Raw genomic sequence first — 70148 nt, 5'->3', positions numbered from 1 at the left:
AATGGCAGCATACTTATCAGTAATTGGTCTATAAACCGAGACTAGATTTGCAATAAAGGAGAAAAACAAGAAGTACCCGGGCTTGGATGGAGTAGAAGCTGTTACACTGTCTTGCTTCGTCTGCCGTAAGAAAAGAACACAACAAATTAGGATAGTTATAAATAGCTAGTCAGTGATGAATGGAATAAGAATGCACACACTGTTTTGTCAATGGTAAACTTACTGCAACTGCATTAGTTGATAACTTTACCGCCCTGTTAATACCGATGTTCAATCCAGACGACAAACTTCCATAGCATTGAATGACAAATGAAGCTCTTTTCCTCTCTGGAATATATTGATAAAAATAGGAAACATCAAAACCCAATCTAAATACTTACACTTAAGTAGATAAAACTGGTTGAATACAAAAACCACAACAGCATATACATAAACTAGGGTTAACATAAAGATTAGGATTTTCGAAAATGAATATCAAAATCATCCCACACAGCCACAAATAACTGAATTAACAAGAGCTTGTTACAATAACGCAAAGCAATTACTCAAGGAAAGGGGGAATCCAGCGAATTTCTAAATACAATAAGAGGAAATAATAAATTAACACTAGCACTGCAAACAAAACCTGTAATACCAGAACCTGGGAGCGATCTGCGAGAATTATTGTATTTGACCGATGAGAGAGGCGTTGTAGCTCCAACTCCATGTAGAATCGCGGCCGCCATTCAGATACGGATTTGAGAATTAGAGATTTTAGATCATCCGAAGCTCCTCAATTGTACAACTGCTGCAACTTACTGATCAAAATAATAAAAGCTAAGAAATTGCTCCCAAAAAAGCATGAATTTCACGTTTCGTGGAGGAGCTGGTGAAGACGCGGCGGCGATTTGCGGTGACTTGAGTTACGGAAAGAGGAAAGTAGCTGAAGAGGTAAGAACAGTAGGAGAGCTGATTGCTGCAACACAAGTTTTCAGTTCAATCATGCTGCTGAATCCTCTGAATCCGATTAACTGCTCTAGAATCCTGATGGCCAATAAATACTAGACACGCGGCACAATCAAGGGTAACATGGTAAATAATAGAGGCATCCATTACTCATGTGGATCAAGGGTAATATCGTCAATATAACATCCGTTTTCAATGCCTTATTTCTTATACTAATGGATTGACAAATATACTCTCATGGGCCTGGCCCAATGTTGATAACCAATTTAGCCATATGGCCAATATGAATGGGCTCATATTAATATCATCACACCATGAATTGGGCATGTTTTGCCTACTGTTATTTTGTAACACCCCTTACTCGATTAATAACTTAATAAGTGAAGTCTGGCGAGTGAGGTAGCAGCAGATTAGGTGTTATAACATTTTTGGGTGTCGAATGTGGTGTTCTTGTAGAGGAGGCTAGGGTCGCACGAAGCGGGTAGATCACGGATGTTGTGACCGCCGATGAGGTTGGTGGAAGGTTTGGAGGCAGAGATTTTCACATCCCTTCTTCATTAGATTGTTGGATGGCTTTATTGGCTGCTATCGAACAATGCGGTGGGGAGGACCTGTTTACTGTGGTGGTGGTTGCTTCGACAGAGTCGTGGTAGAGTTTATTAGAATTTAGATTAGATTAACACTTTTATTTATAAGAATAATTAATGTTATTTGTAACAATAATACTACATTCATCCCATAATAATAGAAGCTTTTGAAACAGTATGAGTTTTAATGGAGTATGTTAGTGGAGAACGATCTCATCTCATTAAAGAAAGAATTTATTAAAAATAAAATTGAACTATTTCATTGTACGGACCTAAATAAAAATAGTCACTAAATAATTTTCATCCTGCTATAATTTCATAAAAAAAATATAGCATGAAATAACTGAAAACAGACTTCGTATGAAAATGGATCAAATTTTCATATTCAGTACTATGATTTTTCTCACACTTTATACTCATTAATTTTTAATACAATTATTTTCCTATTTTCACTTTCTCTCCCACTTCCCTAGAAAATATTGTGTAATCGTATCAAATCGCATTTCTACCATGTCGATTCGTCAAATTACTCATTCGGTATAATAACACTAACATAAACACAGCTGCCAATGAACATAAACGTGACAAATAGATAATTAAGCATGATGAACTGGAGTTTCCACTAATTGATTGATCAGGTTTTCTACTTTTTAAGGAAGATGGATTTATTAAGGTCAACCATAATGTGTGTCTCGTGGCACCAATAAGGTTTAATTTTATTTGTGTTTGGGGCATGGTGGAGGAAACACGAAATGTCCATAGCTAACATTTGATGTCGAATTAGGTTAATTTATGGTTTTCGAGATGATGTATACATTAAATACAAACATTTAATTTCAAGATGGCATAACTCCATATGCGATATGTAACAAGCGGATCCAATAGAACTCGTAAAGTCAGACACAATGAAAAAGGTTGTCAAAAGGCGTTAGAGGTGCAGCAGTCGTCGCTAGCAATGGAAGGTACGTGAATGAAGAACGAAAGTGAACCTCTAGTATCGAAAGGTTGAGGCAGAGCTACCGCGTCATAGAATTATCGTCAACTCCTAAAACCGAAGTTAATGAAATTTTTCGGCCCCCGATCGGCGACGGGGTCGGTTGATCCCGATCACATTAACCTGGATCCGCCAATGAGATGGAATTGATTCATCAAGTATTAGATCAACCGGATCATTACTCAATCGGTTGAATTATTGTGTAATAGAAGAGTCATGTTCCAAATCATTTACTAGGTTGAGATCTATTAGATGGTTGAAGAGCAAATTCAAAAATTGTACATTAGTAATATTTCCATATAATTAATCTCAAAAAAAGGACACATCAACTCATCAAGTAATTATGTTATGCAATTTGATCATATTTTAATTTCAGTAGTGTCATTTCGAATCTTCGAGTTATTTCTAATTGAATGCACGATACTTATTTAAAACTTATATCGTAAATATCTATTATATTTAATTATATACGCGTATTGATATTTTACCACGTTGGTCTAATTATGTTGTGCAGTAGGGCACAATGATCACTTATTCACTATAGATGTCGTTGCGATGTGACATGAAGAATATGTACAATCAAAAATAATCTCAACTTAATCAAATAATTAAGTTTTTAAATAAGAATCTTATTTTTCTATGTTTAGTCTACATTTTAATAGAAGTCTCTTACTAATTCTTGAGGAGTAGTATAATATGATTGCCAGGATTTATGAATGTTTTTAGTTTTTGCATTCATTGAAAAGAAAAAGGAGAATGGACTAACTATTTATCACTTTCTTTGAAATCAAACTTTGCCCATAATTTGTAGCAGAAAACATCGTCACCTTTGAAAGCATATAATTTAGACTGACCATAACCGCACCCTTGTCTTCTGCTAGGCACAAACTCCCCTCAATTCAAGCTCTTGCCCACAGAGAACTTCCTACCACCTTGGAAGATACCAAGACTAACTATCCTTCTACATGTTCGTGTTACGGTCATGAATGCTCGCCACGTGTATTGGAATAGTATTTTTTTTTGGTTTTATAATCAGAGTATCTGCCAACTATCCCAATGACTAATCTCTTCTCTGACTTGTAAGCATCTCAGAAGGTAAGACAATTGACTAAAGATTTATAGCTATTATATATCCAAAATCAAAGTTTAATCAACTTACATTTGATTAAGAATAGATTAGTCTCTACCACTCAACCACACTTATTGGGTTTGTATTAGGATAGTATATTGATACGGCCATACCACACATGCACGATCATCGATGTATACACTGTACTAATTAATATGCGTACAGAAGATGACACGAGAGTGTAACGGTTAGGGCTCCACGTATCATGTGATGAGGTTTACTCGACAGTTTTACGGCGCCCTTTCGATTAGGGTTGCGGAATTTCGCCTGTCGGCTGCCCTTTCAAACTCTGTTTAGTCAGATTTAAGCGCCCGATGATGTAGGAGGACCGCGAGATTCCCGAATTTCTCTTTCCTTTTCTCAATTTCGGTTAATTTATTATGATCCTATTATGCATACTAGACCATATGCGTAGAATCAAATGTATTTTACAATGGAATAAAGGGAAAGCTATTTTGAGGAGGTTGTCTTCTTGAGAGGGTTGTTGTGCTTCATCATGTGCCTAAATCAGTGACACGTATTGTAAATTATAATGGGAACCAAAATTTTGTATTAGGCTAGGTTTCTACATAGGACTAGGTGCATTGCTCTACTCATGTTTTTGTATTGGGCTATAGGAATCTACATAGGACTAGGTGCATTGCCCTGCCCATGTTTCTCTATGTAAGTCAATCAAAAACAAATCACCTTTGTTTAATGTAGGTTAAGTTTCATATGGTATTTTAATGAAAAAATATCTCTTTGAATTCTAAATTATTTCCTTATTACGAAAAAAATCCTGAATTGCTAAAAACATCTTACTTTAACTAATATTTTTTATGGTTAATTTAGGATATTTTTTTCATTAAATCAAAATAGTTTGAGATTATAAAATGATAGTTTTCATACTTTTAAGTGATAGATTTGATATTTTGTATTGAAGTCATACCAGAGAGTATACGCGCGCTCTAATGTTTTATTTTGTGCAAATTCAAATATTACAGGTGTATTAATATATAAAACTCATAAAAATGGAACGAATAATTTCACAAAAAAAAGTACTCCTTTAATTATAGAAATAAAAAAAGACTTGCACGGCCTTTGTCGGCTCTAACTTGCACGCCAATAAGTTTTAAGACCAATTCCTTCAAAAAAAACTAATGAAAAAAGCTCAAAAATCTCAATTCAACTAGTTTTTATGTTATATTCCTACTAGTATTAATTTTCAAAATAGAATCTATTTGGATTTCATTACGTTAAATTACAGTCAACTTTTAGTACCTTGAAAACTAAAACTTAATAGTTTCTCAGCTTATTTAGTTTAAGTTCGAACTTGACTTGATTAGAGATACCAAAACTGGCCTTGTATAATTTGGTAGTATTACAAATTTTCTGAATCTACGGAAGTTTAAGTCGGAACAAGTTGGCTCGAACTCCGCATTGGCACATGGCTAGCTCAAGCCTAGGAGAACTTGTCCATGAGAGGGGAACGACAGCTGGAAACGGCTGCTAATACCGTGTAGGTTGGGGACAAAAAGGAGGAGTCCACTCAAGAAGAGGCTTGCATCTAATTAGCTAGTTTGTGAGACAATAGCTTATCATGTCCATGATCAGTATTTAGACAATTAGACCGAAATAATTATCATCGGACATCAGACACATTGAGACTGAGATATAGCCTAAACCTGACTTGGCCCAGTTAACAACTCTATTTAGACCGAAATAATTATCATCGGACATCAGACACACTGAAACTGAGATATAGCCTAAACCTGACTTGGCCAAGTTAACAACTCTATTTAGACCGAAATAATTATCATCGGACATCAGACACACTGAAACTGAGATATAGCCTAAACCTGACTTGGCCCAGTTAACAACTCTATTAAGACCGAAATAATTATCATCAGACATCAGATACACTGAAACTGAGATATAGCCCAGACTCAAAGTTAAGCTAATTTTAACTAGGTTGAAACTAATTAAATTCAAGTAAAAACTGCCCCTTATGTATCGCGTGGATTTCAGCTGATCAAACCCTGCTTTCTTCTGCATGCAACTTTTTTTCATTTCTACACGTGTAATCATATTCAATAACACAGACTGGATCTTAATACATCTGGATAAAACGTAGCAAGTATATTTGATAAGATATTCCCCTATACATTAATACATGGTGACTCAGTCTTGAATTTTTGTGCAGAAATTTAAAACTTTATTGAAGTACTATTAAGTTGAGTGGCAATTAATCTAATTTTGCTATTTTTGGTTTCTCGAAGTCTCATTTCATTTTTTCTATAAATGAAATATATCTCACATTTCAATATAAAATTAGTACGGAGTATAATGGAACACATTCCACTCATTTTTCACGACTCGCATTTCTTCATGTTTCTAAGAAGTCATGCTAAAAAAAGTAAGACTTCTATTCATAGAGGGTGGGAGTACGAAATAGTCTCCTAAGGATCAATTTGAAAACAAGTCAAGAAATTTAATTACAAATCCTGAAGAAAAAAAAAAGTATTCCCTCCGTCCGCATGTAGGAGTCTCGATTTACCATTTTAGTCATTTCGCCATTAGGAGATCCGGTTCAATTTTACTATAAATGGTAAATGGTAGGTAGACATCACTTTCCACTAACTCATTTCACTCGCATTCTATTATAAAACTAATATATAAAAATGGGTCCCACATCCCACTATCTTTTCTCACCCACTTTTATTTATATTTCTCAAAACCCGTGACGAATTCAAATGAGACTCCTAATGATGGACGGAGGGAGTAAATGATAATTGTTTGGATTGGTTTAGACTATGTTTTGTACATATTTGTTTTGGCAACCTAACATTAAAAGAAACAGAGTGCTCTGTGTGTGAGAATAAAAGAGTTCAATGATAGTAACCAGGAGCATTGAAGGCCACTTGTGCCCAATGTGCTACTCCACTAAATATCTGCTTTGCCTAGAGAGAGAGAGACAGTTGGCCAAGTATAATAACAATGCAATTCAATGAAATTACAAGATTGATCTACATGTGATTCTTGAGACACAGATTAGGTAGATAAAGAGATGATATGAGGACAAGATTTGAGCAGGCAAAGAAAAAGATATGGTTTCTTTTTGCTCCACATGGAGAGTAGAAATGCAGCAAAACACAACCAGCACATTATTCAATGCACACAAACGACGCGAATTAAATATGTCGTAGAGCAATGCAAAACAAAATTATGCTGGGTTCCCACAGTCCACACACCAACAGGCAACAACAAACACCTGACGTGCTGAGAGCATGTATTGACTCAGACAATGCCCATGTTCACATGTGCGTAGATACGTCTACACTCGTTGAGCAATGTCACAATGTAAACAAGAAGGAAGCATGAGCACAAGTTAAGCTACTTCATGGACCATTGTAAGATATGATAAAAAAAACTGTGTGTGATGCCTACACTCATTGAGCAATGCCACGGGCCATGTCACATCGTAAACGAGAAGGAAACATGAACGGGAAAGCCTACTAGTTAAGATACTTCATGGATCATAGCTGTGCCATGATATGAAAACTATGATATGATCTATTGTTCAAATATGTGAGGTACGACGAGCAAATATGTTCAAATCCACAAGTTAGCGATTTCTGCATAATCTGGATATAAATGTGCTAGAGAGCTGTATTCTAGGTGATCGGGGAATAAATTGAGTAATGAAACATAAAACAGTTGAATGTTTAAGCTTAGAAGAGGGGAAGTGAAGGGAAATACTTAGCAATGAAGAGGTGGGCACAAAGCCCTCTTATGGTTGGGCTTCTTCTAAGTTCTAATCCATCCTGAGCTTTTGGCATTAAGGAAATGCTTCCGAAATTGGTTGTTTTCCGTGTATACGTGTGCCTGCAGATAGCTGTGATAAAACAATAATGACAGAGCAGGAAGCTAGGCATGACTGCACTCTGAAATCTGTTATTAGAAGAATCATGCTGGTTGCTCTTTCACTGTAAACTGCACCATTGAGCATATGCAACTTAATAGTGGTGAGACTTATCTGGCACGTATGTCAAGGGCAAAGGGAATTCGTATGCAACAAAATCTTTAAAGTTGCAACACTTCCAACATCAATTTACCAGCTAGAAAGAGAAAAAACAACTACAAGGTCAGTCTGACTTACTGAAACAGATCACACCTTAAACAAAAGCAACTCGAACAAACCTACAATTTTATCACAAAATTTGGCAATAGTACAAATCAAGAATGGATGTTAGGTTCTACCGGCAGAACTGCTCAACAGCAGCAACAATCTGTGCAGGTTGAACAACAGTCCAGTCCTCCAGAGTCCCGGCATATGGAGTTGGCACATCCTGAGATGACAAACACACAATTGGAGCATCCAAATAATCATGGAAGTGTTCATTTATTGAAGCTGTCAAGCTGGCACCAATTCCACCCGTTCTCATGCACTCTTCAACAATGACCACGCGATGAGTCTTCTTCACTGAATTCCCAATGGTGTGAAGATCAAATGGCTTCAATGATCTGATATCAATGACTTCAGGATCATATCCTTTGTTCACCAGAGTCTTAGCAGCCTGCATAACATGATACCTCATTCTAGAATATGTTAGAATGGTGACGTGCTCGCCCGTTCTGACCATCTCAGATTCCTCGAGACTCAATACATACTCTTCATCTGGGATTCTCTCTTTTAGATTGTAGAGTAAGACGTGCTCAAAGAGAATAACAGGATTATCACTTCTAATAGCTGCTTTCATCAAACCCTTGGCATTATAAGGCGTCGAGCAAGCCACCATCTGGATCCCAGGAATTGACTGGAAATATGACTCCAGTCGCTGTGAGTGCTCTGCTCCAAGCTGTCGACCAACACCGCCAGGGCCACGGATGACTATTGGTATTTTAAACTGACCCCCAGATGTGTAGTGAAGCATGCCACAGTTGTTAGAGATCTGATTGAAGGCTAGAAGGAGAAAACCCATGTTCATTCCCTCAACAATGGGGCGCAATCCAGTCATGGCAGCTCCAATGCCCATGCCAGTGAATGAGTTTTCAGCAATGGGTGTGTCGAGGACTCTGAGATCACCATACTTATCTGCTGCCCTTTGTAACCTTGTATGATCCTCCATAGTGGCCAACATCTTCACCCATGACACAAACCCAGGGATCTCGTTCCATCTCTTCTTCCAGCCCTTCACGGAGAGCCTCAAAAAGCAAAAGTTCATGCCTGGGAACGGTCATGGCAAGTAATGAATGGTCAAATATTCTCATCTCAATTAATTAAGAGGTGTCAATAAGTTAGTACAATCGGATTCAAGTGACACAAATCCAAGTGTAACTCCACCCTAATTCAAAACGGATAACTGATTAGTTTAGACACTCACAATGAGAATCTCCACGGGGGATTATTAATAGTTGGGAATTTGAGTTTTGTGTAATTCACGTAGTCAACATGCATAATCCTGAGACTTTCCTATGAATTAGGTTAACTGCATGAAGACTCCTAATCTGAAATCATAGTTATTAATAAATTGACATAGATGTATAGAAATCGGGACCATCTAAGTTACAAGAACTATTTGAGGAGTTGATTCTAGAATCAACTAATCATACCAGACTATAGGAATATTAGTAATAAATTTCTTCTTAGGAAGAAAAGGTAAAGTACATATGAGGCCTGTTAAGCGAAGAAAAGTTCATAAATTTTCTATGGGGTTAAACGAACTGATGTTTTAATTCATTGATCAATTTTCATATCAGTATAACAAGCAACAGAATAAGTTTGGAATAAGACTTTGTCAAAATTTCATTAGTTCATTCTTTTCCACTAATGAAGAAAAACGAACATCTTTGAGATCTTCATCCAAATAAAAAATGGCAGCATACTTATCAGTAATTGGTCTATAAACCGAGACTAGATTTGCAATAAAGGAGAAAAACAAGAAGTACCCGGGCTTGGATGGAGTAGAAGCTGTTACACTGTCTTGCTTCGTCTGCCGTAAGAAAAGAACACAACAAATTAGGATAGTTATAAATAGCTAGTCAGAGATGAATATACACGCTGGAATAAGAATGCACACACTGTTTTGTCAATGGTAAACTTACTGCAACTGCATTAGTTGATAACTTTGCCGCCCTGTTAATACCGATGTTCAATCCAGACGACAAACTTCCATAGCATTGAATGACAAATGAAGCTCTTTTCCTCTCTGGAATATATTGATAAAAATAGGAAACATCAAAACCCAATCTAAATACTTACACTTAATTAGATAAAACTGGTTGAATACAAAAACCACAACAGCATATACATAAACTAGGGCTAACATAAAGATTAGGATTTTCGAAATGAATATCAAAATCATCCCACGCAGCCACAAATAACTGAATTAACAAGAGCTTGTTACAATAACGGAAAGCAATTACTCAAGGGAAGGGGGAATCAAGCAAATTTCTAAGTACAATAAGAGGAAATAATAAATTAACACTAGCACTGCAAACAAAACCTGTAATACCAGAACCTGGGAGCGATCTGCGAGAATTATTGTAATTGACCGATGAGAGAGGCGTTGTAGCTCCAACTCCATGCAGAATCGCGGCCGCCATTCAGATACAGATTCGAGAATTAGAGATTTTAGATGATCCGAAGCTCCTCAATTGTACAACTGCTGCAACTTACAGATCAAAATAATAAAAACTAAGAAATTGCTCCCAAAAAAGCATGAATTTCACGTTTCGTGGAGGAGCTGGTGAAGACGCGGCGGCGATTTGCGGTGACTTGAGTTACGGAAAGAGGAAAGTAGCTAAAGAGGTAAGAACAGTATGAGAGCTGATTGCTACACCACAAGTTTTCAGTTCAATCATGCTGCTGAATCCTCTGAATCCGATTAACTGCTCTAGAATCCTGATGGCCAATAAATACTAGACACGCGGCACAATCAAGGGTAACATGGTAAATAATAGAGGCATCCATTACTCATATGGATCAAGGGTAATATCGTCAATATAACATCGGTTTTCGCTGCGTTATTTCTTATACTAATGATTGACAAATATACTCTCATGGGCCTGGCCCAATGTTGATAACCAATTTAGCCATATGGCCAATATGAATGGGCTCATATTAATATCATCACACCATGAATTGGGCATGTTTTGCCTACTGTTATTTTGTAACACCCCTTACTCGATTAATAACTTAATAAGTGAAGTCTTGCGAGTGAGGTAGCGGCAGATTAGGTGTTATAACATTTTTGGGTGTCGAATGTGGTGTTCTTGTAGAGGAGGCTAGGGTCGCACGAAGCGGGTAGATCACGGATGTTGTGACTGCCGATGAGGTTGGTGGAAGGTTTGGAGGCAGAGATTTTCACATCCCTTCTTCATTAGATTGTTGGATGGCTTTATTGGCTGCTATCGAACAATGCGGTGGGGAGGACCTGTTTACAGTGGTGGTGGTTGCTTCGACAGAGTCGTGGTGGAGTTTATTAGAATTTAGATTAGATTAACACTTTTATTTATAAGAATAATTAATGTTATTTGTAACAATAATACTACATTCATCCCATAATAATAGAAGCTTTTGAAACAGTATGAGTTTTAATGGAGTATGTTAGTGGAGAACGATCTCATCTCATTAAAGAAAGAATTTATTAAAAATAAAATTGAACTATTTCATTGTACGGACCTAAATAAAAATAGTCACTAAATAATTTTCATCCTGCTATAATTTCATAAAAAAAAAATTAGCATGAAATAACTGAAAACAGACTTCGTATGAAAATGGATCAAATTTTCATATTCAGTACTATGATTTTTCTCACACTTTTTACTCATTAATTTTTAATACAATCATTTTCTTATTTTCACTTTCTCTCCCACTTCCCTAGAAAATATTGTGTAATCGTATCAAATCGCATTTCTACCATGTCGATTCGTCAAATTACTCATTTGGTATAATAACACTAACATAAACACAACTGCCAATGAACATAAACGTGACAAATAAAATTAAATTGTAGGCTTGTAGGCACCTTTCGTGACAAACAACTAAAAAATGTCAAATATTCAACAAAATTATCGTCTCAAAAACAACTTGCAATTGTTTCTACTTTTTTTAGAGCAAAAAACAAATATTTTCACGCAACCGTTGCCATGTTAGCTCATTTTCGTAGAATGTTTAACACTACTTTCAACTAACCAAGACTAATTTAAATTCTAATTTTTAGATTAGGATATAATCCTTTGGCCCCACATTCTTCCCCCTTTTCACATTCGAGTTAATAAATTATAAAGTGAGGGAATTACTTTAAGACGATTATATTTAAATGTATTTTATCCTCGATAATGATTTACTTTGTCCTTGATCAATAACTTGTGTGAATATATTATTGAGGGATAACTGATCTCGCAGACCATATTTAATTTTAGATTGTTATATTTAGATACGTTGCATTAGGGATGTAATCAAATGCAAACTTTACATATTGTACAAACTACAAACTATGATTTGAATTATTAAAAAATGTCAATAGATAACAAAATAATAGCAACAAAAAATGTCAACGCAATGCCAATAGTTGATGTTGTGTTGATATTTTTTGTTGCTGTTAGTTTGTCGTCGGTTGACATTTTCAAACAGTATAGATCATAATGTGAAGTTTTGTATATAATGTTTAGAGTTTACATTTTAACACTACCCCATAATATTAATGCATAATATTTTAATATGCCATAAAATAATATATCGATAGTCTACTTTAGTGGTTAAACAAGGAGATGACAAACCAACTAGTAAGTTTAATTTATTTGAATGAACTAAGTCGACAATTTGGACTTGCATATAGGTGGATCTTGGGGTTGAAATATAAATGAATTAAGTAGTATCAAACTAATACAAGTATACAACTTTGGGACTCTTAGTCATTTTCTATTATTTTATGCCACTTACAATGGTGATCTAATTTTATAGTGGTGGGTGTAGATTGTAATAATGAAATCTTCACGAAATAAGTTCTTTATTTCGAATTTGAATTTTATATTTATTCAGCAACCAAACTATTCGTTGTTGGGCTTCACGTGTATGTTAAATTCTACATAAATTATTGTATTATAATGATCAAACAATTTAACGTGCAAAAATTAATTTTCAGCGCACCTTCCCCAAATAGACTTATAAATGCAGCATGCTTTTCTCATGATTTATATTTGATTCTTTCAAAGATAATATCTTTCGTATACAAAACCTTTTTTTTCAATTTCTCACACCTTATCAAAATTCTCAATAAAAATGCATTTCAATTTTTATATTGCTAAATTATATTACAGCTGGAATAAAATAATTTGGTATTAATTCTTTTTGAATAAAAGTAATTGATATTCGTACCTATTCCTACAACTTTGTCTATTATATCTTACAAAAATATTATAGTAGGAGAAAAAAAAATTGATAATTTAATACAACTGAAATTGTGGTAATTTGATTTATTAATAAATTATAAATTGTGTAATTATTTTTTATATATATCTGAAGTAGGAAGTGGGGATTCAAACACCAAAAGATCTGCATAAGTACAACATCGGTCCTTAATATTATGAAGCCTTTGTTTTATATCCTAATCATCGTTATCAATTGAGCCCTTTTTATATTGTACTAGTATAATATATACTCTATTCGTCCCTTAAAAATAGAAACTTTTCAAATGGCACGGGATTTAAGACAAAATTGATAAAATAAGAGAGATGCGTGTAGAAAGAAAAGAGCATTAGTGAAAAATGGATCCCACCTCATTAGAGAGAATTTTTTTTTTCCTAAAATAGAAAGTTTCGTTTTTAGGGGACGGACCAAAAAGAAATGAATTTCTACGACGAAGAAAGTATTACTATATTTTATTACGAGGAAATCGGTGAAAGAGATTAAGACACAAAGACTGAGAAAGATTTGAACTTGATATTTTAGTTGTTTTTCCCTCTTTTCGCTTCAGCTCTTTCTTATTGTCTGTGATTTGTGCTGAATTTTTATCCGTGTTGACATGTAATGTTCGTGAGTTGTCATATTGTACTGTTATTAATTAGGTCTTCTCTTCTCTTCTGTGTTGATTCGTCTTGTATTAATGAACCTCCTTGCTCGTCTTATATGGTTTAAACCTCTTTTTTTACATTAAAAAAGTCATATTTTATCTTAAATTGTCAAATTCTGTATTTATGAACAAATTAATTTGGTATACCAATATCTTATTTTTGATGTGGTGATACTTCACCTTTTCTACTTGAAGTAGACTTCGTTGACTATTAAATAACTTGCTGGAAATTTCTAAATGCACGTAGAAGAATTTATCAAAGTTTGCCTCTAACTAGATTGGTAGACAAAGAGTTCTGAATCATTAAAACGTTTTTGCTTCTTTGTGAAATATAGTCATGTTTGACTGAGTAAAGTATTACTTTTCCAATAGCAATAATGACAGAGAAAATATCTATAATTTTGTGGCCCCGCTTCATAAATATTGACATATTGTATAGCAAAATTATAGTCCATTATATTGGTTGATAAAAAAAATAACACGAGGATTTATCTTATAATAGCAACTCTAGTTACGAAAAGGATGGACCACTTTGAACTGGTTCATATTTCGTTTTCTATCAATTTGTGACATATTGTTTGGCAAATTTTCTTTTCCTTGAAATTGTGTTATGTATAAGTAGTGAGAAAGTTCACGCATAGTGCCAAGTGGAATATTATTGATCATATATATACACAGCAACAAATCCAGAAAATAAATTTTGTGGAGTAGGAAATTCGCCGGCTAATAAATGTCAACACCTAAAATACGTTATAAAATGACACAACAAGAAGAAAAAGGTTGAGGCAGGGGTGAAGCTGCCTAGAAATTAATGTCTAGAAATTAATTTCAAGAAATATAGTTGAATGCATGTTAATGATGTTGTATTCCTTTTCCATTATTTATATACTCCGTTTTTATTAGGGAAATGTCGTATACAAATATACAATGTTGGCCTTCGGCATTAGAAATAAAGCAATAGTACAATTTTAAAAAGGTTCATTATGGAAAAATTAAATACTAAAATTCAAAAATATAAGTTTATTTTGATTGAAATTATTTATTTGGGGAAAAAACTCATTTTTCATATATTTAAATTAGTAAAAATAAAGATTAGGAAAAAATATAAAATATATCAAAAGTTTGTATATTTGCAGACTAATAACATGTCATATTGATTTATCAAATTCACCACATAGTGATATTGTGATAATATATGCTAAGTGTACTCCACTTTAATTTGACCGGAATTGTTTGTCGAGGGTTAGAAAAAATGAATTCATGTATATAGATTTAAAAATAAAAGTTTGGAAAATATCAAAAAATATATTGAAAGTTCGTATATTTACAAAGTTTGGAAAATATCAAAAAATATATTGAAAGTTCGTATATTTACAAGCGAACAACACTATTTGCATTCATTATTTCCTATCTTAATAATACTTAGCAAATAAAGACTTAAAGTCTTACATCTTACATTTCTATATTCAAGTAACGATTGCCAACAGGGGCAGAGGGAGGGTAGGGGCAGGGGGGCCCATGGTCCCCCCACTAATTCTTAAAAAACTTAGGGGTATTTTAGTAATTTCACAATAATTATAATTTATAATAAATATAATATTAGAGATAGGTTTCAGCAAAATATATATGAATCGTGCCTCTTAATTTAGCGTATTCATTCTGTCGTTCCAATCCAAGTCTAAATTTAGCGTATTCATTCTGCCGTTCCAAGTCTGAAATCTGGTAAACTAGAACTAGGTATATTCAAAACTCAAATATAATTCAATTAATTTTTCTACATAGGTTGTTTTTTTGTTTGGCTGCAATAATAATTCAAAGGGGGAGAAAGAAGATAGCTTATGTAATTCAATGGCTACGGACTACGGTGGTTCTGTAGTTGGAATTTTCTAACTCCATTTCTTTATTTGATGTGTGTGTTAATAGTTTTGCATACAGAAAATATCAAATATTTTGAACTTAATCAGTGTTGACTATTTTTGTAGGTATATGGATCGTTATTTCAATAAACTTTCTTCCGTTGATTCTTCATCAGTTGAACGTTCACTTCTTCAACCTCAAGAATTATCGAATGAAGATAAAAGTAAGGTTGATTTAGATAATCTTCCAAGTGATCCAGGAGAACGACCTGATATAATGAGTTATCCACCAAATTTAATAGAACAAGTTTGCAGAGCTTACTTACTTAAAGGTCCGTGTCAACCACGTAATCATGATTTTCGTCCTACAGTAGATGAAAATCGAAAACGTAAATTTGTCTCACATTGGTTTGATGAATTTAAGGATTGGTTGGAATATAGTGTTACAAAGGAAGCAGCTTTTTGTTTATATTGCTATCTTTTTTCAAGACTCTACGGAAATGGACAAGATGCTTTGTATCAGGGGGATTTACGGTCTGGCGCAAGAAAGAAAGATTAAGAGATCATGTTGGAAACCATAAAAGTGCTCATAACAGGTGCAAATTAGCATGTGAGGATTTGATGAATCAAGCCCAACACATTGAGGACTTTATTTTCGATGTGCGCATAGATGAAAAGTTTTCACAAATATCAGAAATCAGTGGTCTTGCTCAAAAGATGGTTTCTACAAGGAAACATGAAGTTTTTCCAATGGTTTATTCATTAGTTAAGTTGTCATTGATCTTACCAGTTGCCACTGCATCAGTAGAAAGAGACTTTTCAGCAATGAAGATCATCAAGACTTCTCTACGTAATAACATGGGAGACCAACTATTGAATGATTGTTTAGTTCCTTACATCGAAAATGATGTGTTTGTTAAAGTTACCAATGAAACTATTATGCAGCGGTTTCAGAAGATGAAGAATAGAAGACAAATGTTATGATGTGATTGCATTTGACTTTTACATTTTGAACCTTATAATTTAATTTATGTAATTTTTTTGAAGTTTAATTTTGGACCCCCCATTATGAAATCTCTGGCTCCGCCACTGATTGCCAAGGACCAAATTTGTAACGAAGTGTTCATTAACATAGAACCAAAAACTACGGCTAAACATATGAAATAATATTCTATTTTCTCACCAACTCAATAACATGAATTTATCCGCATTTTAGATGCGCAATTAATTACATGTAAACATTGTTTATTTAAACATACACATGTTTGTCGTTGTTAACTCTCGTTAATTAGGGATGAACATGATTCAATTTAAATCCTAAATTAGTATTAAATTTAATCGGACTAAATCTATTATATACTATGTAGTTTTGGTTTCAGTTTGAAATATATTATTTGATTTTTTTTTATAAATTAAAAGCTTAAACCAAAGAATGGTGAGTAAGAGTCCAACAAACCCAGTACATGAAAAACACAATCTAGCCAAACTCAGCGAAAAAACCTAGTGTTCACCCAAAACCAACAACCAAAAAAGAAGGCACACATCCCTCATCCAAAGCACACATCACAAGATACAAAACCACAAAGCAAATAAGACAAAAAATAAATTTACTAAACAATAAACCGAAGGCAAGAAAAGATAACATCTTCAAAGGTCATTTGGCTGCACCCTTGGTCTTACATCTGTTATTTGTCCTTCTTTTAATCGTGATCAACTCCTCAAACATTTTAGCCTTTTTTAATAAATCACACCAAAATACCAAGCCCGTAATATAATAAATTTATTTAATATATATTAAATATTTAGTTTTTTATATTTTTTCCACCAATTATAATGTTAACAGCCCAAATATATACACTACCACCATTAATAATTACGGCACTATGATAACATTACCCATGTAACTAAGTGACTAAAATCCAATTTATCCAGAGGTTAAAGAGTTAATTTTGTCTCATTTTTTGGAACATTTACCAAAAATTGTCTCATCATTTAAGTTATTATCATGTGTTTTTTTTGGAATAAAATATGCTAAAAAAATTATGGTGGTGGTATATCGACACGCCAGTCAAAATATACTATAGTTGAGTAATTTATATGTAATTTTGGATAGTCAACACGTTATTTAGTAGTCACTGTATAATTTTAGTTGCCACCTTTATATTATCATTGCCAGAATTATTTTAGGACATTTCATTCCCAAAAATAAAACAATAAATATTAAGAGTGATACTAAATTGTCATATTATAGTCCGCCATAAAAGGTTATATTAGTAAATTGTAGTATTAATTATATATTAAAATATAAATTATAGTTAGCGGATAACTTAAAATGACTTCATTAACCATCCACCGTACTTCGGTTATAGTAGAATCCCCATCTTTTTAGAGTTGAAATTTTAAATTAAAGTTATTGCATTAATTACACGTTTTAGAGTTTCAATGTCAGAAATCAATACAAAATCTTTTAGATTCACTTATTAACATTAAAAATTAACAAAACAAATTACATTACAGTAGCTATTAGAGTAATTCATTTCCTAAAAATATAATAATCATTTAATACAAGAGGTGGCGTATAAATATGGAGAAAACTTCTTTTTCATTGGCATATTTCATTTTATTACTACTATTATATATATGTATATGCATAGAGATTTAATCATATTAAAAAATCAACTTAATCAAATATTAATGATATTAGAATTTCTTTTAACAATTCATTAACTGTTCTATTTATCTTGTGATATTATATCTTAATCACATAAAATAATTAGTTACTCAAATACTAATGTCTAAATTTTCTTTTACCAGTCAAATAACTGAATGAAAATAATTCATTACTTTATATATCTATGTTTTGATAGTATTAAATTTAACCACAATAAAAAAATAATTTAATCAAACACTAATTGATCTTCCTATTTTGTGAAATTACGTATTAAGCACATATAAAATTATGTAGTATAACACTTATTTCATTAGATTTTTTTTTTTGCAAATCAAATAGTTGGATGAAATTAATTCGGTATGATCTATCTATTTTTATGATATTAGATCTTAAGCACTTTAAAAGATATGTGTAATCATACACTAATGTCATTAGAATTTCTTATACAAATCAAATAGTTGGATGCGAATAGTTAACTCATTGTTCTATTTATTTCAAATACTAATGTCATTAGAATTTTACATATCAAATAGTAGGATGAATATAATTCATTAATTTATGTATCTATGTTGGGATATTAGATCTTGATCATATTAAAAATTTATTTACACTAATATTATTAGGATCATTTTGTGAATCAAATAGTTTAATAAAAATAATTCACTAGTATATCTATTTTGTGATATAATCTTAAGCATATAAAAAAATTTAATAAAACACTAATGTCACTAGGGATTTTTTACAAACCCAGTAATTGGATGAAAATAATTCAGTGTTTGATCAATCCCTTGTCTTATTAGGTCTTAAGTACATTAAAAGATTTGTTTAATCAAACACAAATGTTATTCTTTTTAAAATAAAATAGTTGGATGAGAATAATTTGATAACTGGTCTATTTATTTTGTGATATTAAATATTAATCAAGTTAAAAATATTATTTAACCAAGCACTAATATCATTACAATTTCTATAACAATTGAAATAGATGGATGAAAATAATCACTAGTATATCTATAATATATGTTGCGATATTAGAGCTTGTCCGCATTAAACAATTTATAAGATTCAATTATTGGGCAAGAAAATTTCAATAATTAATCTGACCGTCTTATGATATTAGAATTTAAGCATGTTTATATTTTAACTTAATCAAACTTTAATTTCATTATAATTTTTTTAATAATAGTTCGATGAAAATAATTCAAAGGTTAATCTATTAGTTTTGTAATGATAGAGAACTTAATCACATTCAAATTCTTATTTAATAATTAATCTATATATTTTCTTATAATTAAACTAACAACATTCAAATTCTTATTTAATCAACCACCAATTACATTAGAAATTTCCTTACTAATCAAAATAGTTGGATGAAAGTTAAGTTGACTATTCAATTAAACAATTAAGTTTAGTACCCCGTATTAGATTTAACTGAATAAGTTAAACATTAAATTAAATGGGCATTTAGATTTGAATCAAGTTATTTTATATCCAATTGTTCAATTGGACATTTAGTATGCTAAAATAAATGTCAAGGTTAATTGAACCAAATTTTAGATTTAAAGCAATTGAGTTTTCAATATATCTACTCAATCAAATATTAGATTAATTTGATACACTCTTTTTAATTGATCTTTGATCCTAAATTAAATATGGGATTTAATTGCATTTTATATCCAATTGATCAACTGGGAATATTTTGATATTTAATTCAATTTATCTTTTACTCAATGTGCTGAAAATAAATTCATTCTAATTGGGATTTATGGATTAAGTTAGTGCTAAATTATAAGCTTGAGCATTTGTTTCTCTTTAAATTATGCCCAAGAGTTCAATAATATTTTTCGTTTGTTTGTTCAAAAGCATATATTCAGCTTTGAATCCAATATCCAAAGAAGATGATACTACTATAAGCTTGCCACAAGGAGAATTGAAAAAAAAACAAATAATGAACTCATTTAGGCATTTTTTAAAACACATATACATTCCCTACTTCTTATCCTAAATCTCTCCAAAAAAAATTTACATAATCTGAAAATAAATGTAAAACACTTGATAATTTCTCATAAACTTTTACAAAATCTATTTAAAATTTTCAGAGAAAACAAAAAAATCAAAAAGTAAAAAAGAAGAGTTGAGAGGGAAGGAATGCGAGGGAGATTAATAAAGGAGTATAAAAGTAAGAGTAATTAGCATTGAACCGGAACTTATACAAAAACCGGTTTTTCACTATTAAACCAATTTATGGCTGCATAGTATTATTGAAATATTAAATGGTACTTACCTCAACTGTGGGATCTTTTTCAGATAAATACCTCAACCATGAGACGAAATTTGTCTTTTATTTATCCAATCATACATAGTACTAATAAATTAAACCGAACCGTAATAAATAAATTTATATATTATTTATTTTATTTTTATAACATCACTTACAAAAAAGAGTGATGATAAACCACCAAATTTTGTACTAAGGTTATATTAATAATTTGATTAATTAATTATATATTAAAATAATAAATATAGTAAGTGGACAAGTTAAAAAGACTTATTAGCCTTTAATCTCATTTTTTTTTATATTTGAATTTCTTTTCTATTGTTTTTCAAATTTGAATTAAAATATGCACTAATTATATTTATAGTTTTTAAAAAGTAAAAAAATTATACACAAATCATAAATATATGACCACAATATTATACACTTTCCATGTACTATATATGCATCCATATATTTTAATTAAATGCATAAAAAACTTAGAGTATTTTTTTTCAAATAAACTAATTTTTTGTTGTATAAAATTTGGTCACTAAAAAAAACCGATTATATACATGACGTCCAATAATTACGGCGCTGATAACATTACCCACATAATTTGGTGACTAAAAATCCAATTCATCCAATCATAACAACTCGACCCCTCAAATCACAAAATTTAAAAAAAAATGAGTGTCCAAAACAGCGGAAAGTTATGGCCGACTTAACTGAAGCACGTGCGAATTTACCGCTGTCTAGTTCAAGCTCAAGACTTCAAATACCCGCCCTCATGGAACACGTGATACATATTTATTTTATTTCCCAAACTGCTGTCTTTATCTTTCACTATTTAATTTTTCTCCGCGGGGGGCAAACCCGTATGAGTGTCGTGTCTCATTTAGATTCCTCTTATAAGAATCTCCTCCATCGCTCATTTCCTCCTTCAAACCAACCCATCTCTCTCTCTCTCTCTCTAAAAAACACACACACACACAAAAACAAACCCTCGATTAATTAATAGATTCATCTCTTGATCATGAAGCGCAACTGCAATTTGGAGCTTCGCCTCCTTACACCTTCCGTCTCCTTCCATCTCTCCGATCGCAGCCACTTGGATATGAATGAGAGTCCAAACAAAACGCAGCAGCTAACGATTTTCTACAATGGAAAAGTTGTTTCGTGTGATGGTACAGAGCTTCAGGTAAAAACCTCATTTCATGTTTTTATTTTCAGGCGAAATTATCGGAAAATCATGAATTTTGGTCAAATTGGTCCGCTCGTCAACCTTAAAAATCCGTTTCCTAGGATAAGCTTTCTTATTTTAAAGTTATCCGACCTAAAATGTGTCATATTTTATCTTTATCTCGTCTTTCTTATCAAACAGTCTTATTCAGAAAATAAATTTTACTAGTAGTCTCGTACTTGGAATTATTCAGATGTCAAATGAGATACAATTTCACCTAAATGTGTTTTTAGGGCCAATTTTTTAAGTAGTTGGATAAACTAGAATTTGACCAAAATTCGTGTCTTTTTATTTTCTTATGGATTTGCCGTATTTTTAGTTTCAATTTCAACATAATTGGTTGCGCTTGAAATTGAATGAAAATTGTGATGGCGCAGGCGAGGACGATAATATCGCTGGCGAGCGGAGAAATGGAGGGGAAATGGAGCAAGAATTCGCCGTCGGCGGCGGCGATGAATTCGCCGGTGTACGGCGCGGCGACGGGGATGTCGATGAAGAGGTCGCTGCAGAGATTTCTGGAGAAGAGAAAGACTAGGGCTCAATCAATATCTCCATACTAGATCACACACACCATTGATTATTTAGTTAATTGTTTGTTAATTAGGTATTGGATATTTTGGAGTTGGTTAATTGATTTGATTGCTGTCGTTGGTGGTTATAGGCGACGAGATTAGATGCATATTAAGGGAATATTTATTTGTATTGGGATGTTTAGAAAAGGTTTGATTAATATTCGATGTAAATTAGTTGCTGGGAAATAGTATAATTTATTAAATTGCTTCTTCTTTTTTTGTGAAGAATTGTTGTTGTTTGATTGATAGATAAAGTGTAAATTAATGAAAAGAAATATGAATTTTATTTAAATTTCAATCTACGCCATGATATTAAAAATTAACTTATAAATTAATAAAATTTGTGATATTTTTCAGTCAAACGACGTCATTTAATTTTTTGTATGAACAGACGTATGATTTTCCAACTATCATATTTGATTCAATTGTACCTACATTTTCAATTTGTGGTAACTGCAAACAAAAGCGAACTCCATTTTTTAAGTTGTGAGAAAAACTAAAATTTGATCAAAACTTCATAATTTTTATGCCAATTTTCACTTGATTAAATTGTGTTTTTACTGCATTTTCACTTTACGAAGCTATTTCTCTCTAAACAAATTAAAAGGTGTATTTTAAGGAGGTATAATCAAACACAGATCATATATTAATGCAGAAATAAGATCAACATATTTTGGTCATTATATGATATGATATGACTGAAACTTAATGACATTATTATAAGATCATCAAATAATTATATTGAGAATGAGTGAAATATGGGGGCTATCATATTAATTATGACAATCTGGAATAAGAATCTAAAATTAAATTGCGAGTAAGTTTCACATTCATTTCACTTTATTCTTAACGAAAAAAATTAAAAAAAAGTGGCCCATATTTTAGTATACATATAGAAGTGTCAAATTAAAATATTTAGGAAAGCATCACTATTTTTGACCAAATAAGAATCGGAATCAAATTATTCTGCACACCAACTAAACAAATCCAACACAACACGTTTTCACACACAACAGCAAAAAACACCACACAAATGAGATTTGATTTCTTGATTTCCCACACCTCCTTCTTTGTTCTTGCATATGCGGTTGGTGCAGATGCAATTGCTCACAAGCGCGGTGCCACACGAGGACTTCCCGCGTCCCATGGTGTCACGACATGGGCCCGCGTAATTTCCTTGATCGACCGACACCCACTCAGCGCCATCGTCAGCTCAAACTCATCACGCAGCATATCAATGGCTTTCTTCACGCCCGCCTCGCCGCCAGCTGCCAGCGCGAAAACTACCGGCCTTCCGATCTGCCATCAATGAAAAAACAACACCTCAATAAACCATAGAAAAAAATAGGCAAAAATGAGCTGTTGAAGTTTCCAAACTTACAAAAACACCAGACGCTCCGAGCGCTAACGCTTTGAAGACGTCGGTTCCACGCCTGATTCCTCCATCTACAAAAACAGGAATTCTGCCCTCTGCAGCTCTGACTACCTCCTCCAAGGCCATGATGGTCGCAGGAACATAATCGAGCTGTCGAGCTCCATGGTTCGACACAATGATCCCGGCTACCCCTGCTTGTACGGACAGGCGGGCTAACATTGTGCAAACAAGTAAAACCAGACATAACAGCAACAGCGTTAGGGTACGCCCGTGGCTAGAATGGAAGACGAAAAATTACATTGTTTAAGTTTCTAGAAGATGAGCCATACCGTCCTCTGCAGTTAGCACGCCCTTCACTAGAATTGGCAACTTAGTTATCGATTGAAGCCACTTCACATCCTGTGTGTATCGAATCACACCAAATAGCTTTAGGTGTTTTTGTCAAATCATTTCTTGTAAGAATTGTATGAGCACAATAGTGTTCTTACCTTCCAGTTAAGGGACCGATCGACTTGATCAGCAACGTATGTAGCTAGTCCAGAGTCGTTACTCTGCAGTCATCCCAAGATATTTTTACTGATATTGAAGCATAACAATGAGAGAAATAATGTTGAAATTATTCACCTTGTCTATAGTGCCAAGATCCAAGCCTTCGAAATTTTTTAGTGTCAAGTGGGGTGGCAAGGCGAATCTATAGGACATAAATAAAAGCTTTAGTCGCTGATCGTGATAGAAAAAGCACTAGCTACTATCAATAAGTGTAGAAACATATCTGAAATCACCTGTTCTTGATATCAGCTTCCCTTCGGCCGAGTCTTGGAGTATCAACTGTAAGAGCAATTGCCTTGAAGCCGGCCTTTTCAGCCCTTCTCACAAGCTGTTGAACAATGTTTCTGTCTTTGAAAACCTACATCGAATGTAAGATATCTCTGATTAATTCAAGTACTACTTTGTTAAGAAAATACGATTCAAACATCAAAAACGAATTTCCTGAGTTTCAACTCTCCAGATTCCACGAAAAAGGAAGATCTGACTTCAACTGACAAAAAAATTATAAATGTAATAACACGGAAAAAGTGAAACGGATTAAAATTTATATAGCAATCATAGCTCATGTAGCTGATCAACATAACAGTACTGAAAGTATCTGCAAATTCAAATGCTTGTGCTATGAGAAGTAGCAATTAGATATGAAAGAAGTTTCTGGACTTTTCATATGCTGATTAAAATCGAGAAGCAATATCCGGTGAAGAACAAAGATGAGACTCCAACTTACGTAGAGCTGAAAGAATTGAATGCCATATGCAGCTGAGGAAACTTCTTCTGCGCTGGATGTAGCCCATGAGGATAGTGTCTATTACCAACGAAACATCATTTAGTAGTATGGTTATAAAAATGTAGAAATCATGTCAAACTTTTCTGCTTTCCTTCTCCCAGTCTTAACCATTCATATAGTGATTTAAGAAATAGGTAAAAGAAAATGAAAAAAAAACATCAAATTCAAACCATGATGGTGCCAGCAGCTGATGCCGCCCTTGCTATGGCAAGCTCCCCTGCAGCAAAGTGAAATTTTAATTCAGAAAAACGAAAATTCAGCCAGAGGTTTTATGAGCAAAGCCTGATGAAGTACAAAACCAGAAATCGAAGAAAATGTTATATATGCCAAATAAACATAGTTTACAGGTCAGATTTCTTTATTGTACATACAATAATTCATCATACTTATATGGTAAATATCAAACTTTCGAAATTCTAAACTGTTGCATGTCATAACAAAATGCTGTGCACGAACATAGTTCCGTTGGAATCACATCTACAATGATACAGCATCTGTACCTTCAGGATGTGCCATTTTCTGCATTGCTGTTGGAGCAACCATGATCGGCATTGATATATTGTAACCCAAAACGTTGGTACTTGTATCAATCTTACTAACGTCGATCAGAATGCGAGGGCGAAACCTATGTCAATGACAGAATTTCAGAGCTAAAGAACAACAGAGGGCATGTACTAAATCCCAGTTCTTGTTTCTTACAAACGATTTTTGAAAGATTAGAAAATGCCAAAGATACAATTCTAATTGTTAGGTTTCTCCGATTTTTTGCACACAATTGGAAAAAAAATGACTTATAAGGCCAAGATATAAACATCATATGCTCTACCAACAACTAAACGATCTTCTACAGCATATACTCATCAACGAAACGGAATCTTAACACAAAATCTGCAATACCAAATAGACACTAGTGCTTATTTCTTCATTCTAGAGTAAAAACACATAGAAAGTTTCCCATGAACACAGACTGAAGCAATTTTGGAGGCACATTACAGTATCCTAGAGAAGGCGTTGCGGTTTTCCTGGAGAGTCCACTGGTCCTCAGCACCAGACGCATAATAGTCGTAAACCATCTTGGGCAATTTCTCCCTTGCAATGGCCTCAAACTCCATAACATTGGTAATGTTCTCCATATTCCCCTGCATCATCATCAACAAGCAATAAAACACCAAACATCATAAAGTTAAAACAACCCTCCAAATTCAGCCATTACCACACAATAAACAGAATTAACAAACTCCAGTAATTGAATCCCTAAACGCCCAAATTAATTAGCACACATTGATTACAGAAAATCCAAATAACGCCTTATTGAACAGAGTTGCAAAAGAGGGTCCAATAGATTCTTCGCTCCAATCAATCTACTGAATAATCAGCAAGTAAAGAGCAATCGATTTCACCATCAATGATTATACATTAACTGCTACAAAAGGTGACAAGTATTCGAGTTGATGAATCACGTGAATCTTCAAAGCGAAACACCCGCAGAATAAAATCAGCTCAAAAGAGGGAACATCGAACATATCAAATCACATTGAAAAGCACAAAAAGGGAAAAAGATTGGTGTTATTGGAATTGAAGAGGTTGAAGATTAGATGCAAAAATCTGAAAGAAAAAGCAGAGTACCGAGTGTAAAAAGAGTGCAACAACAACTACGCTCAATCGCAGCAACGCCAAAGAAATTCGAGAATTCGGAGAGAGTTCAAATATGATACGCAGTTGAGATTTAAGCAGTCCAACCAAAACATTATAGTGTTTGATGCAATGAAGAATTTACACAATGGAATAACGACAAATTAGTGTGACGAAGTTGGTGGTTGTCAATTATACTACCCCATTTCTTAACATATTTTTTACTAGTAAGTAAATTATTCTTTTGTCCAATTATAGGAGTAAATGTAAATTTTCATCAAATTTTAGTATATATTCAATCATTTTAAAATTCGTCCACAAAATTCATGAATTTAATATTATTTACAATTACACCGCACCTAAACATTTATCATACATTTTAGTGGAGTATTAGTTATCCGGTTAAAATGATACTCCCTCTGTCCACGAAACATAGAGTACATTTGTCATTTTTTTATTGTCCATGAAAATAGAGCATATTTAAAAAATGAAAGTTTTCAACAACTCCACTCTTACTTTTTTCCCTTCTCTCTTACTAATAATATGGATTCCACATTCCACCAACACTATTTCCCTCTTACTTTTATCCATTTTCTCTTATTTTACCAATTCTACATTAAAACTCATGTCATTCACAATGTATCCTATTTTTCGTGGATGGAGGGAGTATATTTTCTATAATAAAAGTCACACGATCCCTACTTTATCTTCCTTTAATTTAATTCACAAAAGTGATATATTTTCTATAATAAAAGTCGCACCATCTCTTTATTTTATTTTCTTTCTATTTAATTCACACAGCAGCTTACATAACCTCCTCGTGTTATAAAGTAAATGTTTCACATGTAGTGAGCCGAATGAAGTGTTATATGAGGATAATTCGAGTAAGATTTTTTAGAATAAGAACTTAAGAATTGAAAATCATACTATCAATTTGTAAATACATTAATAACAATTGACATTGAAAACATATTAGTTTAGGATATTGATTCAACAGCTATATTTATGATTTATGAATCAGCAAATTAATATTAAGTGATAAACTGAAAGTATATATTATATTAATGTAATTGCAAACTGAAATAATTATGTGTTATACTACTATACATGCATTTTTTAATATTAAAATTGATTATGTGATTGAATTTGTTGTCAAATTCATAAATACTCTTAATAAAAAGATTTATAATAATTTTAGAGCATCCACAACCTCGGCTCGGATTCAGGTCTCAAGTCCCCTCCACGTCATCATTCCCTAAATTTGAGTCTCAGGCCACAACTCCTCTAACCCTGCAGACATCATCTCATGCCACAACTTGTAAAAATTGAAAACGTTGAACAATTATAACACGAGAAATTCATTTTTTATTCAAAAATAATAAATTATAAACTAAAAAAATTAAAAATTAGAATATAAAAAATGCAAAAAAATAAAAAAAAATTAGAAAATCAAACTGGGGAGCTCTCCCTCCCTCTTCTTCCTCTCTCCCTCCCTCTTCCAAATGCAAAAAAAATCAGAAATTGGGGCAACGGGTCACGGCCCTCTTCATCTCCAACGCCGGGGCCGGGACTCTCCATTTGCGGCACGGGCACGCCTAACGCAGGGACGGACCGGACCCGGGACCGTCCCAGGACGGAAATTGGGGGGTTTAAGGCGGGGGGCAGCGGGCCGGGACCCGGGTCGTTAGTGATGCTCTTAAATTTCAGCTTTCATATTAAAATCGAATTTTTCCAAATTAAGATCGGCGAAATTAAACTTCATGGTTTTTCCTATCAATTTTTTTTAGTTTCATGCAAATTTCTTTTTTCCCCAATAGTATAAACTTTTTCTATAAGTGGTTAGTGAATTATTGAACTGCAACGTCACTGCTATCTTTTCCACAATGAATGCGATTTGAAGTTGGCTCTATCTGTCGAGTGCATTATGTTATTTAGAAACTTTCTTTTATATAAATTCTCTGAGGTAAAGCTTATTTTAACCTTGTACTTGATTTTGCCGCTTTGTGAACTTATTCTCACCACTACTCATGGTTTGTGCCTTTTATTTTCATAAAAAAGGGTAAGAGCCGAAATAAAATTGTTGCATGTGCAGGAGCGAAAACCAGCTTGGGTATGCAGACAATGTGAGCGCTCTACTGGATCTGAGTAGAATGTTTCATATGCAGGTGTTAGTGAGTTTTAAGTGGTTTTCCTAGCCCTTTTTTAGTAACATGTACTACTTCCTTCGTCCCTGAAAATTTGTTACTTATTTCCTTTTTCGTCCGTCCCTAAAAATTTGTCATCTTTCACTTTTACTATTTTTGGTAGTGGACCTCACATTCCACTAACTCATTCCCACTCACATTTTATTTTAAAACTAATATATAAAAGTAGGACTCATATGTCACTCACTTTTTCAACTCACTTTCTATTACATTTCTTAAAACCCGTACCGGATCAAATGGTGCCAAATTTTAAGGGACAGATGGAGTAGTATTCATTCGAGCCACTGATCTTTGGATTAGAATATTTAGGATTTTATTATTTTCATATATACACTAGTTTAGCATTTCTTAGGTGGATACAATTTGAATCGAATTATTGCACTCCATTAAATCTTTTTAGATCTTTTACTATAAGGTATAGTGAAATAATGCTGTAGAATAATTAATGTTACTCGGCCCAAATCAATCAGACTTGCTGTGGGTAGCCCAACTTAGGCCCAATCTATTAACTACCATTAAGAAATAAAAACAAAAGTACAAACCATCTACAATACACAATAATGAAACTAATTAATATGTTTCCTTTTTAGTAAGTCAGAATTCAGAAATAGTCTGACTTTTTTACCCCACACATATTACGACATTCTTATTTTAGTTTCTGACTTCTGAATAAAGATTTTCCCAACAAAGTAAATATCTCTTATGGGACTCAACAACTCCATGAAAAAAAAAACTTTCACTATATCATTTCTAACACATGACCAAAGACCAAATTAATTACCTTTCTTTTTAGTTTATTCTAATTAAAATAATTCATTATTTAAAAGGAAAAATACTTTTTATCTCTACTTTATTCCTTTTTTTACTTTATTCTCTCAATTTAACACAAAATAAATATAAAATACTGTGCCGCCTAAGAAAAAAGTTCATTTTTAGAATTCAATCTTATCACAATACATGGTCCTACTAACAGCATTGTGATAGTCCCAACTCCCAACATTTATGAGATGTTTAGTCATTTTGATAGATGGGATAAGATTAAGTCATATCCAGTGAGATTAGCTCGATGGAAATTTTAATTTTGAGACAATATCATTATTTATTGTTTTGCTAGCTCGACCGCAAATCTCATGCAATTGTGGGTTGCTAGCTCGTTCGATGGAGTGGGACGACAACAAGCGGGATATCCAATAAAATTGGAACGATACAGAGAAGGTTAGTATGCAATCCCTACGCAAGGATGACAAGTAAAAATCGAAAAATGTCCTAGCTAATACTTTTATCCCGAGGCTTATTTTAATCTCTAAACAATTTATCTTGAACTACTAGGTTTCCCGCCTTATTATAAAATTGATGAAAATAATGTCAAATTAATGGATTAGCCTAAACACAAAGAAGCCATGGATACAATAATTCATGAGGTTAGCAACAAAAATACCAGCAACACAAATTGAACAAAAATCACAATTCCAGTATCGGAATCACTGTGATCTGAGCTCGAATCATCACCACCGTCGTACAAATCCGGCTTCAAATTCACAGAACTTCCATCGTTTGTATGATCCGCCGACATTGTTTTGTTGCTAGGCGCAGCAAATATCACAGCATCATCACAGCTAGGGTTCTGCTGCAGTCTCGAGCTCGTATTGCTCGTCCTCATCGCCAGATCCGCGCACAAGCCGTCGTTCTCTCGAATATCGAGGCGCTGCCCGATCCTGTTCATGAAATCCGGTGGAAACATCAGCCGCCCGCTCAGATGATTCCTGCTCAGATTCAACGTGTCGAGATTCCGCAGCGATCCGATCTCCGCCGGAACCGCGCCGTTGAGGCGGTTATCGTCGAGCGACAGCGCCGTCAGGTTAGTTAAACTCGAGAAAACGCTCGGGATCGGGCCGTGGAGGCCGCAGCTCGAGAGGCTCAGAACCGCGAGACGTGTGAGTGAGCTCGCGAAGGAGGGGAATTTCGAATTTAACGGATTAGATTCCATGATTAGGTACTGTAACTGCTGCATTCCCGAGAGGCTTTCATGGATGGGACCTGTGAATGAATTGTGGCTTAGATCTAACAAACTTAGCCTCGTCAAATTCCTCAGCTCCGGCAGCGGAGCTCCTCGGAGTCTGTTCCAGCTCAGATCGATCTTCTCGAGGGACGCGAGGCCGCCGATCGAGCTCGGCAGCGTATTATCCAACGAATTGAAGCTGAGATCGAGAATCGTGAGCTTCTCCATACCTCCAATTTCTCCTGGAATCGCACCGGTTAAATTGTTACGGCTGAGAACGAGCTGCTGCAGATTAACCAGATTTCCAATCTCCTTCGGAATTCCGCCGCTGAGATTGCTCTGCGACAGGCACAGCGTTTTGAGCGACGATATATTCGAGATCGTCGACGGAATCTCCCCGATTAGGGCAGGATTCGACTCCAGAGTCAAGTGCTCTAAAGAGGTGAGAGATTGAAAGAGGCGTTTGTTTAAAGACACCTCTGAATCGGTGAAGCAATTGAGAAGAGAGAGAGTTCGAAGGTATGGCAATTTGAGGAGAGAGTCGGAGATTTTCGCAGAAGCTTTACACGGCGGTGAAACGACGTCGTCTCCTACATGAATCTTGGTGATGTGGAACACGTCGGTTTCCTCCATAAGCCCACACTCCACACCCGGCCACGGCGTATCGGTGCACGGCAGCGGGTGCATCTGCGCCCAAGTGGGGTCCTCCAACAGCGACCCCATCACCTCAAACAGCCCAAACAGCTCCTCCTCCTCCATCTCTCCGCCGCCGGAGCTATCATAACACGCAGCTCCACCACAAAGGACAAGAATCGAGACGACAACAAAGGAGACAGAAGAAGCCATAAGGTAAGAAATTCTCTCCTCTCAATATATGGATTTGTGAAAAAAGTGTGTTTGAGAATGAGGAATTTAATGGGGGAATTCATGGGTTGGTCTGGTCAGTGATAAGGCTGCATGCATAAACCAAAAGAAAAGGGGGAAAGGGTTTGCCTAGATGGGGAGAGAGAGGGGTGGCATGCGGGGAGAGGAGAGGGAACAGTTGCCATTTGTGAAGGCAGTCAAAGTGAAAAAGTGGTTTTCAAAACAAAACTGTGTTGTAATGTGATGGGACAGCTCTGTCTTGCCTTTGATGGGTGATACAGACATGCCAATGTTACTGTGCCCAGTTTTTACTAGAGTCTATGTTAGGTCATCCGCGATGGATCAGCTGGTGGAATCAAGAAACGTCATTCACAGATTCCATAAAGGGTACCAAAGTACATGTCTACATGTTTTAGATTACAAACCATGGTTGTTGGTGAAGCTCTTGACTGCGTGTACTGTTGATAGGAATGAAATATTATCAATATATTTATGCTTTTCACTTTGGAATCATAACTCCCTGTTTATTAAATGAGTCTCTAATTTTATTTTAATTTCAATTTTCATATAACAAAATAGTAATAGAAGTTATCTAAAATGATGTATGCACAAAAAAAATCTCATAGTTAGAGCACACACAATAAGGTTGCTTGTGTGCACATTATGCGTGATTGCGGCCTTATTGAAACGTGTGGATCATGCTAAATGTGAAAGATGATGAAGCCAACGTCGACTTCCTTCCATGCATGCAACGTTTCTGCCATCAACATGAAGCTCCCGTGCTCTCACTTCTCATACACGCTGTGTCATTGTCATGTCATCACTAGATATTTTGATGAGTTAGTTGAGAAGTTAGTTAGGAAACTAGTTTGTTATAGAGTTAGTTAGAAGATATTTTGTTTGCTCTCTTAGCTCATTTCTTTGTATAAATAGAATAGCTCTCTCATTTGTAATTTTCTGATGAATCATTCAATAAGATCGATTTCATTCCTTTTGGATCATATGAATCCACATTCTATATTTTCTACATGGTATCAGATGTGATTAGAACTTCTTCCGCTGATTCAATCACTTTATCTTATACTTCTTCATTTAATCTTCATTTCACCATGGCGCGTGGTAGCACTTCAAACTCCAACGCCAATGTGATTCAATCTTCTCCTATGGAGGATTCTTCTAGTCCATACTACCTTCATCCCAGCGATAATCCAAGTTTGCAGCTAGTTCCTCATGTGCTCACTGGATCTAACTACATTCATTGGAGCCGATCGGTTAACACTGCTCTTGTAGCAAAGAATAAGATCGCCTTCATCAATGGAGCTCTTCGTCGGCCACATGATGATGATTTGTTATTTCCAGCATGGTTGCGGTGCAATAGCATGATTGTAACATGGCTTAGAAACTCTATTTCTCCTCGGATATGCTCCAGCATTATGTATCTTGATGATGCTCATGAGATCTGGTCAGATCTTCGTCTTCACTTCTCTCAGCTTGACTCTGCTCGAGCCTATCAATTGAAGCAGAGGATCATGTCTCTGCAGCAAGGAAAAGATGATGTTAATGCCTACTTCACCAATCTTCGCATTGTTTGGGATGAATACAAACACTCTCAACCAGTTGCTTGGTGTATTTGTGCAACTTGCAGATGCTATAGTGCCTTGAAATGGCATAAGTATCAAGAGCAAGAGTGCACAATGCAATTCTTGATAGGATTAAATCCTATCTTCTCTCAGATTCGCTCTAACATCCTTTCTATGGTTCCAATTTCTCCTCTATCAAAAGTCTTCTCACTTGTTTTGCAGGAGGAAAGACAACGAACTATTGATGGCTATTCTCCAACTATATCTTCTCCTATGAGTGAGCAGCCTTATCTAGCTAATGCTGCAACATCTCAATCTTACAACAAGGGGTGAGTCTGTTCACATTGTGGCAAAACTAATCACACAGTGGACAAATGTTTTGTTCTCCACGGTTTTCCACCTTGTTTCAGTAAAGGAAATAGCAAATTTGGTGTTGGTGGCAAAGAGATTAAATATGTGAATTTGGTGGAAGATTGCATTGAAGATTCGTGTGATAAATCCGCCTTCTCTCCATCAATGAATCTCCCTTCTCAAGAGCAATGCCAACAGCTCATAAGCCTGCTTCAGTCTCAACTTGCTGCTACTGCCACCTTCAATCCATCCACTCCAACTCACTCCATCTCTGCCGCACCAAATATGCCTCCATCTCCTCAAAATGTTCCTTTCAATTACTCTTTACTCTGTCCTATATGTGCCTACATTCTCCTTCAATCTCATTTCTGTGAGCTCCTTAACTTCTTCTCTGCCTTGTACTGTGATTTTCACCAATAATTCCATTGAAATTCAGGCAGCTTCTCAGAAAACTGTGATTGGGAGGGGTAGCAGATTGGGAAACCTGTACAACCTTGATGTCCCTTCTGACTCCACACCTATGGAAGGTTCTGTCATTCCTTCATCTTTTACTACCCCATTGATGTTCCTTTTGCAAATTCTGTTGCTAGCATAGATATTTGGCATAAGAGTTTTTTTTAAAGGAGAATCGACGGTGGTTCCCCACCTACCCCCCGAAGTGACTCGGACCCCCGGCCTAACGGTCGGAGGTGAAGCGTCTTACCAAGCTGCGCTTCGTTGTCAAGGTGGGGCCCAATGGCTCCCCCAGCTCCTGGGTCCAGGCACGGGTCCAGGCTTAATCACCTCCCCCAGCTCCTGGGTCCAGGCACGGGTACAGGCTTAATCACCTCCCGAAGCTCTGGAGTCAGGCCAGCGAATCCACTAGGCCCCAGGGAAATTAATCCCCAAGATGCGCCTCCCAGGGGTCGAACACGCGACCTCTAGGATGACGCGGTATACTTGCCTCCCTTCTCAACCAGTTGAGCTAGGAGGCTTGGATTATTTGGCATAAGAGGTTAGGACATGTATCTTTCGGGAAACTGAAATCCATGTCTGATATTCTCAATTTTCCAAATAAAAGCGCCAGTGATGGTTTGGCGAATTTTTGATGGTGATGAATGCAGGAAAATGCAGATCACGACACAGAGATTTACGTGGTTCGATTTACTGAGGTAAATCTACGTCCACGGGAAGAAAAGAGGGCAGAGTTGTATTGCTTGATCTGTTTTCTACAGCTTACAATACAAACTTGCTATATGATCTTTTATGTCTCGAGAGCTTCTTTAGAACTTAACCCTTTTCTATCTGATCTAAGTTCTATTTATACATTGAACTAAGATCGTGGCTTGCATCACCACTAATGATGGTTGTGGATGTCGTGGAGGTCATGGAGATCCTGCATGGGTCCACTATCTTGCATGAGATCTTGCATGAGTCCACTATCTCTGTACTTGGTCCACTATCCTGCATGAGTTGACTATCTTCCAGTTCGGTCGAATACTGAGACCGAACTGCTGAACTATTGCCGAGCAGCTTTAGCCGATCTGAGAGTAGAGCTTGACTGGTCGGCTTTTACCGAGCTGTAGGCTGGGGCCGAACTCTTTGGTAATGCCGAACTGATACTCTTCCTTGGGCTTTGGGCTGATGGGCCGTCACTGCTGTTGGGCTTGTTTAGTCCGTACCCCATCACTACCCCCCCCCGAAAAACGAAGTGAATCACTTCGGCGAAGCGAGTCACTTCGGCATTCTGGATAAAGGTACGGGGTAAGTTGATGTTTGTCCTCGGTCTTATGAAGTAAACTCTTCTTTGACCGGTCAAAGAAGAGTTTACTTCATAAGACCGAGGACAAACATCAACTTACCCCGTACCTTTATCCAGAATGCCGAAGTGACTCGCTTCGCCGAAGTGATTCACTTCGTTTTTCGGGGGGGGTAGTGATGGGGTACGGACTAAACAAGCCCAACAGCAGTGACGGCCCATCAGCCCAAAGCCCAAGGAAGAGTATCAGTTCGGCATTACCAAAGAGTTCGGCCCCAGCCTACAGCTCGGTAAAAGCCGACCAGTCAAGCTCTACTCTCAGATCGGCTAAAGCTGCTCGGCAATAGTTCAGCAGTTCGGTCTCAGTATTCGACCGAACTGGAAGATAGTCAACTCATGCAGGATCACATGCAGGATAGTGGACCAAGTACAGAGATAGTGGACTCATGCAAGATCTCATGCAAGATAGTGGACCCATGCAGGATCTCCATGACCTCCACGACATCCACAACCATCATTAGTGGTGATGCAAGCCACGATCTTAGTTCAATGTATAAATAGAACTTAGATCAGATAGAAAAGGGTTAAGTTCTAAAGAAGCTCTCGAGACATAAAAGATCATATAGCAAGTTTGTATTGTAAGCTGTAGAAAACAGATCAAGCAATACAACTCTGCCCTCTTTTCTTCCCGTGGACGTAGATTTACCTCAGTAAATCGAACCACGTAAATCTCTGTGTCGTGGTCTGTATTTTCCTGCATTCATCACCATCAAAAATTCGCCAAACCATCACTGCCTCTTGCTAAGCAAAAACATCTTCCGTTCTCCAAATCTTATTCCAATGCTTCCAACTGTTTTGATCTCATTCATTGTGATGTTTGGGGACCCTTCAACCCCTCCACCACTCAGGGATACAAATATTTACTTACTATTGTAGATGATTGTTCCGGATTTGTCTGGACTTTTCTGATGAACACCAAGTCTGATGTTGGAGCCATACTTCCTCAATTCTTCAACACAGTCCTTACTCAATTCTCCAAAAAGATAAAATCCATTCATTGTGACAATGCTCCAGAACTTAACATACCTTCATTATTCTCATCTTTTGGAACCATTGTTCAACACTCATGTGTTGAAACTCCCCAACAAAATGCCTGGGTTGAAAGAAAACATCAGCATCTCTTGAATGTTGCTAGGAGTCTGCTATTTCAGTTTTTTCTTCCCATTCATTTCTGGGGAGATTGCATTCTCACAGCCTCCTATCTGATTAATAGAGTCCCATCATCTATTTTACCAGATAATATGACACCATTTAAAGTACTCTTTCAAAAACCACCTTCCTATTCTCACTTGAAAGTGATTGGTTGCCTCTGTTATGCTTCTACTCTAGGCCGGGGCAGGGAGAAATTTTCACCTGGAGCCATTAAATGTGCCTTACTAGGATATCCCCCTGACTATAAGGGATATAAGCTCATTGATTTGGACTCTATGCAAGAAATAATCACAAGAAATGTCACATATGTCACATTCCATGAGGATGTTTTTCCATTCTCACACCTGTCTCCTTCTGTTTTCCCTTCTTCTTCTCAGACTCCACACATCCCTTCTATCTCAAATACTGATCCCATCACCCCCTCTCCAAATAAAACCACCATATCTAGTCATGGAAGAACAATAAAACCACCATCACACCTCACTGATTTCATCTGCAATTCAGTTGCATCAGCAACCCCATATCCTATCTCTTCTTATTTCACTCTATCCAAACTATCTCCTGAGTATTTAAAATATGTAATACTCATGCCTGCCATATTTGAGCCTGCCACATACAACCAAGCCTCACAATATAAAGAGTGGCAGCAAGCAATGCAAGAAGAGCTGGCAGCTTTCTCAAGAACAGACACATGGTCTGTTACTATCTTACCTCCTGGAAAAGTCCCCATTGATTGCAAATGAGTATATAAGGAGAAATTTAATCCATATGCTACAGTCGAGAGATATAAAGCAAGGCTCGTTGCAAAAGGATTTACTCAACTTGAAGGAGTGGACTTTCTGGACACTTTTTCTCCAGTAGCAAAACTCTCCACTGTGAAAATGCTTCTAGCTCTGGCTGCTATAAAGGGATATGTTCTTTATCTCACCTTGACATAAACAATATTTTTTCTCTATGGTGATCTAGAAGAGGATATTTATATGGCATTGCCTCCTGGCTATGATGTTGATTGGCAGTCTGTTGAAGGGGCAAATTCAGACTCAACTCTTGTGTGCAAATTAAAGAAGTCTCTCTATGGCTTAAAACAAGCATCAAGACAATGATACTTAAAACTATCTAAGGTGCTCAAAGGATTTGGTTTGCAACAGTCTGCCTCTGACCACTCTTTCTTCTTCAAGAATGACAGCAACAGTTTCTTTGGAATAGTGGTATATGTTGATGATATTCTAGTTGCCACTACACATCCAGAGATGACTGGGGATTTCAAAACCTTTTTATCACAACATTTCAAATTTAAGGATCTTGGATCTCCCAAATACTTCCTTGGACTAGAGATTGCAAGAAATAAGAAAGGCATATTGATATCTCATAGGAAGTATACAATGGATTTATTGAGGGATGCAGGAATGTTTGGTTGTAAGCCCTCTGCTGTGCCTATGGATCCCTTGAAGAAATTGAAGTTAGACTCAGACACTCCCTTAAAAGATGCATCGAAATATAGAAGACTCATTGGAAGATTACTCTATCTCTGCATCACTAGGCCAGATGTCACTTTTGCAGTGCATAAACTAAGTCAATATGTTTCAAATCCAAGCGATGAACACTGGGAAGCAGCTGAGAAGATCCTCAGATATTTGAAAAGTTCACCTGGACATGGCCTGTTCTATTTGAGCAACAGTAAAGTGAGCTTAAGTATATTTTCTGATGCAGACTGGGCAGCATGTCCAGATACAAGAAAGTCTATAACTGGATATTGTCTATTCCTTGGCTCCTCAATGGTTTCATGGAAAGCAAAGAAGCAAACAACTATTTCTCGGTCATCAGCAGAGGCTGAGTACAGAGCAATGGCTCAGGCTACATGTGAAGTAGTATGGGCAACTGCTCTCCTCAAGGACTTTGGAATAAAAGTTGAGAAGGTTGTTCCACTATATTGTGACAATCAATCGACCATCCACATTTGTTCAAATTCAGTTTTCCACGAGAGAACTAAGCACATTGAGATTGATTGCCATACAGTAAGAGAGAAATTTCTAGAAAATGTGATAAAGTCGTTGCACATTAGAAATAATCTTCAACTGGCAGATATCTTCACTAAACCCTTAGGGACGTTGGCTTTTCGTTCCATACTAAGCAAGATGAATTTTGAGAGCTTATACAATCCATCTTGAAGGGGCATGTGAAAGATGATGAAGCCAACGTCGACTTCCTTCCATGCATGCAACGTTTCTTCCATCAACATGAAGCTCCCGTGCTCTCACTTCTCATACACGCTGTGTCATTGCCATGTCATCACTAGATATTTTGATGAGTTAGTTGAAAAGTTAGTTAGGAAACTAGTTTGTTATAGAGTTAGTTAGAAGATATTTTGTTTGCTCTCTTAGCTCATTTCTTTGTATAAATAGAACAGCTCTCTCATTTGTAATTTTCTGATGAATCATTCAATAAGATCGATTTCATTCCCTTTGGATCATATGAATCTACGTTCTATATTTTCTACACTAAATCTACCATAGTTGCGGGTGATTTTAGGCCCCCGCATCAACGGCTGCATTTCGATTTTTTAATATAATTTTATTTTTATGTATATTGTCATCCTTCTCCTTATTTCATCATCTCTCATTTGGTTCTCACTTTCTCTCAAATGTTACAGTGTGTCGCCCAATTTTGAGATTTCTTGAGTCGACGAGCTTCATTGTAGAAGGAACTAACTTACGTCCATCTCCAGTAAGATTTGATGGAAGAAATTTTGGTGCATAACAATTGAAGTGTAGTGTAGGAATTAAAATTATGCAGTTTTTTAATTTTATTATTAAAATTTGTTGGAATTTTATTGAATTAACTTTTGAATTTTTAGAGGCATTTTGTTTTCTATTTTACAAGCATTAAACTCAACAAATATAAAAAATTTGAGAAATAAAAATATTCTTTTAAATAAGTGAACTACATGTGGCTGATTATAAGATTTGAAATGTGATTGATTTATTACTAGTGTTGCGACTGATATTAAACTTTCTAACATGACTCATAAAAAATGGACTTCAACTGTGAATGCACTTATTATAGATGAACGTTCAACTCCTTGTTTATATTAACTCAATTAATCACCTAATTTAGATAATTTATAAATGGTCATTAACATGTAGTACAATCTTTAAATGATTATACTAAACTATTATAATATTCAAATATCAGTCATAATTGAATATTGCAACCTACAATAAGATTTTTTTAGTTTCTCTTCATCTATTTACTCTTATTAGTTGCAATTGATTACAATTAGTTGTAATGCATAATTTTCGAATTTAGGTGTCATTATATTATAACCATAATTGTTTTATTTTTAGTAATAATTAAATTTAACATTTCAACTATAAAAATACTTCAATTTCCAATTATGCTTAGATATGAGATAGGCAAATGTATTTTTGAAGTAGTAGTTTAAATAGTCCCATTAACCATACTTTCTCTGTAGAAGCCCATTGGTCACTACTAATAAGCCACTTTTATTTTGGGCCTTAACAATTGTTGCAGAAAAAAGCCCCAAAGCAACCAATTGATAAAGTTTGAAATAAAACCATAAATTATATTTCGAAAATCTTTTTTACTGTTATCCACTTTTATTTAATGCATCACTCTTTTACACGTGGCAAAAGTTCAAGCCTTCTTATCCTTCCTCCTCACAGAGCTGCAATGGCGAAATTGGGTTTAGCAATGTGCGTGAAATCTTCAATTCCACTCCATCACACTCCCTCATATTGCTTAAATTCAGGCAACGCCACTGCTGTAACAAGGCGAAAATCACTAATCTTCACTACTACTTTCCTCGCTACATATTTGCATTGGCATCAAAATCCAAATCTCTCCACTCCACCAGCCATCGCTCAACAATTCGATGATCTCGATCAAGAAGAAACTCGAGTTGTTCAAATTTTCCAGGTTTTACTGTTTCTATCTCGATAAAATAGTTGTATTTAATTTTGGATATGGTTGTTAATTACTGCTGTAGCTTGGTTTGCACAATCCCGACTAAGAGGAATTTTGCAATTTGCCTATATGTAGGAAACTTCACCTTCTGTTGTGTACATAAAGGATATTGAATTGGCTGAAATTCCAAAGAGCAGTTCTGGAAATAATATTGGTGAAGATGAGGATGATAATGCAAAAGTGGAAGGGACTGGTTCTGGTTTCATTTGGGATAAATTTGGTCACATTGTGGGTTTTAACCTCTCTTTTCTTTAGTTTTTTTGCTAAACATTTATGAATTAAACTATGCTCTGCTCTCATTCATTCATCATTTAATCTACTCATTAACAGCTTCATCATTCAGTTATGTTCTGTCTAATACATACAATGAGCACTGATTATGATAAACTTCTTGAATGAGCTCACACAGTTCACTATATTGGCATAGCTAATACCTGAAAGCCATAAAGCTTTTATTTGCTGATCGCTTTGCTGAGGAGTGATCATCACATTGTGTTATTTCCTAACAGGTGACGAACTACCACGTGGTTTCCAAATTGGCAACGGACACAAGTGGTTTACAACGTTGTAAGGTTCTCTTTATTCATTTTTATGTTGAGCAATACCTCACAATCAAGATTTCAGCAGCTAAGGTTCTTAACTGGTTAAGATATTCGTAAGGACAGTTCTTCTTGTTTGTCGCTTCAGGTATATTTAGTCGATTCTGGAGGCAAAAGTATCACTAGGGAAGGAAAAATAGTTGGTTTTGATCCAGACTATGATCTTGCTGTTCTTAAGGTGCTAATATAAGTTTCTTCTACTTATGTGTATTGCTTTTACTGTCTACATTGTCGAGCAAAGAATGCATCAGCGTAGTCATTTGTCGTTTTACATCTCGTCTATTGACCTCAAATTCAGCCTAGTTTCTTCCCGATTTCCTGAATTTCTGAGTTTCAGTATACAGAAGATCTCTCAAATTTGTTACACTCTGTTTCTGTGGCAGGTTGATGCAGTAGGAAACGAGTTAAAGCCAGTGGCAATCGGCACATCCAGCGCGTTGCAAGTAGGGCAGAGCTGTTTTGCAATCGGAAATCCATATGGATACGAGAATACTCTAACGACCGGGGTAATAACATACTGTTAAGCTGATCAGCAGAATGAGGCATTGTTTGAAAAGAAATTTGATTGCTTGATGATGCCTTCATGATAACTACTTAAAGAGATGTGATTTTGCAGGTAATCAGTGGATTGGGTAGAGAGATACCCTCCCCCAATGGGAGAGCCATTCGAGGAGCAATCCAAACAGATGCTGCTATCAATGCTGGTAACAATTCTTGAAATTCCTTGGGGCTGTTTCGTCTCTTCATAATGCGATGTATGTTTGCTTTGTTTCGCCTTCCATCAGTCGAGGCTATGTCTCTTCCACCACTGCAGGAAATTCAGGTGGGCCTCTGATCAATTCATATGGTCATGTTATTGGAGTGAATACAGCTACCTTCACCCGCAGAGGTAAAGTTTCAAGATGATCGCTTCATCGTGACAGAGTTTAAAGATGATAACAACATTTTGAACTATTATGCAGGCAGTGGAATGTCTTCCGGTGTGAACTTTGCAATACCCATTGACACAGCTCTGCGCGTTGTGCCTACCCTTATCGTGTATGGTACCCCATATTCAAATCGTTACTGATAGAGGCAGAGCCAAGGCCCGACCACCGTATTTAGGTTGCATTACTTTTGAAATGTATATGAAATTAATCTCATATATCCCAATTTGTTTCGTCGCCACGAGACATTTTAAGCATGCCAGGCTATCGAATCCTGAATTTGTACAAACTTGTATAATGACAATTGGAGATCTCTCTTTCAATGCCAAGCTGATTCATAGCCCTATTTTCTTCAATTTTCAATCACTCAGTTACAGAAAATACACCTTCTCAAAAGGAAACACTTCGCTGATACGCTGAGTCAGTCGTGGTTTAGGGAGAGCAGAGAGAGCTGATCCTGAACGGAGCAATCAACGCGGCAAGAAGTCCTGCACGACGAGGGGATGAGGATGAGACCAACACCGCGATGCTCCATCGGAGAAGGGGAAGACCGTCTGGTGCTGCGATACTCAACGGCGTCTTGAAGAATGATGTTCCCTTGCTTATCCATGCAGTAAAACGAGCCTACGAAGAAGCGACCGTCCTTGATTCCGATCAGCATTCTGCCGTGTATCAGTTTCTTCGCAATCGCCACCGAATTCGATTCAGAGCCGTCGCATTTCTCTACCGCCTCGCGATCAGGACCGTCCATCGCAACTGTTCATCAATCAAATTCAATTTGCATTTCAGATCCAGCTCAAATTTCAACTGTAAGTAATCTATATCTATCTGCTGATTTCAACGTTATTTAATTGCATTTAGATTTTTTATTCGGCGTTCGCCTCTTTCTTTAAACTGATGTGTTTCTCGGTTCAAATGAAAAAAATAATTACTTTGATAATCAGAAAAAAGACAATATTATGCATATATGCTCTTTATCGATTGATTAACGTGATAGAAACATATTTACCTTCGATCTTCTGATATCGAAAATGAATGCGAAGCTGTGCTGTATCCTCTTGTGTTGTTGATGTCAGGTATCGCTGGATTTAGGGCATAACAAGTAGATGTAGAATTTTTCTTGTGGAATTTTCGAGTACTGAACAGAAGGATTTCTCTAATCAAAAGCTCCTAAAAATATGAATTCCTTCGATTAATTTATCGACGTATACTATGGAAATTGGAATTGACGAGGAGAAGAGGGCGTAGAAGATGAAGAGTAAGTGGCGCTGTGACTGTGAAATGTGAAGGAGTGGGCTTGTTGCATTAATTTTGATAGGCCCGGATTTATTCACAAATTTCCCTTTTTCCAATCATTCGATTTACGTAATTAAATTTATCAATATTTACTTTTTAAAATTGAAAATGTGATATTTATTGAGAGAGTCATAGACTAAGAGCATCTCCAATGGCGGACGTCCGGTCGGACATCCGGTCGGACGTCGCGACGGGCGACCGGGACGTCCGCCATTGTGGCATTTAGGTCGGATACGGACGTCCCGTGAGGACGTCGGGTGTCCTCGGACGTCCCGGCGACGGGAGGGCGGACGTCCGCCACTGTGGCAAGGGTCGGACGTCCGGAATTTTTTTTTTTTTTTAAAAAAAACTCTATATATACGGCTCGTTGAACTTCATTTCAACGCGGAGTGAGCCGGGGATGTTGGATTATGTAGAGGTTTAGGATGAAACGTTGCATCCCTTCATTTCACAACCGAAAATAACTGATTGTTGGCGGGTTATAAAATTGCAATTTGGTCCTTCAATTATCGAAAATTTCATTTCCGGTTGAAGATTTCTGCACAGTAACTTTAATGGAAATAAAAAAATTCCAAACTGACCTGGGGCTCTGCCCCTTGGACCCCGCCAGGGGCTGCCGCCCCTTGGACCCCGCTCTCGGGGGCGCTGCCCCCGAACCTCCGTCTAATCATAACGAATTCAAATAAGTGTGCACTCCGCACTTCCAACTTATTTGATGTCTCGTTATAATTATATTGATCAATCAAGTTAATCCAATTACATTAAAATATCCAACATATTATGTATTTTTCTTTTTTCGAATGACTATGTATTTTGCTTTTTTCTAACTATGTTTTTTTTATGTTTTATGAATATGTATTTTTGCCCGTATTTTGCTTTCTCGTATTCCGTGTCAAAATAATATTTCCGTTTTTACGTAATTAAATTATTGTGATTTTTTTTATTGCGGGATGTCCTAGTGGGAAGGGCAGACATAGGAGGGGATGTCCTAGTGACGTGGCAGTGGGGTGAGAAGTCCTAGTGACGTGGCAGGAGGTGTTTTTGGGATGTCCTAGTGGATGTCCTAGTGGGATGTCCGCCCACTGGAGATGCTCTAAGAGAATCCGCAATGGCGGCCGTCCCAGCGGACGTCCGGCACGCTCATCCGCAATGGCGCTCATCCCGGACGCCATTGTACAAGGGTGTCGGACGCTCATCCGCAATGGCGCCCATCCCGGACGCAATTGTACAAGGGTGTCGGACGCTCATCCGCAATGGCGTGCCGGACACTCATCCGCAATGGCGTGCCGGACGTCCGCCATTGTGCAAGGGTGACGCGGATATGGACATCCGCTGCGGACACCGGAGTTCAGCGGTGTTCTCGGGACGTCCGCCATTGCGTTGACCCCCACGGACGTCCGCGCAGACGTCCCGATTATTTGATTTTTTTTTTAAATTCTATAAATACGGCCTGAAACGAAACATCGTGCCTCTTCCATTCTTAATTGAAATTATCAGTTTTTAAAGGAGTTTCTAAAATTGCAAATCAGTCCTTCGACTATCAGAAATTATATTTTCGGATGAATTTTCTACACAGCAACTTTAATGGAAATAAAAAATTTCCAAGCTGAACCCCAGCCAGGGGCAGAGTCCCTTGGATCCCGCAACTCGGGGGCACTGCCACCTAACCCCCGTCTAATCACAATGAATTCAAACAAGCGTGCACTTCGCACTTTCAAACTTATATGGTGTCTCATTATGGTAATACTGATCAATCAAGTTAATCCAATTACACTAAAATAACCAAAAGTATCTCTCTCTAAATACGTTTCTTTCGAAGATGAATAATTATTTGTGTTTTTTTGTACCATGTATGTTTTTTTTAAATAAAGTGGATGCAATTCCTCCGTTTTTGTGTCGAAATTTTAATTCCGTAAATTATTTAATTTGGTGAATTTGTGAATTTTTATTATTGTGGGAAGTTCGTCGGGATGTCCGTCACTGTGCAGTGGAGAGTCCTTATGACGTGGCAGTGCAGTGGGAAGTCCTTATGACGTGGCAGGAGGTGTTTTTGGGATGTCCGCCGGGACATCCGCCCCACTACGGATGCCTAAAAAAAGTGAAATAGACCATTAGAGTTTAATTTATATTTTTCCCGAAATAATGCTTCGTTGATTTTCATTTGAATTGACTTGTAGTAGCTTGTACAATCAACCAATTAATTAAATTGAATGGTAGTTACATTTTATTAACTAAATTGAACTATATTACCAAAATTAAGTCGAGATTTATTATACTAGTTTATATTTTACTATATCATAGGAGTATAAAAGTGATACTTATCGATTTGGGAGTAAATTTATGCCATGTAAAATTTTAATTCTATAAATCCATCAAGTTAATATAGAGAATTTAATATTATTATTAATGGGAAGTGATCAATTGTTAATTCACTCTGTAGTTGCTAAATACAATTAATTTAAGACCATATGATTTTAGAAATCTAGTAGTCTAAAATTTGCCACGTGTAATTTTCATTTTTATTAATTAAATCGAAAAAGATAAAAAAAAACTATCAAATTAAGGTTTTGGATGGAAATGTCAATATAATATTTTGAAAATATCAACACAATGCTTTGAGAATGTCAACACATTGCTTATGCCAACACATTGATTTAAGAATGACATTCTACATGTATTATATTGACATATTTTATATACTATGTTGACATTTGTTATTGTATGAAAAATTGAAAATTTTTGAAAAAAAATTCAAATTTTGACATTGGAACATATGCAAGTGAGATCTCATTAGAATCCTTATGAAATTATCTTTAATTTGATAAATGTTGTGCGAAAAAATAATTTGAATCGAGAAAGTTATATGCGTTTTTAAGTTATGCGATATTTTTTAAAAGTTAATTACAACTAATTTGTTGTAAATTGAACTTAATACCCTTATTGACGTTTTTTGTTGATCGTATTAGCCTTTCGAGACTAATGATATTATTTAATTATGGTTAGGAATTAAGTATTGAGTTAGCAGTATAACACTCCCCTGTCATTAATACATACTCCCTCCGTCCTAATAAATATGCAACATTTGGTTTCCGGCACAAGATTTTATGTAGTGGTGTTTTGTAAGTTAATGAAGAGAGAGTAAAGTTAGAAATAAGAAAAAGTAGAGAGAGTGTTGTTTCCATTGTAGGAAACGTTTCATTTTTATTGGGACAACCTAAAAAGGAAAACGTTTCATTTCTAATGGGACAGATGGAGTATCATTAATACATAAAAAAAACTCGTGTAGGAGACTATTTTATCAAAAGATATCTGACAATTTGCCCTTTTTAATAGTACAAATCTATCTATTTTACGGATTGGGTACAATACAGAGAAAACTATATGATTAAATAAAAAATGACAACGCATAATTGGAATAAAGAAATGGAGAATATGATGAAGATAGATAAAGAATGAAGTATGGAAAAATGTATTTATAGAGGATAAAAAAGAAAGTGTTATTGTAGATGAAGAAGCAATGGGATATTAATTTTTTTTTATAAAATTTGATTCTATATAAAAGTTAGTATACTTAAAAAGCACGTGACAAAGACATGACTGAGACACACATAATGACGCAACATGCATGCAACACACTTAGGCACGCAAGGACGTATTGACGGACACTAGGGGCAGAGCAAAAAAATTATCTTTAAAGAGGCAAAAATATAGTGTGTGGTGATATTTGAAGTGTTTAAGGAGAGACCGTTAATGAAGAATATATATTAGTATTTTTTTCTATAATAGGTTATATACATATAAATGAAAATTTTTAGAGAAGGCATTTGCCCCGCTTACACTCTAGATCCATCCCTGTCCGACATGCTCAACGTTGTGCAATGTCATGCTTTGGCAAATAAGCATGCAAGCTCAGCCTTTAAGCACGCTGCAGCGCATGCCCTTAGCAATCCCAACTACAGTTTTTGCGTAAGGATTTCCAATCCAAATTGTATGTCGCTTGGGTACGCCCGAGTAAAGTATGTATTTGTTTTTAAATAAATGGAGTACAATTTCCTTTTTTATCAACTTTTATTTTAATGCAAATATATTTCCAAATTTGGTGTATGGTGTTTCTGGCTATTATTGCAACTTGGCTTAGATATTTGAAGATTTTAGTGAAAAAAGGGGTGATTTATGTAAATAGTCGTAATTTACACAGATATTTAAGAGCATCAGCAGTGGCGCGGAATTCCCGACAGAATTCCCTGCGGAATTCTCAAAAACACCTCCTGTCACGTCATACGTACTTTCACTGCACTGCCACGTCATAAGGACTTCCCACTGCACAGTGGCGGACATCCCCAAGGACTTCCCGAAGGACTTCCCACAATTAAAAAAACCATATATTCACAAATTAAACAATTTACGGAACCATATATTAAACAATTGGGAATAAAAATTCCATTAAATAAAAAAAAGAAAAGTACATTTCACCAAATTAAAAAAACATTTCAATAATTAAAAACTACATCAACGACGACAACTCCAATAGTTAAAACAAGTGGTGCGAATGAAATGCAGTTCAACGAGCCATATATATAGAAGTTTAAAAAAAATTAATGCAATAAACGAGAATTTCGCGCGGACGTCCGTGGGAGTCAACGCAATGGCGGACGTCCGCACGCCCGTCGCGACGGAATTCCGCGTAATGCCGCGGAACTGCGGTGTCCTCGGCAGAATTCCGTATCCGTGCATACCATGCACAATGGCGGACGTCCGCCGCGGAATTCCAGTCGAAATTCCATCGGGACGGGCGCTATTATTGATGCTCTAAGCGAAATAAAAAATCAATACATTCATCAATCATCAGGCCATCCGCAACGTTGTCTCTTATCCATCTCTTAACCGTCTCATCTCTTAACTATTCATGGGCCCCACTGTACTTTTCACTTCATCTCTTAACTAAGAGACAGAACCTGCAACCCTCCATCTCTTATCCGTCTCTTAACCATCTCATCCCTTAACTATTCATTCAATTTCATTTTTTATTTTTATTTCCAATAAATTCAATTAATAAAAGCACACTTCATTAAATAAAATAAAATTACAACTTAAAATCCTAAAAAAACATAATTAAATTCGTGGCAAAATAAATAAAAAAAGACATAATTTAAAATACAATTTTATAGAAATTATAAAAACTACTCTGTCAGCGAATCATTTCCCGAGGGAGGCGGTGGAGGCGGTATACCAAGTTGTCCCGCCAGATACACAATGTCGGCATGATGGGTTTGAAATTGGACAGGCGTCATGCGGGAAGTATCCGCCATCGTGGCGGTGAAGTACATGGACATTAAGGAGGAGGGCGGCCCTTGGGAGCCCGCCTGGGTTGATTCGCCTCGGCCCCTCCTCCCTTTAGCCGCCTTCGCCGCCTTGGTCCCTTGCGGCCGACGGCGCCCACGGGAGGATCCCCCTGCATCGTCCGCCGTGTCCTCAACCTCCTACGAGGCAACCTCTTGTGCGGCGCTGCCCGAACCGCCCCCACTAGACGAGTATTGGCCGCCGTGTGCTTCGTGCGCTTCGAGGTCTAGCCCGAGCTGGACCGGACACTGCCGACCCACCTTTCCTTGTCTTTGACGGCCTCCCAAACATCGACATGTCCAAATTCTTTGCCGGTGTCGTCGAAATAGACTCGCAAAGCTGATCTCAGAATGTCGGCTCCCGTGGCTCCACTTTGGTAACGAGCCGCTTCGTTCTCATAGATGCCGCAGAATTTTTTGACCTTTCTGTCGGCGCGGGGCATCTTCAATGTGCGGCGGCAGGACCCCTTCGGCTTAATCTCTTTGTAGGCCTCGGTGACCTTTTCCCAGAAGCACTTCCGGGTTTGTTGATTCCCGACGATGGGATCGTACGAGACGCTGATCCAGGCGTTGTACACAACCATCGTGTCCTTGCGGCTGTACGGATGCCGGCCTACATCCTCCTCCTCCTCGGCCGCCTTCGCCTCTTCCTCTTCGGCGTCGAATGCCCTGAAGCTTCCACCGCCTCGTCCTCCTTCCGGAGTGGGTTCATCCGGATAATCCTCCCGAATTTGGGATAATCCCCGCGAATACCTTGGGGCGGAGTGCATCAACATCAAAATGGGGTGGTTGGTACCCTGTCGGCGTCGACGAGCCCTGGGTGCCCGGCGTCGACGAACCGGAACCGGAACCACCCAAGACATTGTACATGCCCCCCAATCGCCAAACACGTTGTTGTCAAACCCGTCGGAGCCGCCCTCGTTTCCGTTGTCGGACATTTTGTGATGAAAATTGGAAAGGTTAGATGAAAATTGGACATGTTAGATGAAAATGATTTGGGAAGAATAGATGTGTGTTTGTGTGTGTAATGAGGATGAAATATGAGTATTTATAGAGTAAAAAAAAAGAAAGAAAAAACAGTCGAAAAAACAGTAATATTACCGTTTTTGTTTTTTATTTTTTTTATTAAATTCGAATTAAAAAAATAATTTGTTGCGTCAGCGTGACGAAGCCCACTCGCGGGCCGGCGAGTGGGCGTCATGCGTGGCACCAGCTCTTTCCACGTGGCGCAGGCGCGTGGCGAGACAGCCCGCGAGACATCTCGGTAGGACTGGAGTCTCGGCGAGACCGGGACGAGACGGGGCGCTGCAACGCGTGTCACCCCGTCTAGTCTATGCGGGGCGAGATACGAGCCACCCGCGGGACGTGGGGTGGCCTAAGAGCATCCACAATGGCGCCTAGTGCACCGCCTAGCCGAGCCCCGGCGCTCGGCGAACCATTGCAGCCGCCTTGCGGTTTTTCGAAAAAAAAAATCACCTAGCGCTAGGCGTTATACGGGTGCTCGGCAAAGCGCTCGGCGCCATTGCAGAGTCCGGATCGCCGAGCGCATCGTCCAGCGGATTTTTTAATTTTTTTTATTTAATATTTTTTTTATGAAACTCGTTCTTGGTTGTTTCTCTTTTATAGAGACATCCGTGAATATTTTATGTTCCACTTTCGATGTGGGACAAACTCATTCTTAGTTGTTTCTCTTTTATAGAGACATCCTTGAATGTTTTATGTTCCACTTTCGATGTGGGACAAACTAATTCTTGGTTGTTTCTCTTTTATAGAGACATCCTTGAATGTTTTATGTTCCACTTTCGATATGAGACAAACTCATTCTTGGTTGTTTCTCTTTTATAGAGACATCCTTGAATGTTTTATGTTCCATTTTCGATGTGGGACAAAATCATTTTTGGTTGTTTCTCTTTTATAGAGACATCCTTGAATGTTTTATATTCCACTTTCGATTTGGGACAAACCCATTAATGAGAATGTTGTAATGTTATTTTAATTTTAATGAAGTGTGTTTTTTTAATTAATGTACTTTTTTAAATTTTAATATTATTATTGAATTTTTCCGTATCTGTGTCGTAAATTTAATTCCGTATTTTATGTGATTGTCAATTATTATTTGTTTTATATAATTAGGAGTGATGTGGCTAGGCTATTGGTAGGTTATTGTTGGACTATTTGCTTGTCCTGATGATGTGGCAGAAGGATTTTTAGTGCTGATGATGTGACAGAAGGAGTTTGTGGCTGGGCGAAAACCATTATGGATGCTCTAACGAAGTGTTTCACAGTTTTAGAATATAAAAATGATTTTTTCTAACATAAAATTTATCAAAAGCTATTTGTATGTAAACGGTTACGCCATTTTTATTCCATTGACAGATATCTTCATCGCTCTGGCGACTCAAATACTATAATGTTTGATACGCTGTAATTTTTAAGCCATAACTAGGTGCATATTCCTTATTTAGGGTTTTTCGGCGAGCTGTGGTTTCTGGTAATCGTTTTATTTAATCTGACATTTTGTAAACAAAATGGCTTGTTTTCAATCTCTATGTGGCGAATTTTCTGCATTTACTCCACAATTGTTGATTTATCACTGTCTAAGCTGATTCAGATTATTAGTTTATATTCGCAGGCGTGTTTTGGTGTATTTGGTGTTCTTTTTCATCTTATTTGGGGCTCGTGTGTTTTTTAAGAGCACTTATTTGGTTCTTATATCTAGAGACAGAGTTCTAGATGATAGATTCATGCCGTTTACTGTGTTTTTTTTGTGTGTGTGTGAAATGATGTTGATTGCATATATACTGTATTTTATCTCCAATATTCTGTTGCATTTTAATGTTCAACGTTTTGATTCAACGTTTGAATAATTGAAGGCTTGTATTCAGTGAGCAATGGGTGAAAGTGGGAAGCGTCATCGTTCATATCGGGATGACGCAGACGGAAGGAACCAGAAGAGGAGAACTGATAAGGATAGGGAGAGAGATGAAAGGGGAAACGATGAAGTGGTAGTGTACAGAATTTTGTGTCCGGATACTGTTATTGGGAGTGTGATTGGAAAGAGTGGAAAAGTGATTAATTCCATTAGGCAAGACTCAAGGGCAAAGGTAAAAGTGGTGGACCCATTTCCAGGTTGTAGAGACAGAGTTATTACTATCTATTGCTATGTAAGGGAAAGGGAGGAGCTCGAGGCGGATGATGAATTCAATGATAACCGACCTCTTTGTCCCGCACAAGATGCCCTTCTCAGGGTGCATGGCGCGATTGCAAATGCTGTAGCTGCACTTGGAGATTCGGACACGAGGAGGAGAGACAAAGAGAGGGAGGAATGTCAGCTTCTAGTTCCATCTAGCCAGTCCGCTAATATTATTGGGAAATCTGGTGCAACCATTAAGAAATTGAGGAACAAGACAAGGACACACATCAAGGTTAATGCTAAGGATGCTGGTGATCCATCTCATTCTTGTGCGCTGGAGTTTGACAATTTTGTTATGGTTAGTTGACTCTTGAAACGAAATTAAAGAGCGTGAATAGTGAATAACTGCTCCCATATTCTATCTTAAATGCATTTTTATACCTTTCGTTTTTTCACTTGATTGGTTTGGATGTGGATGATTAGTTAATGTGATCCACATAAATGCAGGCTGTTAGTTTACCTGATTATGTATGTCGTTGTTCATTGTTAGATATCTGGTGAGCCCGAGGCGGTCAAGAAAGCACTTTTTGCCATTTCTGCGATTATGTACAAGTTTACAGCAAAGGAGAACATTCCTCTTGACACTTCTGTCCCCGAAGCACCTCCAAGCTTCATTATTCCATCAGATGTTCCAATGTATCCTGCTACTGGACTTTATTCAAGTGTAGAACCCATTAACCATGCTAGACCAATGCCTTCTACCTTACGTCCTTCACACGCACACGATATCCCAGGCTATGCTGATGCCCGGGGAACTTGGCCAATATATTCATCTGCTCTTCCAATGGTGTCTGGTTATGGTGGTGCGTCGCATTCTGAGGAACTAACCATAAAAGTGTTGTGCCCCTCTAACAAGATTGGTCGCGTTATTGGGAAGGGTGGAAGTTCTATTAAAGGTATAAGGCAAGAGAGTGGTGCTCGTATTGAAGTTGAGGACCCCAAGGCCAACCATAGTGAGTGTGTCATCACTGTGATCTCCTATGAGGTAGTTCTGCCAAAACAAAATGTGCCTACAGCGCATTTACATGTTCTGCTAATATCATTTTGGTTCTACTTGCTTAGTTGCTTATGCATTTTTTTGGCTTTTGTCTTACTTTACTTACTACCCCTATTGTTTATTTTGAATAGTCATCAGAAGATTTGAAATCCATGGCAGTTGAAGCTGTTTTGTTGTTACAAGGAAAGATAAATAGTGAAGATGGTGATACTGTAACTATGCGGCTCCTTGTTCCGTCAAAGGTTATTGGCTGCATCATTGGAAAAAGTGGTTCTATAATCAATGAAATTCGGAGAAGAACTTTAGCAGATATACGAATTTCTAAAGGCGAGAAGCCTAATTTTAATGGTGGAGATGACGAACTTGTTGAGGTGAAATTAATTGTATTATATTTTTGCAGTCTGAAAGTATCCCGTGTTTGTTTTCTTATTCATGTCAAAATGTGTACCTTACGCAGGTATATGGACAAGTTGGTAATCTGAGAGATGCACTTATTCAGATTGTTTTGAGGCTTCGAGATGATGTATTAAAGGATAGGGACGACATGCACAATGCATCTACTGGTGTTGGGGCATTATATGCTGGCGGTGCATCTCTTCCAGTGTCATCAGTTTTCCATAGTGGACACTCTGGTGCTGCGTTAAGTTATGACGAAAGAGCTGAAGCAGAGAGTGGTTTGCGATTATTTTCCCCTCGTGGATATGGATATGGGTCCTTATCAGTATGCTTCTATTTTTTTTTGTTTAATTTTTTGCATATAAAGATGAAAAAGTGAAGCATAAAGTAACTTGCAACAAAATTCAGATTACTGAAATTTGCAATTAGTGTGTCAGTGTACTCGGCTTCAGCTGCTATAATTATCTTATATTTTCTGATTTGACTACCACACTCTCTACAGTTATATTGGCCTTGATATCAGTAGTGTCCCTCCTAAGTCACTTCAGTGGTTTGCTTTACTATGTGGAATCATATTTATTAAATTGTTGGCAGGTTGATACTAGCGTCCAATTGGAAGATTGTCAACATTGTCATGAGTTCATGGTACACTAATGAAAATGTTAGGAAGAATTTTGTGAACCTTCTCCTTTTGGAAAGATCTTATATTTTTCGCTCATTATTGCTATAAAATGGAATGGGTTGATGAAATATTTTATGAGTGGAAACTGATCGGGATTAATAAAAGAGTCTTACTATGGCTTTTGCACCTTCTATGCTGTGAAAGCTCATCTATCTCAGTAGTGAGTTGTTATACTTGTGTGACTTCTGTCTTGACTCCTGTGCATAAATCTTAGTCGTTCTGGATAACTAAGAAATACTCCCTCCGTCCCCAAAAAATAGACTAGTTTTTCCATTTTGGACCGTCCCCAAAATTATACAAAGTCTAAATAAGGAATGTTTTGAACAAACACACACCACTAATAATGTGGACCCCATAATCCACTAACACTACTTCCACTACCTTTTTCTCTCTCCCTCTTACTTTTTCCTATCTCTCTCTTACTTTACCAATTCCACATTAAAACCCGTGCCATATACAACTTTGTCAATTTTTGGGGGACGGAGGGAAGTATATGCATGCCAAACTTTAGTTATTTGTATTTAGCTGTTACCATGAGTTTCTTGGTCCAAGGTCTTTAATATGCAACACCTGATTACAATTGTTTGGTTTCTTTTTATAGATGGAGGACACTGGCTATGGATCCTTGCCTTCGCATTCGACATCACTATATTCAGGGTTAGCCACTCATGACTCAAGTCCTTATTTCCTTTTTTTATTCTTAATGCCCTTATATGATTAAAATCTTTGCTTAAATCAGGTTGTCTCGGCCATCTGTTTTGGAAATGGTCATCCCTGCACATGCGATAGGTAAAGTAATTGGAAAAGGCGGCACAAATATTGAGAATATATGCAAGGTAAATTGTTGTTTCTCGATGCATCATGCGTGAAATTGAAAATATTCTCATATTTTATTAATTTTGGTCTCACATAATTCGTACTTGACATTTTCCCCTAACTTGATTAAGAAACAATACTAACTGAACACATGTCAACAAAAGTATTGTTTCTTAATCAAGTTAATACATTAAAAGTTTGTTGTTTTCCTAGTGATCTTGATCCTGCAGCTTGGCTAAGTTGTCACTTAGAATGGGATTCTTTATTAATAGCTAAATGTTTGTACTTTCAATTTTTAATATGCTTGTTGACCTTGTAATTTCTTGTCCTATTAATTTTCATTTATTAGAAGTTTTTCAAATCTTTACCGCAAATCATTTGGCTCTGATTGGACGTCATGGTTGCTCAGTATGCCCTTCATATTCACACATTGGCTCACCTCATCTGGATGCTTTATTCTTTTCTAGATATCTGGAGCAGCTATTGATATTCCAGATTCCAAGTCTTCGCGAGGCGATCGTGTGGCTATAATATCTGGCACCTCCGAGGAAAAGCGTGCTGCTGAAAACTTGATTCAAGCATTCATTATGGCCACTTAAGGTTCAAGGACAGCTCCATTCGTATGAAGGTGAAACTAGTTCATATCTGGGGTTTGTGAACAAAGGTTACTTCTCTCATCCTCCTTTAGGTTCCGTTCGTGGAGATCAATCTTCTTCTTAGGCTTCTGGTGGATTCTCATCTCCTCTATAGGGATTCTTATGAAGAGGCTTCTAAAAGTTTTTCATATCTATTTCTAAGTGGTATCAACTCTAGTGGCTGCATGATAAGGATATATTCGTTCGTCTGCAGCAGCATCATATGAGAATAGGAAATTTCATTCCTATTCGTTTCATTCATCAGACTCTTCTTAAAATCTTATTTCCTGCATGATTGTCTCATGATTGGATGTTGACTTGATTTTCAAGATCGTGACACATAATCTTATGTATCCCTTCCTTGCTTGCTGCTACTGCTTCTGTCTTATTGTTGTGCCTCTAATCAATGTTCTCTTCCGCATGTTCCTCTCCGTTCTCTTCATGCTTTTAGTAATAAGCTCAGAATGACCTCTCTCCTAATAAAATGCACTGCTTCTGCTCTGGCAAGACAATATCTACAATCATAAGCTACAAATTCCAATATGCCTGTTGTTGAATAGCTTGCGTTGGTTTCCTCGTTGGCTAACTAATCTGATTCAATATTGTGTTGTTTCATGTCCTCTAAATCTCCACTCAAATCCTCTAGAAGGTCCATTGACATGTTCTTTACAGGAATAGAAAATGTTACAATATGACATTCGATTACCCATAATCTTCATTCGGAAGTTTATTGTTTACCTTGTTTCAATTATAATCAATTGGACCCTTAGTACCAGACAGTATTGTTCTATTTTACATCAGATATGGCCCATACTACCTTCGTTTAATTGTTTTACTGCCCTGCATAGACTTATACTGAACTGACAAACACGAATATTAAGATCAGTCCTAGCTCATTTAATCAAGACATTAGAGTAATACTTTCTACTATTAGTGAATAAGATTTTGTATCCTAAAACTTACTTTCTTCCTAATCTATGTGTTGACGTTATTATTATTATTCACATACTGTCCTCATCCTTGTACACGAGATCAAGTCTGTCTGGAATTGAAAAGATTCTTCTCCGTACCCCTTCTCTATGGAATGATATGATGTCAGATCTTGTTATCTTCACCTTCAGATTCTCGATAGGCTTTAGATCTGGCCGCACAGCTCATTCTCGATCTAGTCAGTGCAAGTGGTTTGCATAGTTTCTAATCTGCATTTATCTAACATATCTGCTTTGAATAATAGAGGTTATGCTGTTTCTGAACCAGAATAATCCTTGAACCTAAAAGCTCTGCTGCATATGTGAGGTTTGACGTTATGCTCGAGTTGGGACTTCGGTGCAATTTAATTCTTCTTTCATATTCCTCAACTTTGTTCTTAGTAAAACAGAGTAAGAGTTTCGTGATCTGGTGATTTCTTAAATCTGCTTGATTCTCACCCATGGCTTATCTGTGGTATCTATGGGCTGATTGGTGGTCTGTCAGTTTGGTATAGCAGATTGAATAGTTATATGCTAACAAGTCTAGTTCTTAAGTATAGCAGGTTTACACAAATTTGCATTGCTTCTCACTTTTGATGAAATTTCATCAGTTAATTACACGGTTTCTTTATGCCCTCGTTTCGTTTTCTTAACGTGACATGATCATGTCTTAGTCTATTACCGATTAAGGTCTCCATGCCTGTGAAAGCTATGGCAGATGGGTTACTCTAGTAGATCTTGAGTTTCTTACCTGCCGATGGCATAATCTTAGTCATAGATTTGGGTTATGCCGGTTATGGAATATGAGGGCAGATGGGGACTTTTCATTGTATGTTTGAAGGTGTAAATATATATCCAGTTTAACACAACTCTTTTAGATTTTGTGAAGCGTTTGAACCAGATTGTTGTAATATTCTTGTATCACATGTAAAGAGGCATGAAATTTTCATTATATAGGGAAGTTTGTGTACATATGTTAGCAGATTTGTGTGTCATTTGTGAATTTACACTTCACACATCAAAGTCCAGAACTAGAAAGTGTGCTGTTGCATCTATTGTAAGAGGGAGTTTTATCATTTTATGTAAGATGATCGGACAGGTCAGGAGCTGTCCAAATATCAGTACAAAATCTTGTAGTAGTATCATTGGACAAGGTCTTGAATTTGGATGTTTAGATTGCTTGAAACATCAAACTGTGTGGCACAAGTTATTGACTTTATTCTTTGTGCTATAAACACTCAAGATTGGGTTCAATGTGGTAGCATAACTCTTTGTATTATCGGTCTACATAGTTGTGTATGTACCGGTAGAAGATTCAATGTGATATGTTGTGTAAATAGTGATGTTATTTAGCCAAAGTTGTGATCCGAATAAATATTGCTAGTGCTTTAGTAAAACATTCATTCACCTACAATTTTTTAATGACTATTATTATACTCTTTTATAGTTAACAATATTACTAGTATTTCTTTGGATATTGGTCTTTAAAACCATAAAGTTTGCTTAAAATTTAGTATTTCCCATGAATTTTAAAATTGGTCTATAATATCACAAACCTTGCATTTTGTTTGGTATTTTTCAAACTCACTCAAATAAGATATTTTCATCAAAATCTTATTTTATGTAGGCAACTGTGATATGGTTTATGATATTTTAAACCACTTTTAAGTTCATAATATGTAGGATAAAAAGTCAAATTGAAAACCATGTTGATTTAATTGTGTCAAGTATGATAAAAAAAAGTCTCGTAAGTTAGTCAAATATAGTACTCCGTAATAGATATGCCGTGGGAAATATCAAACAAAGTGTAAAGTTTATGATATTATATTCTTCCTCCGTTCCAAGTTACTTGAGTCGTATTTCATTTTGGATTGTCCCAAGTTACTTGAGTCATTTCTTTTTTTGGTTAAAAACAAATATCTATTGTCACCTACTTTACTCATTCTTTGACTTTACTCTATTTTCTTTACTCATTCTTTTACTTTACTCTATCTTCTTTCTCTTACTTTATTCTCTCATCTATTTTATTTAACTCACTAAATACAATTTTTTAAATTTCGTGACGAAAAGAAACAGCCTCAAGTAACATGGGACGAAGGGAATATCAACTTTTAAAGTTTGTGGAAAATACCAAAATTTATGCAAAATTTATGAGTTTAGGGATCAATTTTCCTGTTTTTTTTTACAATAAGCATGAAGTGTTAATAATGTAAAGAGATTTGGAATAATTTTTTAATTATTATTTTTACAATTGGTCAACACATTCTCACTCTCACACAAATGGGCGATGGTTACTATTCTAATTTTGCGTTTTTATGGATAAATTGATGGTGCGGGTATTAATTCAAAATGGATAAGAAAAAGATACAGAAAAAATGGTTATTAAAATATTAGTAGTGAAAAATGAACAAATTTTATTAAAGATAATCATTTACGATTAAAAAGAATTAATTTTGATGTACCAACCAAAAGAAAAAGACTATTTTTGTGAACGAAACTTGTAGTATTTGCTATATACACTTGTTATTTATAGTATTACTTATTTCATTGCATTTGAATTAAATATTTAATATGCACTTACATGTTACAATATCAACAAATTAAAAATACCCTATAATATAATCATCTAATCATATTATGATCTAATTTGAAATTATAAAACTTCCCAAAACACACAAGTAAAACTGACGTCGTACTTGGGCATAATGTGACAAACAAGTGCAGCTGATAATTGGGATTTTTGGAAAAGTGTAATCTTTATCCAAACCCACAAAAAGGAAAGCGGAAGTATTCAACTATATCTCACACTCCTACAGATTAATCGGTACGAGATTCAAGGATCGTCCCTGTTTGATCCGATTCGATGGCGTCGAAGAAACCTATTCAATGTTTGGTGGGAGGAGCTCTGAGAAGGGCAACAAACATGGCCACACTCGCACACACCACCGCCCCTTCACCTCACTCTTCTCAGCATCTCATCGACTTGGAATACCAGCGCAGTGCCCACAAGTATACACCTCTCTCTCTCTCTCTCTCTCTCTCTCGTTTGTGTGTGATTTTTGTTTCTGTCTCATGCTTTGTTTTGTGTGTTTTGATCATTTTATTGTAAAGATTGGATTTTTATTGAATTGTTGCTAGGTGTATGTGAATTTTGGAAGCTCCCATGTTGGTATGCACTGTGAATAGTAGTAGTATAACATATCAAATCACAGTTTCTTGTAAAGATTGGATCTTTGTTGAATTGTTGCTAGGTGTTTTGAAATTTTGGAAGCTCCCGTGTTGGTAACACTGTGAATATAACAAAATTAGTCACAGTTTTTGTGGAGAAGTTGATTCGGGATGATTTTGTTTTATCGTGATAATTTTCCTTTTTTGATGTATTGAGGCTATTGGTATTCGAAATAGATTTGAGTGAAGTGTAGTAAAACTGTTTCAAAGGATGTTAATTTGTATCTTAGATGACTGTCTACTAGTTTTGCTGTATACATTCTTCTTCAATGAATCTAAACATCGAAATTTGGATTGTTATGACTTAATGAGTGTTTCCCCTCATAGGTTTTCATGCTTCTTGGAGTGTACCAATTCAGATTTAGAATTCAGATAAAATGAAATTTCCAAGAGCTTCTTTCTGAGAATATAGCTTCGTGTTGCTTTGCACGTTAAGTTTTGTGATGGCAAAAAGAAATGCTATGCATTTTGATTTCACAGTTTTTTCTGTTGTCTTAGCATGACGCTGATTGCCTGTGGTTGTGCTGCAGTTACCATCCTGTTCCTGTTGTCTTCTCTCAAGCCAAAGGATCATCCATATGGGACCCGGAAGGCAAACGATATATAGACTTCCTCTCAGCTTATTCTGCAGTCAATCAGGTATTACACAGAACAAAAAATAATGCGGTCGTGTTTTTTTCCATGCCATGTTTTTCTTGCAATGAATAATCAATCATTGTTCATTACCTTTATCCTGATTTTTGTTGAAAAATCTTATACCTGTGCCTTAAGAAGATGCCACGAAACTATGTAAAATGTATTCACATATAATCATAATTTGCATTCATGGGTGATTAGTGCCTTCTTTGTATTCATTATTTTTCATTCAATGTAAATAGGCACAGAAAGGGTGGTAACTGATTGTGTTGTCGATTGAATATACTGACCATATGTTATTTCTCGGTTTAATGGTAACTTCTGAATTATGATTCTATCGCAGGGACATAGTCATCCCAAGATCATGAAGGCAATGGTGGAACAGGCCGAAAAGCTTACTCTAAGTTCCCGAGCCTTCTACAATGACAGGTTTCCCGTATTTGCTGAGCGTCTGACCAGTATGTTCGGGTACGACATGGTCCTGCCAATGAATACTGGTGCAGAAGGCGTAGAAACAGCTCTGAAGTTAACAAGGAAGTGGGGCTATCTCAAGAAAGGAATTCCAAGAGACGAGGTATAGAACTTTTAAGCTACTTCACTGTATTGTGGTCATGCTTAACGAGACTTTGGTCATGGCAGGCCATTATCGTTTCTTGTTGTGGCTGCTTCCACGGTCGTACATTAGCTGTTATTTCTATGAGCTGCGATAATGAGGCAACCCGTGGCTTTGGGCCCTTGCTACCAGGCCACCTCAAAGTTGATTTTGGTGATTCTGCAGCACTTGAGAAGCTATTCAAAGGTTTTGTAAAATATTTTAGCATTTTTAAGAACTTTGATATCTGGCGATGTAAACTAATCCTTTTATGTTATGTTGACAGAGAAAGGAGATCGAATTGCCGGTTTTCTGTTTGAGCCTATTCAGGGAGAGGCAGGGGTAATTCATCTCTCAGGATTGAAAATTTGGATTATTTTGTGCATGTGAATATGGCTCATTTTCTCGTAATCGTTTACTATTCCTACTGTCATCTGTCTTAAATGATTTTGAGGATTGATGACAATTTTGTTTTCTGTAGGTCGTCATTCCTCCTGATGGTTATCTGAAATCTGTTAGAGACCTTTGCTCAAAATACAATATTCTGATGATTGCTGATGAAATACAAAGTGGCTTAGCACGTTCCGGGAGAGTTCTAGCTTGTGACTGGGAAAATGTTCGCCCTGATGTCGTAGTAAGGACTTGTTGATTACAATTACATGAATTAATTCCAAACTCCCCTCCCTTCTGCATTGCCTTGAATCTTTAGACAAGTGCATGCATCACGCATTATCCTTGTTCGTTTCTCTTTGCATACACACACATTCTCGATGATTCACACTGGTTGTCTTGTTAAGATACTAGGAAAGGCATTAGGTGGTGGAATGCTGCCAGTTAGTGCAGTTCTCGCAGATAAAGATGTTATGCTCTGCATACAGCCCGGGGAGCACGGAAGGTTAGTAATATGAAGCTATTCTACGTCCACTTTCATCTATCACTCGCTTCTTCTGATGATTATTTTCGAGCTTATGACTTGTGTCAGATTCTAAACATTAACTCTTCCAAAATTGTCAATGTATGATGCTCATTTCCTTCTCTAAGAGATGAGTACGGTTTCAAAATTTTCGATCTACTGCAGATGGAGCCTTAGAGGCTTGCCAGTATTTCCTATAGTGATTGTGTATTTATTAAGAATAATCTTACCGGCTATCGTCTATCATCTGTGTTCTTATCTTTTGTGTAGCACCTTTGGGGGGAATCCTTTGGCGAGTGCAGTTGCTATTGCATCGCTGGATGTGATAAGAGACGAGAAACTGGCCGAGAGGTATCACTCAATCCAATTATCAAGTCTCTGAGATTCTTGAATTCTATCATATGTTGATCTCTGTGTTTGTTTTTTCCATTCGTATGCATTTGTTCAAGTTAAACCAACCATATATCGTCTTAAACGCTGCCAATTGGATTTTCCAATACCCTTTCGAGTAGGTCTGCAAAATTGGGAGAGGAGCTCAGAGAACAACTTTTGAAAATTCAGAAGCAATTCCCCGACCTTATAAAAGAAGTGCGCGGGAGAGGCTTGTTCAACGCTGTCGAGCTCAATAGCAAAGCCTTATTCCCCGCAACTGCCTATGATGTGTGTCTGAAGCTAAAAGAGAGAGGAATTCTCGCTAAACCTACTCACGAATCCATTATCCGACTAACCCCTCCACTGTCGATAAGGTATGGAGCCGAGTTGGCAGCTTCCTGGTCTTAAATAGCTTCAGTTATGGTTTTCAATTTTCTTTACTTAATCTGCATTTACTGATAACATAATACTCCTGAATCATCAGTTCGGATGAGCTCAAAGAGGGCTCGAAAGCCTTGCAGGACGTGTTGGAACTCGATCTGCCAAAGATCAAGAAAGAGAAGAAGCCAGCTACCGCTTCTTCTCATACAGCTTCCAACGTGTGTGACCGATGTGGACGCAACCCGTGTGATTCTTTTTGAACACCAACTGTCCAAGATAAATAAAGAGAGGAGGCCCCGGGCGCAGCAATCACCCTCTCGTGGATGCTACATGTATGGGCCTTCAAAACACTCTTCAATTATACGACTGCTATTACCCGTTCCAACTCCTCCTCGCGGCCCAACCCTCATCTACTATCGACAGCCTTGAGTCATCTAGGTTGCTTAACTAGATAATGCATATGTGGACACCTAACCAGGCACACATTCTTCACCAATGCTAGATAGGATCAGGTAGCTCGGTCGAGTGTGGGCCCGTTCTCGTTGGAGCTCTCGTCCTTTTAGTTACGAATAATGTATTGCGTAACGATTCTCTTCTTCCGATTGGCATTGAAGAAGGTTTGGTTTGGTTTGATGGGGTTGGGTTCATCTTTATGTTATAAATTCCAGAAGTCATTTTCAAGGGAATCATTTTACAATTTATAGGCAGACCAAAAAATTAGATGATGTTGAGTCTTCTATTTCCTTTATTAATTTCAAAGGTTGAACTTTTGTGACATAATTGTTGACTAAAATTTGAAATGTTGGCAATCTAAAAATAGAATCGTGGATGAAATTTTGGGCGGTCTATAATGTTAGTGCCACAAATTATGTACATAACATTTTAATTAATAAAATCATTGAATTAACAGTGAATTATAAAAAAATCTCTGATAGATGAGGTTTGTTTATTTGCCATATCTCATGAAATTAATCATCACCAAAGGCTTCTACTGAAAGAGTTATTACACCTAAGATACTTTTTTCACTATTTTTGGATAAAATTTTTTTTTTAAATATTTCAGAGGATTATAATTGGATGTAGAGTAGATGTCAAATTTTATTAAATAACTAACTTTAATTAAAAGATAATGTCTATTAAAATATTAAAATAAAAAATAAATAAAAGTTGCTGGTCTTAGTTGATCCAGTTTTTCTTGCGATGTTGATTCTATTTGTTTAGTACGGATTGCACGGCAATGTATGACTCCATCGATTTCTACTTGAAAGCTGTGAAAATTTTGGATCTTTTTTAAATTATTGATTACGATGCCTACAAAAAGGGTTAAATGAATTAAATAGACAATTAAAAATGGGACATAAGCATGAAAACATGGAGTATCTTTTGGTATGGGTTTAATCACTTTTTCACCTAGATATATATGATCTAGATTTAGGGACTAAGGTTTTCACAATTGCACATGATGATTGATACCTATTTACCCTACATTGCCATAATTGCGCACATCTTTTCTTGATGTCATGTTCCACTTAATTTATTTGCAAGGAAAAAATCTTTCAAAAAGATTGGATATCTTTCTTTATTACCTAGTTTCATTGAGTTGATAATTGCACGCATCTTTTTTTAATCCCATTTTTGTTAAATGGTCAATAGTTTTAATCATTTTTAAATAATGCTCCAATGATTAAACAACCAATGTGTTTTTGCTAAATGATCAATAGTTTAAAATATAATACAGCTTTTGTAATCTTATGTTATTATGTGCACTGTGCACATGTATGTTTATAATATTGCATGTGGTTTGATTTCAGAATAATTTTATTATATTTGTCTCCTAACTAAATAATGTAATCTTAATTATATGCGTGCGTGAGTGGTATTAATAATTAATTACTATTTTATTTAGTTTCTAGGAAGTAACTCGATGGATCAAGAAATAATGATTTATATTCATAAGATTGTGGATCTCTGACAACTTGCAATGCATCTTTTTTATCAGCACTGACAACTTGCAATGCATCAATCTACCAATAATGCACTTAAGAGCATCCATAGTGGGCGGACGATAGCGCGCCTCATGAGAGCATCAACAATGGGGCTGACGATAGCGCCCCGATGCATCGGACGCGCTATTGTCCGCCACTGTGGCTCGGCGGACGACGGACGATGCGTCGTCTACTATTTTTCATACGAACATTTCCCGCATCTCTCATTTCTCTCATCTCTCACCAACCAAAATGAACCACGACGACGACCGGAGTTCCTCGGAGGACGGTAGTCCGACCTTGACTCGAGCCTTAAATGCAGTCGTGCACGACGCAATAGCGGAATGCTTAGCCATAATGCAACCCGAGGAGGCGACGGCGGAGCAGATCCGCAGGCCTATTCGACGTCGGACGTTTGTCCCATGCGAACACGACGTTGCTCACGAACGTCTATTTGCAGACTATTTTGCCGAGCAACCACGGTGGGGCCCGACGGTTTTCCGCTGCCGGTTTAGAATGCCTCGTTACCTTTTTCTCAGCATTGTCCAGACGTTGGAGTCACGTGATGATTACTTCCAGTATCAGGAAGATGGCATCGGCAGACCCGGACTTACGCCGTTGCAGAAGTGCACAGTTGCACTTCGTCAGTTGTCCTACGGCACCAGTGCTGACATGTTCGACGAATACCTCCACGTCGGGGATACAACAGGCCGCGAGTGCTTGAAGAGATTTTGTAGGGGAGTTGTGGAGGCCTACATCGACACATATTTGTGAAAGCCGACAATTGCAGATTGCCAGGGCCTAATGAGAATGCACGAGACAACGTACGACTTTCTTGGGATGCTAGGGAGCATCGACTGTGTGCACTGGGTGTGATAGAATCGTCCGATGGCGTGGAGAGGCCAATTCACTAGTAGATACAAGGGCAGCCACCCGACGATGATCCTCGAAGCCGTCGCTGACCATCGGCTCTGGATCTGGCATGCTTACTTCGGTGTAGCCGGGTTGAACAACGACATCAACGTCCTCAACTCATCCACCCTCTTCACCGAGCAATGCAACGGCAACGACCCGGCCATCGAGTTCACTGCCAACAGGCGCCAATACCACATGTGGTACTACTTGGCCGATAGCATATACCCAAGGTGGCTTGTTTTTCTGAAGACGATCAGCTGCCCAATTGGTGAGAAGAGAGTTTTATTTGCGCAAAAGTAGGAGGCGGCGCGGAAGGATGTGGAGCGGGCATTTGGTGTGCTCCAAGCACGGTGGGCAATAGTGAAAGGGTCGGGCTGTCTCTGGTTCAAGGAAGTCCTCGCCGATGTCATGTATGCGTGCATAATCTTGCACAACATGATAGTCGAACATGAAGGTGGGAGCATCACCGATTGGACCGATGTTAAGTATTCAAATAGAAGAAAATGCTTAGGGCGCCCACTGCAGGTGGAAGGGCAGGAGGATAAAATGCTGACGTGACGGTGCATAGGGCGGGTTTTAGGGCGCCCCACTTTGGATGCTCTAACAACATCTATGGGAGTTTTAAGAAGTGTATCTATACTTAAAATACACACTTCCATACTCAATTTCGATATTTATAATATTTGCATAACTAATCATCTGTATTTAGTCTCAACAAAATTTAATTTAAATGATTCATGAAAAATAATATTAATAGTCAATGCTACGAGTCTTTAATACAAAATTAATTAATATAGCAGAGAGGAGGAAAAATGTTTTAAAATACTATATTAACAGAAAATGAGACTCGTTTCATTTAGAGGGCGAATGTCACTAGTCTAAACTCACAAACTTCTTGACTTGCTGTAAAAAAACTTAAATAAGTTTACTCTGACCTCAAATAATTAAATTTAGTAAACTGAAAACCTCAAACAATTAACTTTAATAAACAAAAAACTTAAGGAATAATCCATCAATCTATGATCTAAAATCATATTTTGACTTGCATAAATACCAGAATAGTAACAAAATGAGATATTTTTTCAAGGACAAAAGTAGGGCCAACTTTTTAAACAATGCATGAATTATGCACCAAATTAAGAAACTATCTTAATCTTGAACTTTATTCATCAAATAAAGAAACTGTCTTAATCTCCATCTTAATAGTAGTAGTATTTCTTTCATTAGGTCGCCCGAGGAGCAGCCCATTCAACTCTTAGAATGAGATTGTCATACCCATACCCGTTAAGCTTGTTGATGGCTCTCTCGGCGTCTTCTCGGTTGACGAAATTGACAAAACCGAAACCTCTGCTTGTCCCAGTCTTCTGATCAATGGCAACATAAACTCGGCTAACTGAACCAAATGGCCGGAAAAGCTCAAGCAAGTCGGGCTCTCTTGTGTCTTCAGAAAGGTTGGTAACCCTGACCGAGTTCTCCTCGTTTCTGCGCCGCATGTCAGTACCACTCCTCTCGGGAACACCTCCTCTCATGCTAGGGGGAACATAAGCACCCTTTGTGCCACCTGGCGCAGCATTAGTTTCAGTTGACGGCTTATCAACAAAGGTGTCACTTGGTTGAGCGAGATCCTTGTACGGGCATCTTGAGGTCCAATGGTCACCCTTCTTCCCACAAGTCCTACATACCATGAGCACAGCTCCTCCTTTCCCCATTTGAGCTAAAGGATCACCACCAGATTTAGAGTCGTCTGCTTTGGTACCTAGTAGTCGATTCATCAATTGCATGAGCATGAGTACTTATATGAAAAGAACACAACATATACCTTGAATGAAAACAGGCAAATAAGGTTACCATATACTGCATAAATGCCACAACTACCACATTGTATACCACAGAAACCATTGCTGTCACAATGAAGCACCTTGTAGATCGATTACATTTGAAATTTAAGGTAGTCATCTCTAGTGTCAAAATGACCAACACATGATCAGTGACAGCGCTAGTATGCCATTTCAAACGTAAGATTTCAAAAAAGTAATGACAGTGGGAAAGGGAACAATGACATCAGAAAAGAGAAAACAGAGCCAATGTTATCAATCTCGTACGGCGGCTTATGGCGGTTCGCCTAAAAACCGCCACAGGGATATGGCGTGGCGTATTAGTATGGTGGATATGGCGGTCAATAATTAAATAAATAAAATAATACTTATATATTTATATATAATTCAAAAATTAGAAAATAATAAAAATATAACATCCAATAATTAAATAAATAAAATAATACTTATATATTTATATATAATTCAAAAATTAGAAAATAATAAAAAAATATAACATCTAAAACTATTAAAACAATTAAAAAGCATAAAATACAACTCTAATCTCCATTTTCTTGCATAATGCCCCATTCCTAAATGCAGTACACACACAATGTTGTCAAATGGCAGATATGGCGGTGCTATGGCAGCGCCATGGTACTATGGCGTTTCCATCACCGAACGCCATGCCATAGCGCCATGGCACCGCCATATCTGCTATTTGATAACATTGAACAGAGCCTCAAAAGTAGGAACACTTTGATGCATAACATGCTATCATTGTTTGGTGCATTCATCTATGAACAATCACATAACATGTGTGAGATAAATAGATAATAAAACATGCAATCATAAGTTTAGACATATCTTAACTGCTACACCGGCCACACATAGATTTCAACAAGTAACCATCTTAAGGAAGAATCAGTCATCAGGCCAAGATGGTGTGATGACACAGTCAGTGAGCATAACACGTGTGAGATAATAAAACATGCAATCATGAGTTTAGACATACCTAAACTGCTCATGTATTTCAACAAGTAACCATCTAGACTAAGAATCAGTCATTAAGCCAAGATGGTGTGATTACATGGTTAGTGAGCACTATACGTGTGAGATAAAAAAAAAACATCCAATCATGAGTTTAGATATATCGAAACTGCTCCACCAGCCATGCACAGATTTCAACATGTACCCATCTCAAGGAAGATTCAGTCATCAAACCAATATGGTGTAATGGCATGGTCAGTGAACATTAGTAGTGAGCAGATACCAAAGAGCCTCTCAGTAAAAGCATACTCCTACAGTTTATTATCGAAGAGATTAAAAACACCAAGTAGATCGCATTAAAGGACCCTGGTTGACACACTGGAGGATTTCAGGAAACCAATTAAACCTCACAGTAGGTCACTTCTTATTTTACTATCTACTTGATCCTCAAACAAATAACTCAAAACAATATGAAAACAGATGGATCTAACATGCCATAATTCCTCTCCCATTGGAATTAAAAAAAAGCTTTACTAAGTGAATAGTGCCAACTCCAAAATTCTATGGCTACTACCCAGCGGCAGATGAAATAGATAGATCTCAAAATCAGAGAAAAAGAAATAGAGCCATATCACAGGAATTGCTATCAGGATCTATGAAATCACGGCATTTTCTCCGCAAATTAAGCACTACACACAACAATTATGAACAGAAACGTATCGGCAATTGAATCATCGCGTAAAACCACAGGAGTTACACATGAGATAGCGATAGTAAACAGATAGATGGTTGTACCAGGGGCGCGGGGGCGTTCAAGGAGGATCTCCTCCGTGGAAACCATGGTGAGGCGGCTGCCGACGTCCTCGTGCACCGCATCGCCGAATTTCGGCCAGGAGCGACGCTCGACGGCGCGCTTGCTGAGGCGAGCGTTGGCGAGCTTGCGGATGCGCGTGGTGGTGGTTATCTTAACCTTATTTCCGTCGTCGCCGAACTTGTATTCGATAACCTTCTTAATCCCGCTCGCGTCGGGGCCAATAACCTGCTTTGGCGGCAGCAGGAAATCCAGATCCTCGCTGTCGTCTTCGTCCAGCTCCCCCCATCGCATCTTGTTGGCTGGCTCCTCCCTCACCATTTTCAAGGTCGCAAAAAACTAGGGTTTCGATTTTCGGCTGAGAAATAAATTGGGGGATTTGGCAGTGATGAGAGTATAGCTACACAATTTAAATTTATTGTTTTTCTTAATTATGCTTTTCTAAGGATGTCATTGGTATATTATGGAGTAATGAATTACAAGTAGTATTCAAATTAAGGAAAATTTTATTTTTATGTTTGTTAGTGATTTAATATCGTTAAAAGATTTGTTTAAAAAATAAGATTAGAACTACGTACTAGTATAATATTTTATGATTTAAATGATAATTACGCCTGGAGAGATAGCAGGAAACTATAGCGGATGCAAACACACAAACAAAGACCGACTCCTAAATTTGAAGCAGAGAGGAACATAAATGAACCGAAACACACTAGAAAGAGAAAGATTCAAAGAATATGCAAATATGAGGCAACATATTCGAGGAGAGTTTCACCAGGTTTGATATGTGCTACTTATACCAATAAGATGAATATGTATAGGTTCGGTTTCTAAGATAAAGTACCAACATACAATTTATGATTGAGTTGCGAGATTATTTTAGTCATAGAGAGCTATGACTAATTATCTCATGATTATCCATCTAGGATTGAGTTGTGAGATACAATCTTACAGACCGAACCCCATATAGTGTGAGACAATATATTCAAAGAGGGATCACTAGATTTGATATATGCTACACATCAATATAACACATCTTCCTTTTTAACGTTAGTCACATAAAAAATAGTAACAGGTTAAATG

At 36.7% G+C, this 70148-nt stretch overlaps 9 protein-coding genes, 1 non-coding gene and 1 pseudogene across 14 annotated transcripts in view; 6 read left to right on the top strand and 5 right to left on the bottom strand.

Annotated features, from left to right (window-relative positions):
• Positions 1-989, bottom strand: part of LOC121756155 (pyruvate dehydrogenase E1 component subunit beta-3, chloroplastic-like) — a 2817-nt gene extending 1828 nt beyond the window's left edge. The window contains exons 1-3 of one of the 3 annotated variants that reach the window (XM_042151621.1): positions 626-989; positions 224-327; positions 77-120 (exon numbers count right to left, since the gene is read on the bottom strand). In XM_042151621.1, coding sequence (XP_042007555.1) covers positions 77-120; positions 224-327; positions 626-725 — 248 coding nt within the window. In that variant the 5' untranslated portion in view covers positions 726-989. The remainder of the gene's footprint in view (positions 1-76; positions 121-223; positions 328-625) is intronic. The other 2 variants (XM_042151623.1, XM_042151624.1) reach the window with 2 other exon arrangements.
• A 6693-nt stretch (positions 990-7682) lies between these two features.
• Positions 7683-10501, bottom strand: LOC121756495 (annotated as a pseudogene).
• Positions 10502-21424: 10923 nt separating this feature from the next.
• Positions 21425-22531, top strand: LOC121753868 (protein TIFY 5A-like). Its single transcript, XM_042149136.1, has 2 exons — positions 21425-21692; positions 22112-22531. The coding sequence occupies exons 1-2, from the start codon at positions 21528-21530 to the stop codon at positions 22292-22294; spliced, it is 348 nt and encodes a 115-aa protein (XP_042005070.1). The 5' UTR covers positions 21425-21527; the 3' UTR covers positions 22295-22531.
• A 597-nt stretch (positions 22532-23128) lies between these two features.
• On the bottom strand, positions 23129-26800 carry LOC121755817 (peroxisomal (S)-2-hydroxy-acid oxidase-like). Its single transcript, XM_042151217.1, has 11 exons — positions 26644-26800; positions 26011-26156; positions 25518-25642; positions 25188-25234; positions 24958-25035; positions 24464-24588; positions 24306-24372; positions 24170-24232; positions 24011-24080; positions 23688-23893; positions 23129-23605 (listed from the first exon to the last, which is right to left on the bottom strand). Exons 2-11 carry the CDS (start codon positions 26148-26150, stop codon positions 23414-23416), a joined length of 1113 nt encoding a protein of 370 aa, XP_042007151.1. The 5' UTR covers positions 26151-26156; positions 26644-26800; the 3' UTR covers positions 23129-23413.
• Positions 26801-30024: 3224 nt separating this feature from the next.
• LOC121756627 lies at positions 30025-30129 on the top strand. Its single transcript, XR_006041008.1, has one exon. It is a non-coding gene; the product is annotated as a U6 spliceosomal RNA (small nuclear RNA).
• A 78-nt stretch (positions 30130-30207) lies between these two features.
• LOC121753988 (receptor like protein 29-like) lies at positions 30208-32623 on the bottom strand. Its single transcript, XM_042149305.1, has one exon. The coding sequence runs from the start codon at positions 31696-31698 to the stop codon at positions 30268-30270; it is 1431 nt and encodes a 476-aa protein (XP_042005239.1). The 5' UTR covers positions 31699-32623; the 3' UTR covers positions 30208-30267.
• A 4954-nt stretch (positions 32624-37577) lies between these two features.
• Positions 37578-38765, top strand: LOC121756058 (uncharacterized mitochondrial protein AtMg00810-like). Its single transcript, XM_042151516.1, has 2 exons — positions 37578-37646; positions 37746-38765. The coding sequence occupies exons 1-2, from the start codon at positions 37578-37580 to the stop codon at positions 38763-38765; spliced, it is 1089 nt and encodes a 362-aa protein (XP_042007450.1).
• A 1490-nt stretch (positions 38766-40255) lies between these two features.
• LOC121756191 (protease Do-like 5, chloroplastic) lies at positions 40256-42462 on the top strand. Its single transcript, XM_042151674.1, has 8 exons — positions 40256-40533; positions 40657-40809; positions 41091-41153; positions 41269-41358; positions 41564-41686; positions 41797-41884; positions 41995-42069; positions 42143-42462. The coding sequence occupies exons 1-8, from the start codon at positions 40288-40290 to the stop codon at positions 42247-42249; spliced, it is 945 nt and encodes a 314-aa protein (XP_042007608.1). The 5' UTR covers positions 40256-40287; the 3' UTR covers positions 42250-42462.
• Positions 42463-51090: 8628 nt separating this feature from the next.
• LOC121755536 (KH domain-containing protein At4g18375-like) lies at positions 51091-57459 on the top strand. Of its 3 annotated transcripts, none has more exons than XM_042150842.1 (9): positions 51091-51232; positions 51615-52232; positions 52425-52919; positions 53063-53302; positions 53389-53652; positions 53922-53972; positions 54611-54666; positions 54749-54845; positions 55293-57459. In XM_042150842.1, the coding sequence occupies exons 2-9, from the start codon at positions 51633-51635 to the stop codon at positions 55422-55424; spliced, it is 1935 nt and encodes a 644-aa protein (XP_042006776.1). In that variant the 5' UTR covers positions 51091-51232; positions 51615-51632; the 3' UTR covers positions 55425-57459. The 3 variants fall into 3 exon arrangements, with proteins under 3 accessions (XP_042006776.1, XP_042006778.1, XP_042006777.1); XM_042150843.1 differs by having other exon boundaries at positions 51096-51232; positions 51627-52232; XM_042150844.1 differs by lacking the exon at positions 53922-53972.
• A 1658-nt stretch (positions 57460-59117) lies between these two features.
• On the top strand, positions 59118-63275 carry LOC121753544 (ornithine aminotransferase, mitochondrial-like). The gene is made up of 10 exons (XM_042148750.1): positions 59118-59437; positions 60187-60295; positions 60636-60866; positions 60932-61091; positions 61171-61226; positions 61366-61518; positions 61682-61779; positions 62068-62148; positions 62310-62543; positions 62654-63275. The coding sequence occupies exons 1-10, from the start codon at positions 59292-59294 to the stop codon at positions 62808-62810; spliced, it is 1425 nt and encodes a 474-aa protein (XP_042004684.1). The 5' UTR covers positions 59118-59291; the 3' UTR covers positions 62811-63275.
• Positions 63276-66468: 3193 nt separating this feature from the next.
• On the bottom strand, positions 66469-69503 carry LOC121755013 (eukaryotic translation initiation factor 3 subunit G-like). The gene is made up of 2 exons (XM_042150297.1): positions 69050-69503; positions 66469-67206 (listed from the first exon to the last, which is right to left on the bottom strand). Exons 1-2 carry the CDS (start codon positions 69384-69386, stop codon positions 66674-66676), a joined length of 870 nt encoding a protein of 289 aa, XP_042006231.1. The 5' UTR covers positions 69387-69503; the 3' UTR covers positions 66469-66673.
• Between the last annotated feature and the right edge of the window lie 645 nt (positions 69504-70148).

The sequence above is a fragment of the Salvia splendens genome, chromosome 11, assembly GCF_004379255.2.
Source record: "Salvia splendens isolate huo1 chromosome 11, SspV2, whole genome shotgun sequence".
In the NCBI taxonomy this organism is placed as follows: Eukaryota; Viridiplantae; Streptophyta; class Magnoliopsida; order Lamiales; family Lamiaceae; genus Salvia; species Salvia splendens.
Note: the sequence above shows the minus strand (reverse complement) of the source record. Positions and strands in the feature narration are given on the sequence as shown.

Coding starts and splice junctions, on each gene's coding strand:
- LOC121753868 (XM_042149136.1), top strand. CDS start 21,528: ATGAAGCGCAACTGCAATTTGGAGCTTCGCCTCCTTACACCTTCCGTC. Junction 21,693..22,111: donor GTGATGGTACAGAGCTTCAG/GTAAAAACCTCA, acceptor GTGATGGCGCAG/GCGAGGACGATAATATCGCT.
- LOC121755817 (XM_042151217.1), bottom strand. CDS start 26,150: ATGGAGAACATTACCAATGTTATGGAGTTTGAGGCCATTGCAAGGGAG. Junction 25,235..25,517: donor GAAAATGGCACATCCTGAAG/GTACAGATGCTG, acceptor ACTTTGCTGCAG/GGGAGCTTGCCATAGCAAGG. Junction 23,606..23,687: donor TCGGAGCGTCTGGTGTTTTT/GTAAGTTTGGAA, acceptor CATTGATGGCAG/ATCGGAAGGCCGGTAGTTTT.
- LOC121753988 (XM_042149305.1), bottom strand. CDS start 31,698: ATGGCTTCTTCTGTCTCCTTTGTTGTCGTCTCGATTCTTGTCCTTTGT.
- LOC121756058 (XM_042151516.1), top strand. CDS start 37,578: ATGGCATTGCCTCCTGGCTATGATGTTGATTGGCAGTCTGTTGAAGGG. Junction 37,647..37,745: donor CAAATTCAGACTCAACTCTT/GTGTGCAAATTA, acceptor GGTTTGCAACAG/TCTGCCTCTGACCACTCTTT.
- LOC121756191 (XM_042151674.1), top strand. CDS start 40,288: ATGGCGAAATTGGGTTTAGCAATGTGCGTGAAATCTTCAATTCCACTC. Junction 41,154..41,268: donor GTGGTTTACAACGTTGTAAG/GTTCTCTTTATT, acceptor TTGTCGCTTCAG/GTATATTTAGTCGATTCTGG. Junction 41,885..41,994: donor AGATGCTGCTATCAATGCTG/GTAACAATTCTT, acceptor CCACCACTGCAG/GAAATTCAGGTGGGCCTCTG.
- LOC121755536 (XM_042150842.1), top strand. CDS start 51,633: ATGGGTGAAAGTGGGAAGCGTCATCGTTCATATCGGGATGACGCAGAC. Junction 53,653..53,921: donor ATGGATATGGGTCCTTATCA/GTATGCTTCTAT, acceptor AATTGTTGGCAG/GTTGATACTAGCGTCCAATT. Junction 54,846..55,292: donor ATATTGAGAATATATGCAAG/GTAAATTGTTGT, acceptor ATTCTTTTCTAG/ATATCTGGAGCAGCTATTGA.
- LOC121753544 (XM_042148750.1), top strand. CDS start 59,292: ATGGCGTCGAAGAAACCTATTCAATGTTTGGTGGGAGGAGCTCTGAGA. Junction 59,438..60,186: donor TACCAGCGCAGTGCCCACAA/GTATACACCTCT, acceptor GTTGTGCTGCAG/TTACCATCCTGTTCCTGTTG. Junction 62,544..62,653: donor ACCCCTCCACTGTCGATAAG/GTATGGAGCCGA, acceptor CTGAATCATCAG/TTCGGATGAGCTCAAAGAGG.
- LOC121755013 (XM_042150297.1), bottom strand. CDS start 69,386: ATGGTGAGGGAGGAGCCAGCCAACAAGATGCGATGGGGGGAGCTGGAC. Junction 67,207..69,049: donor TGAACGCCCCCGCGCCCCTG/GTACAACCATCT, acceptor ATCGACTACTAG/GTACCAAAGCAGACGACTCT.